The following is a 71,419-nucleotide window of genomic DNA, read 5'->3' as shown; positions in this document are numbered from 1 at the left end:
ATGCGAGAGCGTAACACCTCACTCCCGGCCCCATGGTTAAGAATGAAGTTAATTTCAAAATTTTTTGAGAGTCGGAATGCTACTGCTGTCCTTGAATTTAAAATATTTTCTTATAATTGTGCTAGATATAAAGATTCCATACAATAGATACAATCATTCTTCAATATAAATGAGAGTACACTGAAACTTTTATTAAAACTTCTCAAAGTCTATGCCATAAAAATCATAACTTAAAATTTCTATACATGATCTAGGCCACTGTCACACCTCCCTGGATTAAGTCCCATCCTACAACTTGACCTTCATAAATATTTTGACCTAGAATGGTTTAAAAACATAAAACAACTACAATGAGTCGATGACTCAATAAAAAACGTATCATAACATAAACATACTTAACATAAAGTTTTTCATAAAATATTTCATGCTAAGAATTAAAATAATGATCATTCATATGTATGCCTATAACATGCAAGACTTTTCATGGCTTATCTGACTTGTCTTTCTTATCTTACTTGCCCACACACTTAACCATGTGTACAAGGTTGTGCACTGGCCCCACATCCTGCAGCAACAAGAGAAGCTGCTAATAGTATTCTAACATACTATGATAGACCACGCTTAAGTCCGTAGTTTGCATGTCCACCCATAAATCGCATAGATACCATGCATCTAAATGACCATCTTATTAATTAATCTGAACTTATCTTACTCTTGATCTTATGGAAGCTTACGTATCTTATATAACGTGAAATACATGAGATGCATAATACATACATAACTATAATATGCAGAATGAAACATGATGAATGATATACTTGCAAATAACAAGACATGCGTAGTACATAAACACGGGCTTTCAAAGAATTGGCTTTGACAATATATATATATTTATATAACTAGGCAATATATGCTAATTCTAATTTATGATCAAACTATTTATCTCGTAATGTTGCTTCCTAAAGTTTTTGACATAAAATTGATCATGGTACGATGGAGGCATGACGGTGGTTTTGAGTAGGAGGAAGGAAGAGACGATGGCGGCCTTGCCATGCATGTTTCATGGTGGTGGAGATGATGGTATGCTAAAAAACAAAAACAAAAAAAAAAACCAAAAAAAAAAAAAAAGCATAGGTTTGAAGAGGTAGGTGCACGTATAGTGCATGAGACTCTATATATAGGATTTTATAAAATGCGAGTGATGGTATGGGTTGAGTTTAGGAATTTTAAGGTGAAGAGGATTCTAAAATTGTAATCCTAATATTTTTGAAATTAAAATCATACTCTAGTAGTTTAATAAATGTAGGTTTGAGAGTGACTAAGACTGTGTAGAGAATATTAATTAGTGATGATTTTAAATTGAAATAAATTTCTAATATCTAATTTTTAAATTCTAAAACGGGTCTAACTCATTTAATAAATAATAAATAGGATTTAACTTAGTTATTGAGCCTAATTAAAACTCATAATCAACAACAATAATTTTCCGCTTGTGAGCTTATTCAATATGACCAATTAAATATAATTTAGGCCCAATAAAAATTAGCAATATTCCGATTTTAGAATTATTGGGTCGGGTCATTACAAAGGGTGCAAAACATACGTACATGGTTGCCGATGAGATTAAAGTAATGAATTTATAAAACTTGCAAATGTCATTGTCTCGCTAGATAAAGATCCCTTGGAGGTTAAATGCAATTGCAATTTGTTTAACTACAAGTTGTTACGTACATAGTTAGCTTTGTGGTGCACTGATTGGTTTGCTGTTATTAGTCTAAAATTGCAGTCTGAAGCGTTTTAGTCTAAAATTGTAGTTAGTTTGGTATAGTATGCACTTACATGGTTTGCTATTATTTGTCTAAAGTTGTAGTTTGAAGCATTGTATGCTAACTTATGTTTAATTATATAATATAAGTAATGCACTTTGAATAATAACCAAGTCAAATGACCTCAAACATCAGTAACCGTGGATAGTACCTTGGCAGAGTATGTTATGGGCAACATCATGTCATTGATCCAAGAAGCACACAGGTAGAAAAAAAGAAGGAAAAAAAAAAATTATTATGACCCTTCAACTCGTCAAACTGATAATATAATCCGCAACTAGATGGTAGTGGACCCCTTCATATGCTGATATATAAAGATCTCCTTGTGCTGATATATTCCTACATCTGTACATTTTGAACTAATTAGTTGCTAATCTTTTTCTACATTCTCTTATTTGGATATAATAGTCTAGTTGCTATTATTTGCAATTAGTTGCTATCATTATACTTGGTTATTGGGTCCGAGACATTGTAGTCCGAGACATTGTAGTAGTAGTTATTGGGTTTGATGGTTTGTCATTATTGGGTCCGAGACATTAATATTTGGTTTGTTTATGAATAAAAATGTTTGAGTCACTTAGTGGCAATAGCTCAAGCTCAGGAAATCTAATAGTTAAGTATCCATTATGTTATTATGTATGGAGCAAAATGAGGGACGTACAACGATTTTTTAGATGCCAAAAGTAGCATATGGTAAAACTTTGTATCATTGCCCCGTATTTCATGTCATGTTCTTAGTCTTCTTTGCTAATATGTACTGCTCAATTTTGCAAGCTAGGCATGTTTGCGGATTTTTCTATATATTGGTATGACTTTGAAATACTAATATATGCCCAAAAGACAATCAAACGATTACAACAATCGATTGATAGATCAAAAAGTGACTTTGAAAAGATACAAACAACAATAAACATCGAAACCACTTGACATCAACTTAAAATAGAGGTGAAGAGGCACAAGAGAAAAAGTAGAGAAGACTAATTAGGTTATAACATTTCATTGTTGTGGATTTTCTTTTTTAAATACTTCTATCCACTTGTTGATTAGAGGAAAATGTTAGTCATTTCATGCTGCAATAGCTATTATGAATTGACGCAAGTTGATGATCATGTAATGGAGCTGTCCTTTTGTGGTGCATCTATAAAAGACAAATTTGTGACTTGCATTATAAAAGTAATTTGTAATGTGATTTGTAATCTGGTATACTTATCTGTTAAGGACTAAATTGACTAGGTTGAGCACATTAAAAACCTATCACTAATAATAAGGAAAGAAATAAAGTTAAGAGATAATGCGTGGAAGATATAAGGTAAGGAAGAGATAAATTAAAAGAAGTTGGCTCAGCTCCAAAAATGAAAAGTTTTCACAAGACAAGTTAAACTCAATAACTCCAAGGAAATAGACATCTATAGAAGGGACTAATGCTCCACAAGCTCTCCAGAGGCTCTCCACAAAATCGTCCTACCCCAAACTTCACCATACATAGCAACTCTCAAAGGATCTCCTTTAAATTTCTCCATTGTATTGAGTGATATGTGACTCATGAGAGATTGTAAAATCACTTATCATAATGGATATCGCCTCTAAACAATCCGTAGACATAGGCATTATGTCGAACCACGTAAATTTTTGTGTCTCTATTTATTTATTCGTATTTCCTTATTTATTATTATTTTATGGATGAATGTAAAAAAGAAAAACCGTATCGACGCCAGAATCAACATCATGGGTCAGAGATAATTATTTCCTCTATTCTAGTCTGTTATGCGAAATTAGGCATTAACAAATGTTCCACAGATAATATTTTCAGCAACTGCTCTTCATGTATATAATCTCATATTTTCAGCATCTCCTCTAGCATATAATTTGATATTTTCAGCAACTAATCTGATATTTCAGCAACTGCACTACCAAGATAGCAAGTAATGGAAAAAAAATGACAAACAACTATGGAAAACTATTACAGGGAACACAAAAGATGCTGTGGCTTGGCTACCATGAAAGGATAAATTTTTTATTTCTGGCTTTGAAAAAAATAAAAAGATCAGCTCATCTACTCCCAACGACATAACCAAGCTCCAATGGAATTTTTACTAGAGGGACGGAATCACAGCTGGTATGTTGGCAATAAACAGCTAGAGGGCGAGGTGAAGCAGCTAGTGGGCTAGATGGAATCACAGCCGGTACTCTTGGACAGAATCACAGCTGGTACCTTTGGACGGAATCATAGTCGGTACACCTAGAGGGCGAGGCGAAGTAGCTGTAGTTGAGTTGGCCTGAAAATATGGACGGAATCACACAGTTTTGGGTGAGGACGAAATCAAATAGCAACAAAATTCTCGGTGATAAAGAGGTTTGAAAGTTGGTTCCAAATGGGATCTGCATGCTTAGGGACGTCTTGATCTGTTTTTTTTTTTTTTTTTTTTTTTTAATCACATCCACGTAGCGCTGCCATTTGTCTTGCCACCTCAAGCAGTAACTTCAAGCGGTATATATGAGGGGATCGAGTAGCATAACTCATGGCCAAAAAGGTAATCGACAGCTAGTTGAAAGAGGTTGGCTTCAAAAGGACGTTGAGATTCAAGTTGGTATGGTGGCCCGTGGCAGCCATGCGTATTGCGTTGTGCGATGGATGTTCCCCTTGGACATGGGTGGACAAACATTGAGTAGCTCCATGGTAAGTTGGTGAACCAAAACTGAGACATGATGTAGTAGAGTTCGATAACATAATAAACCTCCGATGAGAAAATGAAAAAGGAGAGAGAGATTGAAAATTAATTAACTAATTAGTAGGTTTCCTGCCAATTAGGGGTGTAAATAAAATCGATAAACTGGTAAACCGGATCGGAAATTATCAAACCGGTAGGATCGGTCTTGTCTCGAATTTGGTTAGGTTTGGTATCAGTTTTATTTTTCTTAAAATCGATCAAAATGGTCATGTTTTAATTTTTCTTTTTCTAAAACCGAACCAGACAAATTTATATATATTTTATTTTAATTTTTTATATTGTATATAATATTTATTTATAATATATAATTATCTATAAAATAGTTTTATATTATATGATAAATTACTAATTAATATAATATTAAGTTTTAAAATCTTATTTTAATAGTACTTATACTAATATTGTATAGTATATATTAATAATTATACTAATACCATATCACTATATATTATAATTATATTATAGATTATAATGATATATTATTATAATCTATAATATAATTATAATATATATTATATTATATTACAATATATTATCATTATAGTATTATATATTATAATATAATATAATATATATATATATTATATATCTATATAATATAGTACATTAAAACCAATAATATATAATTGAACTGGATCGAAAATCGATAAAATTAAAATATCGATTTAGAAAAATAATTAATATATAATTAATTTTAAAAAATATAAAATTAATACTTATTCATTTGATCTTAAATTTTATTTAAAATCAAACCAAACCGAATCGATTACACCTTGTGCCTATGTGAAATTACTATATATGGTTGATTTACGACCTATCTTGATCCAGGCCCACGGAAGATTCTTCCAACGTAACGATAGCTTCCAAGTTAAAAGTCAAACACCTCAGAACTCCAAGAGAACACAAAGAATGATTCTCCTTCTTTTAGCTCCAAGTCTCCAACTGCATATATTATTTGTATAATACGCAAAGTCCATCCTCTCTACCAAACCAACACAACAGAAACAGCTTCCTGTAGGCGTTAACTCTTTATTCTCTTTGTGGATAAACCATCTTCAACATTTTGTCTGCTTCAAAATGAGCTTCAGGGATCTTGAGGCCGGCAGGCCACCACGACACCAACAGCGACAACAGCAGCAAGACCCTCCTCAGGCCTTGGCTTCTGGGATTTTCCAAATCAACACCGCCGTGTCTTCCTTCTCTCGCCTTGTCAATTCCCTTGGTACTCCCAAGGACACCCTCGAACTCCGTGACCGGCTGTGAGTGTTTTTCTCGTTTTCATAACCTCTTTCCTATGCTTTCTTTTTATCTTACTCTGGTATGAGTCTTATGGCTCTTTTATTGGAATAAACGATGATTCAACTTCTGGGTTTGCGTTTTCTGAATTTCAACAAGTCATGTCTTCTTTTTTCTTGAATTTTAATGATTGAGAATCCATTGGCGTGCTTACGATCGTGCTATAAGTCATTGTTCTCTTTCTTTCTTTTTCCCTTTATGCTTTGCTTGCTAGGTTGTGTAAATTTCTAGTGTTGCTCGGAAGCAAAGCAAGTTTCTACTTCTGTTTTTGGACTGTTTCTTAACTTATGTCGACTGAAATATGCATTGTTGATCGGTTAAGCGTGCTGCTTAGAATTGAAGGTAAACTAAACAGGCATACAAAAAGTACTTGTACATTGTGCTGTAAATTCTTTTACCTTATTATTGCGTTGTTTGTTTCCTTGGGACTTTAAAGCATGCCCTTGATCTACACGAAAAACTATGAATCTTCTTAATTTTTGGGCCTCAGGGAATGAGATGAGACTATAAATATGTGAATATTAATAAAATAGTTTGTGGATAATAGTGAAATGGTTTAAGTTAAAATGTTTATTAGATTTTGGGAAAGGAGAGAGAAAAAATTGAATAAAAATATTATAAAGTTAAAATATTATTATAATTTAATTTTTGAATATTATTTTTGGTTTGGAATTTGAAAAAGATTTTTTTTTTTTTTAAAGTTTCGGAAAGTTGTAATGGTTAGGTAATGATTAGGTGAGAAAAGTTGAAAATTTGAAATTGAAAAGTGTTTGTATTTAAGTGATGTTTGGGAAGAAAACTATAAAAAATTTTGAGATGAGATGGTTTGTGTTCCCAAACAAAGGAGGCCTTAGTACAACATGTTATGTTCTTAGAATTCTGTAGAGTGTTTGAGGACAATGAATTTGAGTGCTTGTGTACATTCCAAAAGGAAACAGAAAGAAAATTGACACAAGTGCTAATGTGCAGTTTTCTTTGTTCTATGATGTTTTCACCAATTCTTTTTTTTTTTTTAGTTTTTCACATCTTCTCAATCGCCTTGTCAATATCTTGCTGCTCAGAGCTGGATGTTAAATAGTGTAAGTTTAGTGTAAGTTGTATTTTATTGAAGCTATGTGGGAAAACAGCATTATAGGTTCATCTCTATTTTCCTAGTTTCTTTTTGAATATGTGGGCGGATGAATCCTGATCGATTTTATTTAGTAACGATTAATAGCCTCACTTTTTTCTTGTGGACATCTAAGTTTTGCTTTCGATGTATTTTAGTGTTTCACATCTCATTAATCACCTTGGATATCTAAATTTGGTTTCAAATGAATTCTTAGTCCTTAAATCACTGTAGGACATTCTTGCCTTCATGGGCTTGATCTTTTCATCAAACTCTGATCATGGATCTGGAGATTTTCCCTAGCTACATTATGCTTTAACTGTGTTCCTTTTTAGGCAATCTCAAGTTCTGCTCATTTCCCATATGAACAATTATAACTGAGTCCTTTACAGAACTTACATGTTGTGACTTGGTTTGTGGAAGGGTCCCAGAATTGGGGCTTGAAAAAAGACCTGTTTTTTTTTAAAAAAAAAAACTCAACACCAAGGATGTGGAGTTAAAAATATAATCAAACTGAAATACCCTAAACTAATTGAAGTAAAACATGTTATTTTACTTGTTACTTCAACTTCTAGATAAATGTATTCATTGGCATTGATATTCATCAAAAAAATGTATTCATTGGCATTGATCATAAAACATAAATTTCTTCCTCATAATAAAAAAAAATTTCTTTCACAGTAAATAAAGATAGTTTCTTTGAATGGATATGGATTCAACGAGAAGCTAGATTTTACTATACATGAAATCTCTATTTTACTGGCAAGAGTAATTTCAAATTATGTTAATGCATTAAAGAATTGTGTAAAAGCATTTAGGATACATGTTGTATCTTTCAAAAAGACTGCAATTTCCATTTTGATCCTTCTCTATGCTCATAGTCCACTAATAGCTGTTCCTTTTCCCCGTATCGGTTTGAGTGGTTGGTTGTTGTTAGATAACGTTTTTTCATTTATGGATCCAAGATGACTAGCTAATTAAAGCATATAAATTTACCCTTTCAACTGATCACCTTTTGCATGCCGTTCTCTCTTTTACAATTTTTCACTAGATAAATAAATCATTTAAAAAACTTGTAAAAGGTGATCAGTTTTTGTTTTTAGCCTTTTTAAAAATCCCATTTGGTTTTTCTTAATGCAATCGAGTGGGAAGATTGCACCATCAATCTTGTTTCTCACTGGTGTATACATTGGATTCACTTAACTGGCAGGCACAAGACAAGGTTACACATTGGGGTGTTGGTGAAAGATACTTCAGCTAAATTTAAACAGGCGGCTAGCGAAACTGACCAGCATTTGGAAGTTAGTGTAAGTTCATATCTGGTATAATTTTTAAAATTAGCACTTCATCATTGAATCTCCCTCTCTCCCTATCTCTACTGTTCTCTTGGATCACCTTCTCATGCTCCTCCTCCTCTGCTCCTTTTCTAGTAAGTGGATCTTACAATTCTAGAGTTTCTTTATTGTTTATCTATTGTTTTGTTTCTTTTGTTTTGGAGTGGGATGGAGAGATTGGGTTTTATTTTCTCATGCCTTGAAATTCCCTCATTAAACTCCAGGCTGCCAGGAAGATCACTGATGCTAAGCTTGCAAAAGATTTCCAGTTGGTTTTTAGGGAATTTCAGAAGGTTCAAAGGCTTTCAGTTGAGAGGGAAACAACATATGCTCCTTTTGTCCCCAAAGAAGTTCTTCCGTCAAGGTAATTTTATCTGGACAGCTTGATTAGTTCGACATATTTATCTTGTAACTGTCCTTGGCCTGTCTGGTATCAGTATTTTTTTCCCTGAAAAAGGATTTAGGACTATGAAAATGGTGTATTGAAACGTAAATGAGTTTTGAGAAGATGGGGAGAGTTGAAAAAGGATATTTAATCTGTATGTCTGTTTTCTGCTCCTTGGTACTGTTAATATTCTGTCACTGATTTGCTCTGAAATGTTCACCTTTATTTTAGAAATTCGACCACATATGGGTACAAAGTCTCCATAATGTATATGTACATTACTTCTTGCAACTCATTTTGGTATATGGTTTTTCTTGGCTTTCTTATTTTATCCTTAATTTTGGGAACAAAAAATCAATAATCCATATAGACATGAACAAGAGAGAGTAAATTGGGAAAGTAGTGTATTTTATCATGCTTGTGAAAACATTAAATTCTTTTTTTTTTTATAAAACATTAAATGCTTTTAACCTTAAGGATTTGTCTTGCAAAGGATCAACACATGCAACAAAGAGAGTTGTGATATATACAGGCCCAAATATGAATGTTTTGCACATCCAAAGAGTTAGAATAAACTGGTTATCCTCTGTTGTTTTAAGAACTGCACGTGTATTTCATAAGAATGTCCGTTTGTTCCAATCCTGTAGATTTCACTAAAATTTACTGTTATGGGCTGAAAATTAGCAATGTAATTATCCAGCCCACCACCATCAATTGCCAGATCTGGCATTGGTATAATTTGTTTTCCACCTTTCTAGATCCATTTGAGTATATATTAGGAATAGTATTTGCAATTCTGTTTGTGAGTGCTCTTCTATTATGGGATGAAAAGAGTGCCAGTGATAATAGAATTCATAGGGATGCCAAGTTCTTACCAGGCCATATGAGACAGGTAATATTTACCTTTGTTAGTGAAGTTTGACCCCACGCACATGCACATGGACATGCACACCCACACACCCACATGATCACACACATACTTATATACATACATATAGCAGTTAGCTTTGATCATATATTTGATTTGCATGCCTTAAATTTGATATATTGGATGAAGTTATGATTTAGCAGTTAGCTTTGATCAAAATATTTTACTTGCTTGACTTAAATTTGATATATCATGATGCAGTTATGATGCCCATGAGCTGGATATAAGTTCATCCCGGACTCCCGAACAACGGGCTCTTCTTCTAGAATCCAAAAGGTCTGTATCGCTTGTCATAGTATGTTCTTTATACCCATCTACATTCATTTGGTGATTTTGTTTGCCTTAGGAGAGTTTGATTCGTTGTTTTCAAGATAAGGAGTGCTCATTGGAGGATATTAGATTGTTCTTTGTGAAAATTTTATTCCTTGGGGCGAATGCTGTAGATTTCAAAGGCCTAGATTTTCATGATTTTCTTGTTTCTATTACTTCCTTCTAATTAGGTGTAGACTCTTGTATACCCCTATGTACTTGGGCTATTCCTATTCTTATTAATATAATCTGTTACTTATTAAATAAAATAAAATAAAAAAAGGACAGTTTATTTCAGCATGCAATGCATGGGCAACGAAAAGCTGCCTTTTGTGGGGTTTTAGTCTTTTGTTAATTAGATTTCTGGTTAGGAAACATGAATTCTTCCCCATATGCTCTTCTCCTGGTGGAGGGCAACAGTGGTCTGTGCTAGACTCAAATCCTAGTTACATAAAGAAAGTGGGACATATAAAATGATTACTTTGCATTAACTGTGAAGATTGTCGTATGCATTATTGTTGGAGAAAAACCAATTGATGGTCTGTAGCTAGGAGATCCTTAAAACGATTTATTTTCTTGTTAATGCTCCTCGACTAATGAGGTAGACATCCATTTCTAGAACACGACGTAGGACAGACATACAAGCTGCTTTAATTGCTTATTAATTAATTGTTGGGATGCTATTATTAACTGTGCAAACCTTGTTATGCAATGCTCATAACTTCTTTCCAGACCTCAGTGCTCTGAGGTGTCATCTATGGGCCAGTGTGGTTTAGAGTTACCGGACAGTCAAAGAGGAAAATATTCATAGAAAAAGAAATAACGGAGCAAAATCAATATATTGTTCAAGCAGCATAGTTGGATATACTCCTTATAATAGAAAGGCCTTTACGTGTGTGTTGAAAGAGAAAGATTAAAAATATTGGTACTTTATGTCTACAATAAGAATGAATTACTGAAGCCATGCTCCCTGCTCCCATCTCTCTTATCATTCAACCCAAAAAAATGCAGAAAAATACAGACCACACCCATCTCTAAAGGGCATTCCTTTGTTTCTGTTTTGGATGGATCAACAAAAATCCTTCAGATTATAGTGTATAGAGATTCCCTTTCATACTGGAGATCAAAAATAGTGCAACTTCAGTTTCCATTATACCATGTGCAGACAAGAGGTCGTACCGGTGGATGAGATTATACATATTGAAGCCAGTATAGAAGAAATTGAGGTAAATGAGATTTATAAGGATCTCGCTGTCCTGGTCCATAAACAAGGTGCAATGATTGGTAAGCCCCTGTGTCAATACTTATATTTACACTTTTTTTTTTTAGAGAAAATGTTTTCTCTATTAGTTATTTGAAAGCTCTGCATGCTCTATAATGCAAGTGCTAAACATGTGTTCCTTCTATCATCTCAGACAACTTTAGTTCTAACATTGAAAGATCCCATGCTGAAACCATACAAGCCACATCACAACTTGCAAAGGCAGCCATGACCCAGAAATCTGGTTCATCTCTGGTAAAAGTTTGATTGATGTGATTGTCTTCTTGTTTTCCAATGTTTCTATGTTTTTCAAATATTATGGATAGAAAATCTGGATGCCAAATCATTGACTGCTATGTTTCCGCTTCACTGAGACCGAGATGTTTGTCACAATAAAAAGCATACTTTCTGGCAATGTGTCAGCTTAAATTCAAGTGACAAAATATTCTCAACATCTGGGATAGCATTGATTCTGTATATGTTAGTTTCGATAAACACTGTTTCTGAGATAGCTCTGGGATAGCATTGTAATATAGCTATTTCATGAGATTAGTTATGTTTGCTTCTGAACTATACAATTTTTTGTTCAGACAATATTGAGGCAAGTTATGTACACTGGTTGTAGTAGTGTGATGTTAATTTCAAATTACCTTCTTTTTCCCTCCCTTTTGATGCATAAGTTTTGCATGCAGACGTGTTTGCTCTTGCTGATATTTGGAGTCGTTCTGCTCATCGTTATAGTAGTCATCGTTGCCTGAACAACATATTAATCGTCTCAGATTGAGTTTGATTTTGAGATATGATCTCCTTGTAATGTCCTTGATGGTGTTCGCTAGCAAGCGGCTACTGCCTAACTTGTGCTGCTCTTGTCAACTCTAATCAGACACAGCTTATAAAAGGTACATATAATTTCCATCATGTAAAGTAGACCAGTAATCATACAGTCCAATTATTTGGAGCTGACATCCTCTTTTTGAGGTTTTTTCTCGCAAATGATGTAAAATTTTCAAGGATTTCATCACACTGTCAACAAAATCTGGAACTTGTACATCTCCTGCTCATTTGTGTATAAGTGAGTGTTTTCACATGTTCATTGTGGTACCAAGACTCCTAGTGTAGTTAAATGTCTTCTGTTTCAAACTTTGGTGCAACTTAGTACACAAGATTTATGTATGTAAAGAATATTTCTTGATGAATATATTGATTGATGTTTGTGAAACAGCATCTTAATGGGTAGAATTCATTGTTAGAGAGTGAGAACCGTAGAACGGAGTCTTGTAGATCCCTGTTTGACATGCATCTTTCTACTTCCAGATAAATGACACGCGGGTACACAAAAGCTAAAAACTTTATAGGTGTACAAACTATAAAGGATCCATGGAGAGGTAGAAGGAAATACTGATGAATCTTAACTTCTTTTTTTTGGAGAGGTGGCACGACCACATTGGTTGGTTGTAAAATAATTGTAAAATGGTGTAGATGTATCATTATATTTGTTTTTATCTTTTCAGGTATATATAACATAAATTAAAAAAATGCCAGTGGAGCTCATCAAAGTTACTGTTCAATTATTTTAATTTTTTTATATTTTTACTTAATGATTAAGGAAATGACTATTAGTGAAATTGTGTATTTTTTTTCTTAATAATTAAGGATATTCAAAAACTGTTGAAAAAAAATTTAAATAGACTAGCGGTATGTCCATTTGACTTTTTCATTCCAACTACCCTCAACAAACTTATCCTCAAGAGAAATGATTGAATGATGCAATCATGAGACAATGTTTGAGAAAAGAATAAATCTGGGGAACAGCCCCTGTTTAGGAGCAGCCGCTACGCACGCATCTCTCAGATTTCACCCATTCGAATCTTCCCAGCAAACCTCCTCTCCCCCATCCTCAACCCACGTTCCTTCCATCTGCACTCTCCCACTTAAGGTTCTTCTTCTTCTCTTCTTCATCATTGGGAACCCTAACAGTTCCACAAACAATAGCAGCCATGCTCTTCCACTGTCGGTGTATCTTCGTCTCAGAAACCCTCTGTTCAGCCTCCATCTAATTTTTTCTCTCGCCGTCACTCAGTACCAATCTCTCCCCCCTTTTCTTTGTTTCATCAGCTTTCCACCAAGAGCAACCGCAAGCTTCCATAAAATCACACAAAACAGCGTGTGATTTCAACAGTTTGAGATCTCTCGACTCTCTATTCCTGTAATCATCTGAGTAATTTCTTATTTTCTTGTTTAAATCTACACATGTGACGGATGGTTTTTTAATTTGGTTTGTTCTCGTGGACATCGGCATGATTTTTTTACTCAACTTGTAGAAATTCCAACAGCTCACAGATTTTTGTGCATCAAAGGAGGATGATGAAGTTGAGGCGAAGGAGTTCAAAATTTAGGAAGCAGTAAGTTTCATTACCCTCCTCTAATGCAAAATGATCATCAACTCAACTATCCAGGGTTGAAATACTCGAATCCATTACCCTCTACTGATAAATTTATTTTCTCACTTCAAGGAACAAAAAACTGGCATAACCCAACCAAAGGAGCCCTCAATGCAACGGACCCATTTTTTCATCTTCACTCGTCGGATGCTCACAAATTCCAACTGTATTCGCACCACCTCCACTTTCCCTTACTCCAATCCCTAAAACCCTAGACCCAATGGGTGGTTCGCCTTCTTTCGCCAGTTTTCATTCACTTGACGTGCATCAGAATTGGACCCAAATGACCCATCCACACTCATTAAGGAAGACAGTGTCGCGGTTTGTTCTCAAATGTGGTAGGAGAATTTCTGTGAACGCTACAGGTTAGTGACCAATTTGAGTTCTTATTTACACCGGTTCCAGTTGTGGGTTTTAGCTCACTAGAAGGTTTGAGCCGACAAGACTGGGGCGTATATGACCCGGGGCTCGATTGAAAGGTCAGCCCTCGAGGACATTTTGACGTTGCAAAATGCGGGGTTTGATGATAGGTTTAGGTGGGTGGAATTTTTCAGATGGAGGAATGTCACTCGGTATCGCTTGGTAGAGAGACGGCGTCGATGGCGGTGGGCAGAGGAAGGTGACGCGAAGCGAGTGAGGGAGGAGGATGACGCGAGGGAGGGAGGAGGTTTTTCGCGGGGGCAAATTCGAATTGGGGAAAAAACACTACCGACTAACAAAATGCACGTATTGCATTAAAATTAATAATAAAAAAAACAATAAAAATGACGCCACATATGGTGTACAAAGTGTGCAGCTGTACAGTTGTGGATGCGTAGTCTTACTCTTGAGAAAATGTTTGAATGATTCAATCATGAGAGAATAATAATAAGAATGAAATATTATATATTACAAATAGTCTCAATTGCTAATTTTTGTTTATTGAATTTTTGTGGAACAAATTAATAACTTAGGATTTTTTTTATATTTTTTCTTAGATTTAAAAATAATAGTATTTTTTGCATATAATATTATATAAAAAAATAACAATTATATTCATCTTATTTTTCATAGTAATTTATAAAAATAAATCATAGTCATTGGACTAATAAAATTTTCATTTTACAAAATGCAATTATTATTTTTAGGTTCCAAATTATGCTTCATTTATAATTGTTCTTTAATTTATCATATTCACTATTTTATGTTATGTGTTAACGCATTTCATATTAATCTATTTGTACTGAATTTTTAAAATTATTATTAAAATAATTAATAACAATTTTTATCATTTAAAAAACTATTTTGGTAAGACCATGCTTTTATTTTTTAAGTTCGATATTGCAATCTCAAATTTGAATAGAATAATAATATCATATTTAAGTTTATAAATGAAAATATTGTCTATAAATTTAAATAATAATAATATTTTTTTACTATAGGATATTGTTTTAAAAAAATCATAATTGTTTTCGTATCATTTCTCATGATAATGAATCATACTGAATAATACCGTCTAAAGCAATATTATTTTCATTTGATAAAAAAAATTCTACTTTTTTAAATCTCAAATTAATACTCTATTTTTACCTTTTATCATTCCAATAACAATTATATTCATGTTGTTTTCTAAAAAAATTAAAAGAAATGTCCTTTTTTTCAATTCTCATCTATAAAAACATTATTATTATTGTTGACGTCGTGTTTCGTATACCTATGGAATGGGATCTCAAAAGTCCGGGTCTTTAATTTGGAGGGCCTACTAACAAAAATGAGGTTGGTAAGAGGTGGCCCTTGGGAAATCGGTGGAGCCTCTGATGCCTAAGTCAGTAACGCACTTGGAAATTATATGAGAAAGTAGGAATTTCAGAATGTATATCGAATGAGCAGGAGATCCCCCCTCCCCCCTCCTGATACCTAGGGGTCCCTTTTTATACATTGCCTTGAGGGCTAGGCAGCCATGCCCTGCAGTTTTGGAGGGGGGGGGGGGGGGGGGAGAGGAATTTCCTCCTAAAATCTCTTCCGTCATTCTCATTTAATGCAGCATGATCCTCTGGTGACCGCATTTAATGCGGCATGGTCTTTTGGTTTTGCTACAGGATTCAGTTCCATCAAAATGGCATGTTCCTCTTCTCATTTTGCGAGGGTAACTTTCCCGCGCTCCCAGAAAGGCAGCCTATCCCTTGTTCTGAGGCCATGAACCCTACTTATATGGGCTGAGAGTCCTTTACTGGGCTACCGAGTGACTGGGTTGGTACAAGCCTCTGAATCCTTGGGCCTGGCCCCTGGGCTTTTCAGGCCTAGGGAAAAACCTCCAACAGTTATCCTGCCAATTCTTGTCGGGTTAGGCCAATGGGAATTCTCTTACTCCCGTTCGATGTCGTCACTTGTTGCTTCATACCCGGTTGGTCGGGATGGGATGACATCATTGACCCTTGATCCTTCCACACGTCGGGCCATTATTCTCCTTCCCCAATACCCGGTTGGCCGGGATGGGATGACATCATTGACCTTTGATCCTTCCACACGTCGAGCCATTATTCTCCTTCCCCGGTACCCGATGATGGTCATTTCGTCTATTCTGTAATAATGGCTATCAAACAGTTCCCTCTTCTTCGCATCATGTCATGCATATGTGGGACTCAAACCATTTTACTTTCTATGTCCGCTAGTGAGGATTAGGGAGCCAACCGTCTCTCCTTCTATATAAACCCTACCATGCTCTTGCCACTAACCTTTTATCTCATTTGCCTTCCCTTTGTCTCTCATCTCCTCTTCATTTCTTCGTTGCACTTGTTCCTAAATGGCCGCCAGAAGGTCTGCTAAACCTATAAATTTCAACGAGCAGAGCCAACCTGTGGCCGATGCCCTAAAGCCGGGTTATGCAGGTCACTCCTGGCGTTCGGAGGCCTCTTGCGACTTCCTACAATCACTGATGTCCACCTACGATGTGCCTGACACTGTAGTTTTCAAGGCTTTTGTGCACCCTAAAAGGGCCATTAGTGATGATGGTTCGACGTCACATGTCACCCTTTTCCCCAGCATATTCTCCTGTGGGTTGAGGTTACCATTCCCTTGACTTGTTCGTGAAGTCCTGCACCACCTTGGGCTTGCTCCCACGCAACTCCATCTGAACAATTGGTGGATCCTGATCTACTGTTGCATACTGTGGCGGCGTGATCTAGTGAAGTCTGACCCAGAGCATGCCAATTTGACCTACTGCGAGCTCCTCCTGGCCCATAACGTGAAGAGAGGTGTCGAGGACATCTGTAGTTTTAGGGCGGTGAGTGCCCTTGTAGTGTTGGAGCTTCGATACTGCAAGGTCCCCAATTGGACAGGCAAGTTCTTCTTCATTTTTGGCCATGGATGGGAGTTCACCATCAGGTAGATTAGCCTTACCGAATTCTCGATCAAGGCATCGTTCCCAACAACAAGGCCATGCATCCAACAACTATGCCCGATGAGCTACATCGCATTGCCATTGTTAAGGAGTGGGCGAGATAGTGCCCCCTTCTTGTTCACTCGGAGGTTCTTCTTGGAGAGGACAACCTTGCCGCTTACCTTCCCCTTATTGGTCACTCCATCCCTTCCAGTCACAACATTTCCACTTGTCCGCCAACAATGTCACCAAAGAAGCGTGCTCCGAGCCTTCCCCTCAAGGGCAAGGGGAAGAAAGCTCACTCAGAGGTAGGTAGGGCCGAAAGTGGGTCTACATCCGCACTGGGCAAATCAGCTAGGGCCATCATTGTCCAACAGCCGAGGCAGACGCAAAACCACTTCTGCACTGGCAAATAAGCCAAGACGAAAGTGGTTCTGCATCCCTAGTGGAGCCTACCCATTGGTTGGGGGAGAGGGAGTCTCTTGGTCTTGGTGCATCGACAGCACCTCTTTCTTCTGTCGCCCTTGTCGAACCTTGCTCGAAGGAGCAACTTAGTTGAGATGCACTTCTAGGGAGTCCTTGATGAGGCACCTTATCAATCTTGTGTGATGGAGCGGCCTCAAGAAGCCAATGTTGAGATGTCTCCCTCTTCGGCATCCACTGCTCAATCCGTACCTAGGGACCTTGAGTCCGAGGATACCTCTGGGGACTCTGTAGAGGAGTCCGGCCCTGCTGAGGGGGACATGTTGATTCAAAGGTTCCCAAAAGGAGAGACTTCTGTAGGCGGTGTCTCAGCTGCTACTACTGCTGCTAGTCCCCTAAAGGGTTTAGTTATGGGTTCCTCAAAGGAGGTTCTTCCACTGGTGATTAAGTCTCCCATGCTCACCCTACCAAGTGACGAGGGGATTGCTGTCATTGCTATGAGATCCTCAATTGTCCCACCACCCTTGACTGAGGATGTTCATGTCCCTTCGACTGGTACATTAGACAGGGAGTCCTCGGTCAACACTAGGGGCATAGGGGTGGACTAGTGGTCACCTTCTGCAAGTGACTTGGCCAAGGCTGTTCCCGCATCCCCTCGCCTTGAGGACAAGACCAGGCGAGCAAAGGCTTTGGAGCAAGTATCTAGATCTTTGCAGGGTCTCCTTTCCGAGGTTTTCTTTGCTTTCCCCATTCTCTTTTGCTTTGTTTCCTTTTCCTTGTCTTCTTGTTTTCATTGCCTTGCTTCTTATCGTGGCAAGTTGCAGGGGCCAATTAGTTGGCCGAATACATCGTGAGTGGCCAAGAGGTGGTCAAGAAGGAGAATCCGGAGCTTCGATCTATGGTGATGTCGACTCTCCAATTCGCGAGTGGGGAGAGAGAGGAGTGAAGCTGCCTAGAGGCGAAGCTCACGATGGCGAAGGAATGGGCAGTGATGGCTCAGGGGTCGTTGAGCCAGTTCCAGGAGTAGCAGAGCCTGCTTCAGGGGGAAAATGAAGAATTCAGGGGGCTGATGGGAGTCTAACACTCAACGGCTCAAGCTGTTTGAGAGGGAAGTGCTCGTCCCTATCAGCCACTATAGAGGATCGGGGAGTTTCGCTATCGGTGGCTCAGGCAAGGAAGGAGGAAGTGCTGACTGAGTTGGGCTAGCCCAAAGGAGGATCGCCACTCAGGACATGATCATCCAAGATCTTCAGAGTGATCTGTCACTGGTGCAAGAGGTTGCCACCAACGTAAGCGACCAGTTGGGGAGGGACCTCTAGGTTCGCGATGACGCTTGGTCATATAGATATCTTGAAGGCCTTATGCGGATGCAAGCCTATGTCATCATAAATCTTCAAGAGAGTTTTGGGGCACTTGAGGTGCATTTAAGGGCTTTCATCCTCAAAGACCTTCGTCCCGATCCTGCCACTCTTAATCATGCTAGCGAGATCGGCTGAGCGATGATTCCGAACGCCTTTCTTCCCACAAATGGTAACCCTCTGGACCGTCCTACCAAGGATGTTGTGGGCACTGACCCCAAAGGAGATGGTCCCGAGGGGGTTGAGGTCGACCCTGCTGGGCACCAGGAGGACCCGAACACTCCTAAGATAGGCTCCACTACTCCAAGATGGACTCTAATACCTCTTTCGATTGATTTCACTTTTTTTTCTTTGCACTTGGCATGATGTAAATCCTTCCTTCTTAGTTTCTTGTTTGTAAGGATTGGGGTGCTTAAAGCACTATTATACTTATATGCATACTTTGCTTCTCGTTGTATTGCTTCATGCTTGTTTTGCTTTGTGGTTGCTTCCCAACTTTCCTCTCCCTCATCGTTCAACTTGTCGGGGGCCTGCCTACCTGTTTAGTGTACTTCTTTGTGTGGTGTTTCCTCCTTAGGGAGGGGGTCTTGCACTTCATATTCCATACTTTGCACTTCTACCACGTGGCAACCCCGGGTTTTCCAACAAAACCTGTTTGGCAGTTGATGCATCACACATGAGCTTCCGTAGGCTTCGGGAAATTACTTATCAATGCTCACTCGATACGCATCCCTAGCATTAATGGTGCTAGACGGCGTTTGCAATGCACACAGCAATATCCATGTCACATCGGTTGCGAGATTCACGCTGGATTTGTAAAGCCATGGGATACACACATTCCCAAAATCTTGGGGAATGAACCACTGTGTTTTGCCTATATAAGTCCTTCCAACCTAGTGGGTGTCATCATATCTCCCCTCCTGCCCTTCAAGCATTTAGGGCGCTTCTATCTTTCTTACAATGGTTTCCACTTAGCGAGTTCTGATTCCGATGAGCCTTCTGGTTCTAGGTGAGGCTTCTAGGATGAAGACTCAACATCGACTCACACCGAAGCAAATGCTTGGTGATTTTCTTTGGCGTTCAGAGGAAATTCTATCTAAAGTCGTGTTGTTCTCTGTTTCTAAGAGTTGCGTTGTAAAAGTGGCATGGCCCTAAACGGTCTTTCCTATCTCAAGGCTTGTCATGCAGTCTATGTTCCATTACGACATCCCAACTCCTGCAAAGGTCGAGCAACACTTAGGCTGAATCGCCTCCTTGGCCATCATGCTTGGCAAGAGGAGCCGAGCGGCATGTGAATTTGTGCTTGCTGAGAAACTCCTGCAGAGGTCGAGCAGCACTTAGGTTGAATTTGTCTCGTTGACCCTCGCACTAAGCGAGAGGGGCCGAGCAGCACGCAAAGCCTGGCTCACAAAGAAACTCCTTTGGAGGTCAAGCAGCACTTAGGTCAAACTTGCCTCGTTGAACCTAGCCAGGTAAGCTTTTAGGCTTTCATCCATTCCCTTCTTGATGGTAAAAAGGAATGTCGCGGGGCATCTTCTTCTCCTGCTAGCCATGAAGTGTGTGAGGAGTAAATGGGCCAGTTCCCCAAAATTTTCTATGAAGCCGGGTGCCAAGGAACTTAATCATGCCCTTACTGATCCTCGTAAAGTTAACGGAAAGGTCTGGCGAGCCACCCCTCCTCCAGGGAAACCATGCAATGTCATATGCACTTTGAAAATTTTAAAATGCTTGACCGAGTCTCGGGTCCGATTGTACATCTCCATGGGGGGATCCAAAACTTTGGTGGTAGCAGTACTGCCATCACTCTTGTGTTGTATGCAAACCCATGCTAACAAGGATCTGGTCCACCGATGACGAGTTGTCCATTTCCTTCATCATCTCCTCATACTTTCCCTTGGGGTTGTGCAGTTCGTCATACATGTTCTTCCTCTCTTCATGCTCCTTGTCGTCTCCCTCCACCTGTCTTGACCGGTGGTGCTCACTGGCACTAGGTTCTTCATCTCACTCGGGTCCGTGGATGTTGTCCTTGAGGGTCTTGTTTTCTTCGCGAAGGACAACCACCTCGTTAGTTAGCTTCCCTATGAGTTACTCCATTGTTGCTATTATGGCTTCCATGTTCACCGACGTTGCTTCTTCTTGGTTCCGAACTATTTGAGAACGGGTTCTCATAAGCATACAAAGGACACGTAAAGTTCTTCTACGATCCCACAAACGCGCCACTATTGACGTCGTGTTTCGTACACCTATAGGCCAGGCTCTCAGAAGTCCAAGTCTTCAGTTTGGAGGGCTTGCAAACACAAAAAAGATGCTGGTAGGAGGTGGCCCTTGGGTGTTAGGGGAGCCTCCCATGCCTAAGTCAATAACGCACTTGGAGATTATATGAGAAAGTAGGAAATTTGTAATGTATATCGAATGAGCAGGAGATCCCACATTTCCTATACCTAGGGGGTCCCCTTTTATACCTTGCCTTGAGGTCTAGGCAGCCATGTCCTGTAGTTGAGGGGGAGGGATTTCCTCCTAAAGTCCCTTCTGTCATCCCCATTTAATGTGGCATGGTCCTCTATATAGTGCATTTAATGCAGCGTGATCATCCAGTGATCGCATTTAATGTGGCGTGGTCTTCTGATTTTGCCTTAAGATTAAGTCCTGTTGAGATGACATGTTCCTCTTCGACTTTCATTAGAACAACTTTCCCGCACTCCCAGAATGGCAGCCTATCTCTCATCCTGAGGCCCTAAACTCGACTTATATGGGCCGAGAGTCCTTTACTAGGCCATCGAGTGACTGGGTGGGTACAGGCGTCTAAATCCTTAGGCCCGGCCCTTGGTCCTTTTGGGCCTGGAGAAAAACCCCCTAACAATTATTATTATTATTTGTTGGAATTGTAGCTTGTTTTTCTTTTGAAAACGTCATTTCAAAGACTTGGCTTGACTGTGGCTCGACCCTGACTTGATCTTGGCTCAAGCGAAATTTAGATAGATTGTTCGCTCGGCTTCTGCTCGACAATCCACTTGAATAAATATTCTTGTGATGTTTTAACATATATTTGTAAAAAGAAAATGGGTGAGAGGCAGCCTGAAAGAGTGATAACTTCTTTGGTGAGATTTTGGGAGCTCATTGGGTGTATTGGGGTTTTGGGATTAAGTGATTTATGTTTCTTTCTTGTACTCCATCTTTGTGGTAGTAAATTCCTTGAGATCGACTCCGCTAGTAGATGTAGGCTAGCTATTGTTCAAGTCGAATCACTTAAATCTTAGTGTTTTTTGTGAGATTGTCGAATGTTTGTTATTTGCTCCCGTTAATCTATTTCAAAGTCGTCTCTAAATATTCTGTTAATCCCAACAATATTATTATTATTATTATTATTATTATTATTATTATTATTATTATTATTATTATTACTACTACTACTTTTATGATTTAATATAATGAGTTAATTCTAAACATTTGATTTGTTATGTGTTCAATAATTCTAATTTTCTGTTTCCTTCATTTTTTTCCAAATATAATTATAATCCTTTGTAAAATTTGTTACATAGATTTATGATTATCTTTATATTTATCGTATTTGTTATTCTAATTTACATGCATCTTAAAATTCATATTTACCATATAAAAATGCAATTACACTTTCAACAAAGAATACACGACTTGCACGTAAGCTCTTATCTAGTATGTGTGTGTATATATAATATGGTTGATTTAGCGCCTATCTTGAATCATTCTTGATCCGGGCCCACGGAAGGTACCAAAGAGCCTCAAAGTTCAAACATGAAACACCACAGAACTCCAAGAGCACACTAGAATTGAAGAATCATTCTCCTTCCAAGTCTCCAACTGCATGTATTATTGTATAATACTCTAAGTCCATCGTCTCTAGCAAACCAACACAACAGAAACAGCTTCCTCTAGGCGTTAACTCTTTATTTTCTATGTGGATAAAGCATCTTGATCAACTTCTTTGCTGCTTCAAAATGAGCTTCGGAGATCTTGAGGCCGGCGGGCAACCACGACACCAACAGCGACAACAGCAGCAAGACCATTCTCAGGCCCTGGCTTCTGGGATTTTCCAAATCAACACCGCCGTGTCTTCCTTCTCTCGCCTTGTCAATTCCCTTGGCACTTCCAAGGACACCCTAGAACTCCGTGACCGGCAGTGAGTGTTTTTCTAGTTTTCATAACCTCTTTCTTATGCTTTCTTTTATCTTAGTCTGGTATGTGTCTTATGGTTCTTTTATTGGAATAAACGATGATTCAACTTCTGGGTTTGCGTTTTCTGAATTTCAACAATTCATGGTTTCTTTTTTCTCGTATTTTAATGATTGAGAATCCGTTGGCGTGCCTTTGATCGGGCTATAAGTCATTGTTTTCTTTCTTTCTTTTTCCCTTTATGCTTTGCTTGCTAGGACGTTGTCTAATTTTCTAGTGTTGCTCGGAAGCAAAACAAGTTTCTACTTCTGTTTTTGGACTGTTCTTTAACTTATGTTGACTGAAATATGCATTGTTGATCAGTTGGAATTGAAGGTAAACTAAAAAGGCATACAAAAAGTACTTGTACGTTGTGGTGTAAATTCTTTTTTAAACTTATTATTGCGTTGTTTATTCTCTTGGGACTCTAAGGATGCCCTTGTTGATCTACACGAAAGACTGAATTTTTTTACCTTTTAGGCATGGGAATGATGTGATAAGGTGAGAAACTTGTAAATAGTAGTGAAATGATTTTAGTTAAGATTTTTTATTGGGTTTTAGTAAAGAAAAGTGAAAAAAAAAAGAATAAAAATACCATAAAATTAAAATATTATTTTAATATAATTCTTTAATATAATTATTGTTTTTAAATTTGAAAAAGTTAGAATTGTTTTTTGTGTTTTGTTTGAAATTTTGGAAAAGTAATAATGATTAGATGAGAATTTTAAAATTTTGAAATTGAAAAGTGATTGTATTTAAGCGATATTTAGAAATTAAATTATAAGAAATTTTGGTATGAGATGGTTTATGTTCCCAAACGAAGCCTTAGGACAATATTTTATATTCTTAGAATTCTGTACAGTGTTTAAGGACAATGAATTTGAGTGCTTATGTACATTCCAAAAAGAGAACAGAAAGAAAATGAGGAATTTGTATCATTTCAAAACCTTATTCTTATTGAAGAAAAAGAACGAGAAAATTTGAAATCTTTCTTTTTTTTATCTCGGCAAAAGGGGAGGTAGAGGCGACCAACATAACAACCCTCTAGGGCATGACCATAGGAGCCCATTCCCTCTCCAGAATATCCGATTTGAGCCATAGCTACTGTCCTAATAGCAAATCCATCACCACAACACCCCCAAAATACCCAACTAGTCCAAAGTTCATCCTGTGGCCCAAAGCTATGGTCCAAAGTTATGGCCCAAAGTATCAAACTACCATAAATAATTTCAACTTATGTCCTTACTCAAATTCCTAACTTTGAAGCCATGAAATACCAGCTCGTACCAACTGGATTATCACCTTGGTGATAAAACCGAAATCTTCCTACTCAAGCAAGAAGTCTTATAGTTATTTGACCTATTGATTTGCAACCCCCCATCAGTTTGCCATGAAGAGAGTTTAGTCACACTGAAATTCCCTAAACGAATTGAAAAGTAAAACATGTTATTTTACATGTTACTTCAACTTCTGGAAAATGTATTCATTGAGCATTGATCATAAAACATAAATTTCTACCTCAAAATAAATAAATAAATAATCTTTCACAGAAAATAAAGATAGTTTCTTAGAATGGATATGAATTCAACCAGAAGCTAGATATTTTGCTATATATGAAATATCTATTTTACTGTCGATCGAGAGTAATTTCAACCTATGTTAATTCATTAAAGAATTGTGTAAAAGTTATATAGGATACATGTAGTATCTCTCAAAAAGACTGTAATTTCCATTGTTGAGCCTTCTCTGTCCTCATAGTCCACTAATAGCTATTTCAATCTTTTTCCCCATATCTGTTTGAGTGGTTGATTATTGTTAGATAACTTCTTTTCATTTATGGATCCGTAAATAAAAAGCTAATTAAAGAATAAAGCATATGAATTTACCTTTTCAACTGATCACCTTTTGCAAGCCGTTCTCTCTTTTACAATTTTTCACTAGATAAATAAATCATTTAAAAAACTATTAAGATAATACCAGTTTTTGTTTCGAAAAATTATACATGGAAGTCTTACACCACACACCGCCTAATTAATATGTAATTTGTCATTTTTGTCATTCTATCTTAATGCTTAAATATGTATGTGTTCAAATAAAATGACAAAAATGATAAATCACATGTTAGTTAGATAGAAGTGTAGTATGGTGTAACGCTTCTTTGTAGCATTTCTCGAATATTGCTCCATCAATCTTGTTTCTGACTGGTATATACAATATACATTGATATTTCACTTAATTGGCAGGCACAAGGCAAGGTTACACATTGCGGAGTTGGTGAGAGATACTTCAACTAGACTTAAACAGGCCAGCGGAACTGACCAGCATTTGGAAGTTAGTGTAAGTTCACATCCACTATCCTTTTTTAAAGTAACGCTTCATCATAATTCTCCTTCTCTCTATTGTTTTCTTGGTTCACCTTCGCATGCTCTGCCTCCTCTTCTCCGTTTCTAGTAAGTGGATCTTACAATTCTAGATTTTCTTTATTTTTTATCTATTGTTTTGTTTCGGGGTGGGATGATGGAGGGATTGGGTTTTATTTTTTTACGCCTTGAAATTCTCTCATTGAACTCCAGGCTGCCAACAAGATCACTGATGCTAAGCTTGCAAAAGATTTCCAGTTGGTTCTTAGGGAATTTCAGAAGGTTCAAAGGCTTGCAGTTGAGAGGGAAGCAACTTATGCTCCTTTTGTCCCCAAAGAAGTTCTTCCATCAAGGTAAAGTTATCTTACCTGTCCATAATGAGATAGGTAATATGTACCTTTGGCTTTGTCAGTGAAGCTTGAGCATATATATAGCAGTTATGTGATCACACACATACTTATGCATACATATAGCAGTTAGCTTTGATCATATATTTGGCTTGCATGCCTTAAATTTGATATGAGTTCATCTCGGACTCCCGAACGGCAGACTCTTCTTCTAGAATCCAAAAGGTATGTATCGCTTGTCATAGTATGTTCTTTATACCCACCCCTCTACATTCATTTGGTAATTTTGTTTGCCTTGGGAGAGTTTATTTCTGCATGCAACGCATGGGATAAGAAAAGCTGCCTTTTGTGAGTTTTAAGTCTTAAGTTAATTAGATTTCTGGTGAGGAAAAATGACTTCTTCCCCATATATATGTTCTTCTCCTGGCGGAGGGCAAGACAGTGGTCTATACTATACGTGGAATTCTAGTTAAATAAAGAAAATGGGACATATAAAATGATTACTTTACGTTAACTGCGAACATTTTCTTGACCTATCTTTAAAGGACATTCCTCTGTTTCTGTTTTGGATGGACAAACAAAAAACCTTCAGATTATAGTGTATAGAGATTCCCTTTCACAATGGAGATTAAAAATAGTGCAACTTCAGTTTCCATTACACCATGTGCAGGAAAGAGGTCGTACTGATGGATGAGATTATACTTAATGGAGCCATTATAGAAGAAAGAGTGCAGGGGATCAGAGAAATTCAGCAACAGATGATTGAGGTAAATGAGATTTTTAAGGATCTCGCGGTCCTGCTTCATGACCAAGATGCACTGATTGGTGAGCCCTATGAGGAGATCAGAGACATTCAGCAACAGATGATTAAGATAAATGAGATTTATAAGGATCTCGCAGTCCTGGTCCATGAACAAGATGCACTAATTGGTAAGCCCTGTGTCCATAATTATATTTATACTACTTTTGTTTTTATTTTTTAGGGAAAAATGTTTTCTCTATTGGTTTTGCCGCCCAGCTCTTACCGTTGGGCATGCCTCCAGTTCAATTTCACTTTTTTATTTTATTTTTTCAAACACTTTTAAACATTTAAAATAAAATAAAAATACACAAACTCACTAGTAGACACTTCTTTAAACATTTCCATCTCTCTGTTAGTTATTTGAAAGCTCTGCATGCTCTATAATGACTGCTAAACGTGTTGCTTTTATCCTCTCAGATAAATAATCATACAGTCCAATTATTTGGAGCTGACATCCTCTTTTTGAGGTTTTCTCGCAAATGATGTAAAATTGTCAAGGATTTCATCACGCTGTCAACAAAATCTGGAACTTCTACATCTCCTGCTCATTTGTGTATAAATGAGTATCTTTATGTGTTCATTGTTGTACCAAGACTCCTAGAGTACTTATTTGTCTTCTGTTTCAAACTTTGGTGCAACTTAGTACACAAGATTTATGTATGTAAAGAATATTTCTTGATGAATATGTTGATTGATGTTTGTGAAACTCCATCTTAATGGGTAGAATTCATTGCAAGAGAGAGAGACTCCGACGGTGGTGGCGTAGAACGGAGAGTCTTCTGGAGCTCTGTTTGACATGCATCTTTCTATTTACAGATAACTTAAGAGGCAGGTACACAGAAGCTAAAGACTTCCTAGGTGTACAGAATCATCAAGTTGAGATGATAATATATCATCCGGTTCCTTAGTTTTGGCTGTGTTTAGTCTTTGTTATAGAGTGCCGATGACTATGCCTGAAAAGTAAGGGGTGCTCTAGCATGAGACTAGAGAGAGTCCTAGATTGAGAAAGGAGTCATGGAGAGGTAGAAGGAAATAGTGATGAATCTCAGCTTTTTTGGAGAGGTGGTACGACCACATTGGTTGGTTGTAAAATAATTGTAAAATAGTCATTATTCATCTTAATAACTCCCATATTTGGCAAGGAGAGTACTAAATGTATTTAAAGAAAAACTTACTTCTCTATATGTCAGTTATTGATATATTGAGAATCATGACATTTAAAATTCAAAATTTTAATTTTAAAAGAAAATTAATAAAATAAGTCGTATAAGTAAAATTGTAAGTTCATGTACCACTACTTAAAGGAAAAAAGTCGTACCACTGTATAAAATGCTCACAAATGTTGTGCACACCTTGCATATACTTCTTTTGGGTTTTTTCTTTTTTTTTTTTTTTAATCTTTTCGGGTATACATAACATTAAAAAATAAATAAATAATTGACTTTTCTCGTGGCATTCAATATAATCATAGAGAATAACCTTTTAGGGTAGGATTTTAGTCCATTAGCTCTACAATTCACAACCTGAAGAAAACTCTCCAATTTAGAGAAGGAAAGATATAATATGCAAGATAACCTTCAATGTCAAGGTCTATACCGTCCATGGACACCATAAATATTCCAATGTTTACATTTTATATTTCTTAACAACAAAAAGAAGAAAGTGGGAAAACAGAGAACGGCAAAGGATCTACCGTCAAAATTTTCAATCCATCCAATTAATCTCTTTATTTCTTTAAAATATTTTATTTCAATGCCAAAAAGAAAAAAGCGGAAGCATCTGCTTATTTTATTTCAAGTGGTATATAGTTCAATAATGTACACAAACTAAAGGCACAAAGACGATGTCCATTTGACTTTTTCACTCCAACCACCCTGAACAATCTTATCCTCAAACAACCCTCCACTTTTATTCTTGTTTTTTAATTTTCTTCTCTATGGATAGGAGGAAGGAGGAAAAAAAGATTTAAATGTGTTTGGATGTTAAGATTAGTTTAAATATTTTTATAAAAAGTTGAAAAAATGTTATGAGTCTCCCATGTAAAGGGATGTTGAATTGAAAAATGTTATAGATATCACGTGTAAAGAGGCCTTGAGTTGAGTGATTTTTAATAATTTGTGAATTGTGTTTTTGGATGTTGGGTTAGACTCAAAACTCAACTAAGATGAGTTGAGATGATTCCATGTTCCAAACAATGATGCAATCATAAGACAATTGGTAGTTTTGCTACAATTGTGGGGATTCTAAGACATTTCTCATCGGCTCACACTGCTTACCATTTCTTGTTTTCTATGTTTTCTTTCCTTCATCTCCATAATCTCTTCTGCCATCTATGCTCCCAATTTGATAAAAAAAATCTAAATAAAACCGTAAGTCTGGCTGCAATTTAATTCTCTAGGACCACAGTAAAATAAGTCACTACAGTACTCTGATCGATCAACAATTATCTGGACAAAATTCCATTTTTTTTTCAAGTAAGAAAGAAATTATATTCATAGAAATAGACAAAACCCAGGTATACAAGAAGTAAACATGAGAAACACCTAGCCAGAGGTTACAAAAGAAAGTAGAAGGTCATGGACACATGGTTAGTTACAAACTATGGCCCCCACCCATAAGAACAATAACTTGAGAAAGAAAACTTTTAGCTCTTCCGTTGTTCTCTCTTGATCTTCGAAGCTTTTAGCATTTCCCTCCCTCCAAATACACCAACACATACATATTGGAACAATTTGTCAAATTGTCGCTACCTATGAATTGCCATGAAGGCCTCTCCAGCTTGCGAGGAAATCCACCAATCTAAAAGACATTACCCAAGACAATCCGATTCTTGAGAAATAAATCATCCCACATGATCTTGGCCACCCCACAGTGTAAAAGCAGATAATCTACTGATTCCTCATGCTTCTTACACATACAACACTAATCCAGCACAATTAAATTACTCATCGTTTCCTCGAACTATCTACAACAAGGATCTTGTCCAAGAATGTTATCCAATCAAAAAAATCTACTTTTGAATGAGCTTTCATCTGCCATATACTCTTCCACGGGAACATAGTCATTCCAAGACTCATTAGCACTTGATAAAATGATCTAACAGAGAAAATACCTTTCTTGGAATGACTCCAGTGCATCTTGTCTCTGGTGCCCCTGGTATACTTACGGAATACAATATCGCAAAGAACTCAGTAATAGACTCTAACTCCCAATCTTGGGCTGCTCTAAAATCAATATTCCATTGAGGGGAGCCATTTGAAAAAGCCAAAAGATCGACAATCGCTTAATCCTTTTCTCTAAAGAGCTCAAAGATAGCAGGGAAAGCGTCTCAAAGACAATGGTTACCACACCATTTGTCATATCAAAAACTAACACGATAACCATTGCCCACCACAATATGTTCATGTCCTCGAGAGGTCTCCAAAGACTCCTAATGTATTTTCATAGCCCCACTCCATATGTATCTCATACCTCATTGGAGCACCATCCCTCTCCAAGCCTCCCCAAATTATGAATCTATAACAGGCGTCCATAAGGCCTCCCTGAGAGCTTGATTGAATTTCGTCAAGTGGCGAATCCCCAAACCTCCCCTAGAAATTGGGGTACAAACTGTTGACCAATTAACCAGATGAAATTTAAAATCTTCTCTCAATCCACTCCATAAGAAATCCCTTTGTACTTCTCAATGCAGTTAGCCACCTTTGTGGGAAGTGGAAACAATGACAAAAAATATGTGGGTAAATTTGAAAGAGTACTTTTAATCAAAGTCATCTTACCACCTTTATACAAGTATAGCCTCTTCCAAACAGCCAATCTGTGCTCAACACCTTTTCAACCACATCATTCCAAATCCTTTTAGATTTAAAGAAGGCACCCAAAAGTAAACAAAGATATTTCGTAGGTAAAGAAGATATCTTGCACCCTAAGATTGTAGATAAATTCTTTGCTTCGTGGACAGCCCCCACTGGCACTAATTCAGACTTTGCAAAGTTGATACCCAAGTTTGAAGCAACTACAAAATAAAGGAGTAACGACCTCAAAGCTTGACGTGTCCAAGGTGTGCACTACAAAAAATGAGTGTGTCATCGGCAAATAGTAGGTGAGAAATGTTGAGCTCGCCATTCCCCACCAAAAAGCCATAAAGTAACCCACCGTCCACTTGGCCCTTAATCATCTTACTGAGAGCTTCCGTGACAAATAAAAAAAAAAGTAAAGAAGAAAGAGGATCTCCCTGTCTCAAGCCGCGAGAGGAGTTGAAGAAACTCACCGGTAAGCAATGCACCAAGATAGAGAAACAACCTAAAAAGATGCAAAATCCTACCCATTTTTTTCATTTCCTCCCAAAACCACATCTTTCAACTAAATAAAGTAAGAACTACCAGTTGACATAGTCACATGCTTTCTCCATGTCGAGCTTGCAAAGTAACCTGCATTCTCTAGACTTTATTTGACCATCCAAAACTTCATTTGCAATAAGGACCAAATCAAGGATTTGTCTACCTTTGAGAAACACATTTTGTGGCTTCGAGATTAGTTTTTCCACCACCAAGCTCAATCTATTCACTAGCACTTTGGACAAAATCTTGTACACCCCATTCACAAGACTAATGGGGCGATAGTCTCTTACATCCATAGATCCCACCTTTTTGGGAATGAGGGCTAAGAAGGTAGCATTAAGACTCTTTTCAAATCTAGCATTAGTATGAAATTCATGAAAGATTTGCATAAGATCTTCCTCGATCACCTCCCAACAAGCTTGAAAGAAGCTCAAAGTAAACCCATCAAGACTAGGAGCCTCATCACTTGCCATACCTCTTATTACGGTACACACTTCCTCTTCTGCAAATGGCCTCTCTAGCCGACCTGCACTCTGCTAGTCTATTGTTGAAAAAAACAAATCATCCACTTTTGATCACCAATTTTGCTCTTCAGATAGAAGTTGTTGATAATATTGCTCAACATGGTTGTTGATTACCATCTGATATGAAGAAACTGCCCCATCTACCATTACTGTATCACTAGCATTATTCCTCCTGTGGGAATTAGCCATCATGTTGAAGAATTACGTGCACTTATCCCCCTCCTTAAGCCAGAGTGCCCTTGATTTCTGTCTCCATGAAATCTCATCCATCAAAGTTACTCTTTCAAGCTACTATCTAACTCTTGTAAATTTTTTCAAGTTCAGAAAGAGTTATGGCCTCATCCTCGCCTTCCAGACTTTGTAGCTCCTCCACAAGAGAGCACCTTTGCTAAAGCACATTGCTAAAAGCTTGTTCATTCCATTGTTTCAAATCATGTTTCAATGCTTTCAACTTTTTTCCCATAATGAAACTTGGAGAGCCGTGGAAACTGTAAGAAGTCCACCATTGTCTGACCTCGTCTACAAAACCGTTAGTTTTAAGCCACATATGCTCAAATTTAAAATACCTTATACCCCCCTTGGATGCCTCAACAGTCTAAAATGATAGGGAAGTGATCATAGCATAACCGAGGTAACCTTATTTGAGCTACATCTGGGAAGTGTGACTCCCAATCAGGAGTTAACAAAAATCTATCAATCCTCAACCAAGATGGAAATTCTTGGTTCTTGGACTAGGTAAACATGCCTCTTGATAATGGAATGTCCATAAATTCCTATTCTGAAATGAAATCAAAAAAACCTCTCATAGTTGGAGTGATGTGAGATACACCATGCAACTTGGTAGCTCCCACCAACTAAGAAATCCCGCCAATTCTTCCCACAATAACCTTCTCTCTGAATCAATATTTGGGCCATAAGCTCCAGGAAATGACCATTTGAAGTCGTCTTCTAGATTAATAAAAGAGCATGCGATAATGAAATCACCCACACACTCCTCCACCTTTTCCGCCACCCTTTTATCAAACATAATTAGAACTCCCCCAAATGCTCCTTTTAATGGTAGATAAGACCATCCGACATGTTGCCCTCTCCATAAACTGCGAATTAGTTGTCTTGTAATATCTTCCAACTTAGTCTCTTGTAAATATATGATATCCTCATTCCATTGGCAAAGTAAATTTCTGACTTTGAGCCTCTTATTAAGATCATGCAGCCTCCTCAGTTCCATGATAAAAAATTTTGCTTCATGGGACAACCATTTTACCCCTCCCCTTGCAATGCTCCCGATTAGAGCTCTTCTCTCCGCCACCCTCTTTCATTGCCCATGTTAGCCTCTTGAGTTCTCTTTCCCCCTATTTGACCAAATTCATAGATAGATCGAATTTGGATTGTGCATTCATAGCCCGACTGTAAGTAAGGCTATAAATTCAGCTTCAAATCCCACACATGAAATCCTTAACATATGCTTAATATCCATCACTTTCTTTTTTTATAGGTGATATTAAATTTTATTGATATAAAAAAAGGCATAAGCCAGGTACACAGGAAGTATACATGTGAATACACTACTTTAAGAACTAGAAACAGTTACAAGAAAATCATGGAAGCTGAGATCGTTAAACTCTAAAGCAACGGCCCACGAAAACAAAGTCATCCATAAAAAACTCTTAAACTCTTCTACAGATCTTTCATGGTCCTCAAAATGTCTATCATTTATTTCACTCTAGATGCACCAAAAGATACAAATGGGAGCCATCTTCCACATCACTGCAATCTGTGCTATCACTGGGATCCCTATCCAACTTGCCAGTAGTTCAACTACCCTTCCCAACATTGTCCATGCTAGCCCCATTCTGATAAGAAAATGATTCCATGTATCCCTGGCAAAGTCACTATGTAGGAGTAAATGGTCAACTATTTCCCCACTGTTTTTGCACATACAGCACCAATCTCAACAAAGAACATGGCCTTTGGAGATGCTTTACTCCTCCATATACTTTTCTACGGAAAGTTGGGCGAAGGTTGGGTTATAAGTGTATCATAAAAAGAATCTATCGAGAATTTTCCTTTTCGAGAAGATCTCCAAACCAACTTATCTTCAGTTATAATACAAGGGAGATATTATGGAGCAGGTTAAAAACTCCACCAGCATACCTAATTCCCAATCATGAGCCTCCCCAGTGAGATTTATTTTCCATGGTTGGGCATCATGTGTAGTACCCTGCAAGTCAGCCACCTTCATGTCTTTTTTCCCTGCAATGTTGAAATAATGGGTTAAGCAGCCTTAAGAGCCACATCACCCACTCACACATCATGCCAAAAACTAATCCTATGACCATTCCCCATGCACTGCCCGGTGTTACTAGAAAATACCCTCCAACCTTTCCTTATATGCTTCCATAACCCCACACCATATGCCTCATCCCCTCATTAAAGCACCAACCCCCCTTGCACTCCCATACTTCGCATCAATCACCAATTTTCATAAGACTTCCTTCTCGTAATTATAGCATCACAACCATTTTCCTAGTAGGGCCTTATTAAAACCCCTCACATTGTGAACCCTCAAACCACTCTCACGCAATGGTGTACACATCTTATCCCACCCAACTAAATGAAATTTAAACTCATCCCCTAAACCACTTCACAAATAGTCACGTTGAAGTTCTTCAATCTTAGAAACAATGCTAGCTAAAAGGGGAAATAGAGACAAGAAATAAGTGGGAATGTTAGTTAAGGTACTCTTAATAAGTGTGAGCCTCCCCCCTTAGATAAATATAATATTTTCCATTCGGCTAGCCTACCCTCTAATTTTTCTATCACATCTGCCCAAATTGTCTTAGCTTTAAAAAATGCTCCAAATGGGAGGCCAAGATACTTCATTGGCAACAAAGAAACCCCACACCCAAAAATGTTGGTCAACCCCCAAATGTTTCTTACATCCCCCACCGCCACCATCTCCATCTTCGCAAGATTTATCTTAAACCGAAAACTGCTTCAAAACAACGTAGAATGGCCTTCAAAGATTGAATATGCCCTGCATTATAATCACATAACAACAACATATCATCAGCAAATAAGAGATGGGATATAATAGTGGGACCATGGAGATTCCCCACTAAAAATCCTAAAAAGAATCCACCTGCTGCAGCAGCCGATACCATCCTACTTAGAGCCTCCATCACAATCACAAATAGGAGGGGGGATCATGGATCACCTTGTCGTAACCCCCGCAAGCTATTAAAGAAATCCACAGGCTTACCATTTACCAGGACCTAGAACTAAGCCGTTGTTATACAATGTCTCATCCATCCCCTCCATCTTTCCCCAAAACTACAACGACCCAGCAAATATAGCAAAAAATTTCAATTGACATGATTAGAGGCCTTCTCCATATCCAATTTACATAAAATACCCTAAATTCTCGACTTAAGCCGACTGTCCAAACATTCATTGGCTACCAAAACCGAATCCAATATTTGCATACCTCGTACAAAGACATTTTAAGACTTCAAAATGATCTTATCCAAGACTGTGCTCATCCTGTTGGCCAATACTTTTGAGAATATCTTGTACACACTGCCCGTAAGACTAATAGGCCTAAAATCTATATCCATCACTTTCTGAATGACTCAATCTGTCACATTGGGATGAAAAGAGTTGAGTGGAGTAGGTTCATCCTCCCCATCCCTATTAGCAGCAAACAAAACCAAAGTTCTAGCCAAATTAATCTCCCCCATTTCACCGATTGAGTCTGTCGATGTATTTTGTAAATTCCCAAAGTGTTCAAAAACTCTAGGATCCTCTATCATCTCCAAACCCAGAACCCATGCCTGCTCTGGTGCTGGGACCACTGCCTTCTCCACTATGGTGAGGGGAAGCATCCCAGAAGGTGCTGACAGCGAAGTCTATGCCACCATGAGCCCCGAAGGCCCATCCAAATTTGCGTTCGCCACCATTGTGCAAATCTGTGTCGACGCCGAGAACACTGTCTTTGCCACCAGGAAGGCAGGAGGCAAGCCAGAAAAAGCCGACGGCGAAGTCTGGGCCACCACTAGGGTCAACGACCCACCCATTTTCTCCTCAGGCTCCATCGTGTAGATCTGCAATTGTTTTGAGGGTACCAAAGTTAGATGGCCAACGAAGGCACTACCAATGTCGGAGAGGTGGGTTGCCGACGCAGAGGTAGGTGTCTCCTCCGGTTAATGTAACTGGAGTGGGTCCATGGGCCCAAGCATGGGCACCAACCCACACGCCAAGGTTGAGCCCTTAACAAGCCAGGGTGTCTCCTCATGCCTCTCCTCTCTTGATATGGGCCCAAAAGTTGAGCCCTTTTCAAAATAGGGACCAACCTATTTCATCTTCCAATTCATGTGACTTGGGCCTTTCCAGCCCATCCCCCCACTTTGGCCTTTCCTATTATAGGCCTAAATGGCTTTCGCCCATTAGGAGACCAATGGCCTTGGCCCAGGCCCAAGCCCAAGCCTTTCTCTATACTGAAGCTCAAAATTTCTAATGCCTTCCTAAGTGCTTTCAGTTCCTTTTTCACCCTGATAACTTCCTCTTTCAAGCTAAACAAAGCCTTATGCATCCTACTTTCCTCTGAACAGACGTTGGACAATGACCCACTCCCTATTTCGGGTACAACACTTCTGTCATCTTTCTTTGCATTTTCACCTTAGTGTTCCCCTGCCAATCACTCCATTTTGTTTTTTCCATGCACTTCCATTCTTCTCCCCGCACCACCCAACGCCACCTCTACATATGACCTGGTCTGCCTCTCCTTTTCCTTAATCCTTCCCCTTGTCTTCCTCTCTGTTCAGTTGTGGGGCCAACACTGGAGCCTACTTAGCCAAAGCACTCCTTGACAAAGCATTCTTCAACTCCATTGATAGAATCTTCCAACCCTTTCTTTCCATTCCTTCAGGGATTGCTAACAGGCCTCGACCACCAGTGCCACCACCATTAATCTATTACTCCCAAGAAAAGCATGTACGCATTAGAGCACTTATGAGCAAACAAAGTTTTGGCTCCATCCCGATAAGTCTTATAAAAAACTTTCCTTCCCCTCGAAAATAAACATTCTTCATTGTGTTCGCCAGCCAGCGAGCACTAGCAAGATTGAGCGTTATCTCCTTGGTTACCTTCCTGCCCCTCTCTGTGATGCGACAGTAGTTTCCTCCCTCCATTGACAAAACAAAAAATTTTGTCTCTCTTAAGAGATGCTTAAGGAAACCCATGCCTATCACAAAACTGTAAAATGAATGTAGAGACTAATAGGGATTGATTCCGGCAATGAGTCACCATAACAAACTACCCATCGCAAGTGTACGGAGGGATTTTAGAGGGAGAAAAAAAGGTGGTCCAAATGCACTTTCCTTATCTGGACAACTTCCATTAAGAGTACAATATACGCATGATGTAACCATCCATGGCATCCAAATGGCAAAAAGTAGCTTTACTGAAAAGGACCAAAGACAGGACCTCCTATTCACATTACAGGTAATTTAAAAGAGCCTGCGATTTTTACTGGAAAATGGTTACGCCTAAAATTTATGGGTATGATATACTTCAACGGTATCATGTCCGGAAAGTGTTTTTTGGTAACCTTGCACACAAAATTACTTGATATAGATGTAAAAGTAAAAAATATTTCTTAAACTAGAACTAGGAACTGATAAAACGTTTTCTTAAACCAAAATCATTATTGATCATCAGTCTCTGAAGAAGAGCTTTGTCTGCCCAACTGCACAGGCCATCAACCTGTTGAAGAGTGATAGAAACATACACAGATCGGAATCTTGATAGTAATAATTTTGTCTAATTAAATCACCGACAACGATTTTTTTTCAGTGCAGACTAAAGCAGAGAAGCTTTTAAACAAGTATGTAAGAAGAAATAAAGCAGTTCAAGAGTTTTGAAGTACATACAGATGTTAGTAATTCTTAATAATTTTTTAACACAGCTTAAGGGGAATCAGAATATACTATACTCAATGTACTAGCGAATTCCTTGTGTTATAGTAATTAGAAAAACTGGCATTACATCATTTGCTGAAAAGCCGTCACATATACAGAGTTTCATTATAAATACAATCCTCTCACCATGACATGAGCTCACGCTGATGAAGGGAAAAAGGAATACTTAAATGGCTGATCAAACGCCACAAATGTGGGAACAGTGACAAATACTGTATGCATTGGCTCATTTTGTAAAACTGGCGGTTGGTGACAATGAACATGCTTATTATGATCTGTGATTGGTTAAAAGTTTACCTCTCGATGGTGAGGAACATGCATATACAATTGGTGAGAAGGTCAGGCCATTCCAGTCTTCGATTCAAGAAGCCCCATCTGTTCAGTAAGATGATCCATATACTGAATCTTGTCCCAGTTGTTCTTCTCTCCTATGGGTAACTCATTATCCATGGTCACACCACCAGCTAATGAACTCGAATTTATTTCATCTGCATCCTCAGTGAGCGGGCTCCCTGTAAGGAATTGTTCCCAAAAAGTATCGTTAATGCCTGGAAGTACTGGGATCTCATCAAGCAGGGCCTCCACATCACTTTCTGGAGAAAGAGCATCAGTTTTCATGGGCCTTGTCACATCCAAAACAACAGACATTGGATCCACATAACTTGCATTCCCAGTCTCGGACCCCACGAAGTTCATATCAAGGATTTCAGAAGCGCTTTCTGGCATGATTCCTTGCAGTTGAGAGAAGTCAGGCAAAATAGTCTCTTCTCCAGAATTATAAACATCAATATTTGGGAATCCAGCTGCTGTAGCATGATCAGGCACCATATAGGAGGAAGACTGAATCTCTGAAATGGCAGTAGATGGGGATTTAAGAGGAAATCCTGACTCTACTGGCATAAAACACTGTCCAGAATTAGGTGGAACCTCAGAGAGGGTCACTCCCGAAACTTCACTCGAGGGACTTCCACCATGGAATGCATGGGAAGGAGGAGCATCATCAATAAGGAATGCACCAGGGTTGTTCATCAATGGTTCCACCCTAGGAGATCCATTCATCTTCAAAATCTGCTGCAGCAATGCTTTAGCTGCCTCATTCATCGAAGGCTGGTACTTGATAATCTGTCCATCGGGAGAATTAGTGCGACTCTCACCAGCTACACTTTCGTTTTCCTGACTTTGGAGTCTCCTTTTTTTATTCACTCCGGTAATGTTCCTATTGCTTTCATTCTGTTGCTGTACAAACTGGGCTAATAAGCCAGGACTATGCATAGCCTTTGCAAGGAAAGACATCATTTGTTGCTGTCTCTGCTCCATTAGCTGCACTCGTTGTCCCACACTCAGCAACTGGTGATCAGTTGTTTGCTGGTGCTGCCTCAACCTAACAAGTTCCTGCATAAGAGCATTCTTGTCCCTTTCAAGTCTTTTAACCTCTTCCTCCAGCCCGAACTTCCCTACCTCAACACATGCCCCAACTGAGGAGCTCGGCACTTCAGTTGGTTGTTGACCCGGTACATGAACTGGTTTCCTCCTACTGATACTTTTCAAAAGGTGTGTTTGACCTCTTAGAAACTTCACATTTGCAAATTCATAACGATCTGAATCCACCTTCTTAAAACCCTGTTAAACCAAAATGAACAAATTATTAGACATAAATATAATAGAAGCAAAAACCTCAAGTGTTCAAATTATTTCCATAAAATGTTTCAATTTTTATGATGCTAATGTCAATTAAGACAACAAGATTGAACTCAATGACGAACTTTTGAGAATATGACATAAGGTAAATTTTTCTAAGTCACACCGACCAGGCCAACATAGGCACTCATCATTTTTTTTCCTTGGATGAGTAGCACAGGCACTCACCATAATCATTATTGATATCTTCATCTGACACAACAATGGAACTAATTTGCTTTTAATTCTGATTTTTGACCTACTTCCTAGGCACCAATTTTAAGAATTAAAAAATATAAATTTAACTCTTTCAATACTTCAAGTGCCACCAATTACAAATATCACATGGAACCAAAGATTTCTTTTCTTTCATGAAAAATCACCTTCCGTAAAGTCATTTCCATAACTTTCATGCATGGTGGAATTATCAATTAGAAAAAAAATTGGTTAAACAGAAAATAACCACTTAAGAGATGGACCAAGTCTTTGTCCTCTAACAAATTGAAGATATTTTCCAGAGTGAGCTTGAGACTCAGACCATTACTGCCCAACCATCCAACTGCCAACTAACCCTATTGGTCGTTGACTGCCCTTATCCATTCCTAGCCCACTCACCAACAGAACCCACCAGTCGCCAGCCGCAAACAGCCATTCTTTTATTAGTAAATAAAATTTTATTGATCATAAGAGTAGGCAAAGCCCAAGTACACGGGTCATTTACAAGAGCAACACTTAGAAGTCATATACAGCCATTAACAAGCCACAAAATAACAATACAAAATAGTTTCTTCAACACAACCGAAACACTAGAAAATCAAACAAAAACATTTTTTTTTCAAAAATAAATTTTTTAAACAAAATGTTTTCCCCCAAGAATAATTTTCAATGAATGAAGCCTAAAATAATTGGCAGACCATGGCCTCAGACAAGGAAAAAAAAAATGTGGTACAGGCATGTAATTTAACATGTCAATTTCACCAAGACCATGACAAGGGAAAATGAAGAAGAACAAAAAAAAAAAACAACCAAGAAGATATTTGGAGGCCGTTTGGATTGAGAAACAATCTTATCTCATCATTACAATTTTTTCAAATTTCCACACAAAATATAATAAACAATTCAACTCTTTCAAATCCCAAAACAATAATAATATTAAAAAATAATATTCTAACAATATTTTATTCAACTTTCATCTAAAACTATCCCTTCTCACTATCCAAACAACCTCTTAAACAAACCAGATAGGCACAGAAGGGGGCATTCTGCGAATGTCTTTCATCAGCCAGCACCTTAAAAGCCAATGGGACAGATGTCGACACAAATTTGTTTCTAGATTCAAGTTAGGGTACAACAGATGATCAGGTAAGGTGGGATGAAGCAAGCAGCACAGGATTGGCTAATAGAACACATGAAATGGGAATGGGATATTTATAGGAAAGAACAAAAGCAGACTAAGGTTTTTATTCATTAGCCAAGCACGCCCATTGCAGCACTGCTATTATAGAAAAAAAAAGTAATGCGCCTTATTGACCAGCCTTCTCTTCTAAAAAGATAAAAACATTTTCCAGAGCCAGCTTGAGACTTCAACCACCACCGTCCAACAGACGGCACCATTAGTCATTGACTGCCCTCATCCATTCCTTGTTCACTTTTTTTTTATCGGTGAACAAAATTTTATTGAACATAAAATAGACAAAGACCCGAGTATATAGGACATATACAAGAATCCATTCCTTGTTCACTAACCAATAGAACCCACCATTTGCTAGCCACAAACCGATCATTAACAAACAACAAAAGAAGAATACAATATTTATTTTTTGACAAACCAAACACAAGAAAATCACATTAAAACACATTAGTTTTCAAAAATATATCACTTTATAACAAAAATGTGTCCCCCAGGAAGGATTTGACCGAATGGAGCCTAAGAGGGTGCCTATGGCCTTAGATAAGGCATAAAAAAATTTTGAGATATTGGCATGTTATTTAAAAAATAAATTGCCCCAAGACCTTGAAAAGGGGAAAAAAATTAAAGAACGAAAAAAACCTACCCACCCATGGTAGCCCAAGTGGTAAGGGATAACTTGTGTGCATGTGCCCCATGTCACAGGTCCGATTCCCCCCCGGGATCAAACTGCTATTTCAGTGGGAGGCAATGTCAATGGGTTGTTGTGCTATTCTCCCTAGGGGTTTAGGTTCCATGGGTGAGTCCTAAGGGCTCTGCCGTGGGGTGGTTCCCCTGTCAAAAAATAAAAATAAAGAAAAAGGACAAACGACAAAATTGGATGGTGTCAGACCCATAGTCTTCTGTAACAAGGACCTCTCCTAGCACAACCCACTATGCACTACTAATAAGATTGACGTATAAAAAAATAATACTATCCCCTATACAACCATAACAGGACACTACATCCAGTTTACTATTTCTTCAACATGCCAAGAGTGTCTCAAGTTTCTATTGATAGAAGCTGACAAATGAAAGACACGATGGTATCCATATGATTTGTTAATGAGTGAAAAACACAATAGTACCCATATGTACGTCCACCCTACTTTCAACACTAGATCGCATGAGCATAATAATAAAAGCTAGCAGTCTTCGACATATCATATAGAGCTTAAACAGACAAATATTCTAGACAATTTTAATTGCAAATCAAATATTAGCTCAGAATAAAATTATCTTATAATTGGACAGCATACAACCTCATCTCCACTCAAAATTTTAAACCTAGGAAGTATGGGTATCATTTCAATTCTATAGAACTTTTTGTGAAGGGTACATCCAAAATGTTGAACCAAACATGTTTTGCATACTCTATGGCAAAAAGCAAAAGCATGTCCTAAAGAGAAAAATTGACCTTGTAACATTTGTTTGTGTTTAAATTTCCTTGTAACTTCCTTGAGAACTAAAATCATCATTTATTGTGTATGTTTTTTCTCCAACTAGTTTATCATGTAACGTGCCAATAGCAACAAAATGACATGAACAATAATAGCAAATGATACTTATGATTATATTATTTAAGAATTGGTGATCTATGGGCATCAAAACCTGATCTATTCACCATGGAAGAATATAATATAGATTTGGTGAGAATTTGAGTGGACTCTACTAACTTACACTGAAGCCAAACTTGAGTGGGACTCTGCTAACTTACAATGGCGTCTCAGTTATAGATACAACAAGTTTTTGCCAAGTTAACCCAAAAATGGACAAGCCGAGTATACCCACTCAAAGTATAAGCTGACCTGCAAATTTGAAATTATAAATTTATCAAAAAAAAAAAATTAATAAAATACAATGGTCCTTTCATTTGTTGAAATATTTGGTAAGTACAATAGAGAGTTGAATTGTAACCCAAAGCTGTGGTTGGATGATTTAAAAGCCAGATGTCCTCAAATGAGCAAAAAAATAGAAAGAATACTTTTTTAAAACCGATATATTGCAAAGAAAATAAAAATGAGAGATTAATCAAAAGGATGTTTCTCATATAATTATTGGAGTGTGGCATTTTATTTGGCCAAAGCATGAATGTCAAGAAAACAAAATGGAAAGAAGAAGAATCTTAGTAAGACGACATAACAGACATGACCCTACTAAAATGGCAACATATGAGAGCATAATGAGCACAACAGAACTATCAGATGTTGAAAGGGAAGAATAGGGTGCATAAAATGACAAAAATTTAGCTGCTGCAGCAGTGGGGGTGGTTGTTATGGTAAGGCAGCAATTAGGTAGAAATTAAGAAGAGAGAATTTTTCAGATATAGCATTAAGAACTAAATGGGAAATTTGAAACATCAACTCCTTCTAATACCACAAGGATTGACAAGTCTTTCTTCCATATCAACTGAAACATATAGATACATAATTCTTTACACCCATGAACTTAATACGATACATTCCACACCAGCTCCCTCGTTGAAATGCACCTCATGGTCTTCCTTGTTGCCGCATTAAAAATAGAGATCTAAAGGAACAATCTGTTTCAGATCCCTAATTTTCCTAAATAGTTACTTTAAGCCTCCTGATATTAGCATCCATGGAAACCAAAATCTCAAACTGCTAATATTAAATCCAGTGTGACTTAGACCTCACATTCCCAAAAGCCTATTAACTCTTGTGATAAATACTATACTCGTTTTGTGTCTCCATTAATTAAAAAAACTATTAATCCATTGATATTATTCCATTTAGAAAAAAAAAAGGGTAATAATTCCGGGGATACCCCCCGAACCCCCTAGCAACCCGCCTACAGTTTCTGCGCTAACTTCCGGGGTCGCCTCCCAGCCGCAAGAACCTGTCAACTAGAAAAGGGTTTTCAAAGCTTCTTCTACCTAATTTCCAAATGCATATGCATGCTTTTTCTATCAGCAAATTTGTCACCACCCCAGCTTACAAGTTCCAATGAATAAGCCCACCACATTATTTCTATAATGACCCAAGGAAATCCCAAGCCACATCTAAGCCTATATTATAAAAGGGCAAGTCAAGGTTACAAAAGAAGCACCTTATAATCATTATAAATAGTAAGAACTTCTTCCTTCTAAGCAATATTGGATCCCACTCACAACCATTTTACACTAAATCCGGGGTATTACACTTTCAATCTGAAATTCCGATAGTTTTCATTTAGATACAAGTAGCATGAACTCACGATTTTTACCTAAAGAAACTACAGTCCTTCCACTTGAAGCTGGCATGAAAAACACATCATCCACACCACTTACGTGACAAGAATTGATTTTTAAGAGTCAAAATGTTAAATTTCTCTTGCAAATCAAATCATGCTATGCCAATGGTGTGGAAGGTGTGTCATCCACACCATCTTGTAAATAGAATTTTTCAATTGACTAAGCTGGGAATTCTCCAATTTGCCTCTTCCCATTTCACATTCTCTTCCAATTTACATTCCATTAAATCACTTAATCCAAACCAATGCTCACTCCCGTGTGATTTTAGTTTATACCATTTAAAATCAAACACCACGCTTATCCAACAACAACAAAAATAAAAGTCAAATACCATACTCTCTCCCCCTTAACACATGAACATCAACATAACACCAAATCTCACCATATACCTCGTATGCTGCAGCTTCATACCCTCTAAAGAGTATAAAACCATCAACCTTCATACCCTCTAAAGAGTCCAGACGAACAAATCCCTGTATAGGTTGGAATTCAAGTAATCGGATTTCTGTGAAATAAGCTTAGCCCTTAAGTAATCTCCCCAAACGTCTTTTTTTTCTTTTGAGATATATGGTCGGTTCCAGTAATTATCTTGATAAATATAGGAAGCCCCAAAATGTGGTACATAAAACATCAGACAATATGGTCTAAGATATAGCATCAGACAATAAGGTCTATAAAATATATCTATGGGAGATAAGAAATGAAGAGTGCTTGCTTTATCCAGGAAAGACCTCAAAAGTCCCAAGAAGGATGAGAGCTCCTTACATAATTATCCAGAAAGGACCATCACTAAAAGCACTAAATTGATCCACCAATAAAGAATAGAGCTCGAATGTGCATATTCTAACACTGACAACACGGTATGGCAGTAGAAATTCCGAACAATAAAATACCTTTTTTTTTTTCTTTTTAGTAAACTAACCGATCCAAAAAAAGGTAGTAAACTAAGCTATCAAATATTGGTGCCGAAATAGTTCCTAATTCCCAACCCAAGCTTATTAAATGTTTTAGATTAATTCATATTAAGCATGCCAGATATTAATTAGATTCCGAAATTAACCCCAACATTTTGCAAAGAAAAAGAAGAAAGGACAAAAGAGAGCGAAGATAGATAGATAGATAGATATATAGATAGATATAGATAACCGACGTAAGTATTCAACTGCCGGATGAAGCTAGCGAAGTTATTGTGCTTGAAGTGCTTGGGCAGAAGCTTGGAGGCGAACTCGTGCGGGTTCCAAACCACAAAGCTGTTGTCGCCGTTGCTCCAAGAAACAACCGAGTCGGTCTCCGGGTCATCCACCATGGCGTAGAGCTTCTTCAGAAACGGAGGCAATGGATTCGTAGTCGCCGTCGTGGACGACACCGCATCATTAGCATCTGCCATTTTTCTTCTGGTTCTGAGAGAGAGAAAACGAGTGAAATTGGAAGCGAGGGGTTTGGGGGTTTCGGAGGAAATTGAAAGGAAGGAATGGAATTAAACCCCCACGTACGTCGGTGGGTCAACATATAGAGATGCATGAAATTATTTATTCGTAATTAATAATTATTTGCCGCTGAAAAAGAAAACGGATCGAGTCGGGTTTGTCTCGTTTGCGTCGGTTGCAAGAAATTCGTAAGAGCATTTTTATTTTTTAAAATTTTATAATTTTCATCCTATCATAGATTAATAGTTGACATATAGAGAAATAAAATTTTTATGAATTTTTCTTTGTTAAAATTAAATTTCTCTATCAAACGTAAGAACTTGTAATTGAGATTTTCTTGAAACCTTTGATCAAATTAAATGGCTTGATTTAAAAAGAAAAAATATTACACATTAAAACTTTATGTAGAAACCATGCTGCTCGAAATTTTCATATAAACGATATTATTTATAAGCCAATATCGATAACACAATTAATAAAATACTTACATGGTAAAATTTGATTTAAAATAAATTATAAATTTTGAATTTACAAGTCAAGTATTATAATTTAAATTACATGGATTGTACGTTTTATACAGTGATTTGAAAATAAAATAACTCAACTAATTGACTTGACATTTGAGTTTTTATCTTTTTACAATAATGATTTATCAAAGGGATATCAAATTTTACAACATCGCTCGAATGAAAAATAATGGTAAAATTATAGTTTCAACTATCAAGTGTTGTCAATTCTTCATATAAAGTCTCCTCTTGTCTTTCTATCTAGAGAAGAAGGAAAAGGTGGAGTTTACATTCTGCTCTTACTTCTAATACTAAGGAAGAAGAGTTTCATAGTCTCCATGAAAGATTGAGTGGAGCAAGATGAAGAGTTAGAAGATTTGTGGTCACAATTGAGGTTAACTAAGGAAGAAAATTATGTCATTAATCTTGATACAGTCGGATGGAAGAAGTGATGAAAAAGGGAGAAAAGAGCTTGGTGGGGAAGTTGTGCTCAAATTGTGGGGTTGGGAAGGAGATTGTGAGATCAACTATGGCAAAAATCTGGAGAGTAAGCAAAAATTTCACTTTCCAACAAAATATTAGTCGTAATATATTCACAATAACCTTTGAGAAGCAAATGGATCGAGAGAGAATTCTAACCGAAAAATCATGGAAATTTGATAATACTCTATCCATACTCATATCCTTTGATGGGCTTACTCTCCCGAAGCAAATGAGTTTCAACTTTGAAGAATTTTGGATACAATTGCCTAATCTCCCACTAATTTATATGATGAGAGATATAGGGACTCTGATTGGAAAACAATTGGGTTAGTGAAGGATGTTGATGTTAGGGAAGATTGAATGGGGTGGGAAAGTAACCTGAGAGTCCAAATTGAACTTGATCTGTTGAAACCAATTACTAGGTAAAGAACTTTTAATCTGTTAGGGAAGCAAAGCTAGGTTCCTCTCCAATATGAGAAGCTGTCTTGAGTGTGTTTTAAATGCGGTAAATTGGTGCATGATGAGAAAAGGGTGTAGTGTCATAGTATCGTTAAATAAATAGAGTCTAGTAGAAAAATTCCATTTTAGCTCATGGCTGAGAGAAGATACCAATCTGAGAAAAAAAATCTATGGATAAAATGGCAGGAGAACAATATGGAAGAAATGTAAGAAATTATAGTTAGTCTCACTAAAAACCATCAGAGAAGAAAGGGGTCCCAAACAACAATCTTGTTTCAATCATGGCAGTTGAATTTGAGAATGGAAGTAGCGCAAGGTGGCTAAAAACAGCTTATGAAAAAATAGGAAATTGAAATTGTAGTTATGAGGAATCAAGATATACTGAAAAGATGATAACTTTGGAAAATGTGGATCAAAATTTGGTAAAGGCGAAAAAGAAAGAGATAAGGTACAAATAGAAGGAAATTCTATATGTGATCTTGAATTTGAAAATAGGGAAGTTAGACAAAGGAAATGGTGTTTATTTGTTTGAAAGATATGAGCCTGAAAGCAATATGTAAAATCGGGCCTAGAAAATAAGAGTATTATAGCCTGAGAGCCTTTTATGACAAGGACTTAAGTGGCCAACAGATGCTTATAAATGAAAAAATCAGGATCACTAATGAGATTAAGGCTTATGATTAAACACACCTAGGAAGAAAGGATGAGCAAGAAGGCAACTTCAAAAGTAGCAAACAGACAATAAATAAATGGAAAAGCTGAGTAGTAATGGCAAACATAGCATAAATTGCGTTAATAATGACATTATTGAAACAGAAAACAAGAAAAAAGGCAAAGTAAGTGGAGAGGAGTAAGATGTGTCAAATAATTTATCTTTGGTGGAGGCTACTTGCTAGCCCCGCCAACCATTATGAATTTCTAAAGCTAGAATTATCAGAGATAGTTCAAGACCTTTATCTTTTGATAAGGGAAAAAGACCCCAAGTAGTCTTCTTAATGTAAACAAACAAAACTACTTGCTAACCAATTTGAAACTTTAAAAATAAGGTTGAGATATGATAGTTGTTTTGTAGTAGATTCAGTTGGAAGGAAACGAGTTTGGCACTATTGTGGAAAATAGAGATAAACCTAAAAATTGTTAATTTTTCTTAAAATCATATTCATGCTAAATTATGTTATTCTAGTAAGAATGGTTGCTGATGGTTTATTGGTACAGAGCCGCTTCTAAGCGGTCGGTCTGATTTTAAAGGAATAACAGCCCTCCACTTAGAAGCTGCCACCTCAAAAATTACATCAGAATCACGTTAGACTCGTGCACATGGGATAGGAATTAATTCACACTTCAGCTAAGAGAACATCACTCTACTTCAGCTTAGCCCGACCTCGATCCCGACCCTGTGCGTCCAGAACCAAAATCGAGCATACCTCTACCGCTAGCATCCACCGCCAACAGTCCACCACCGCCAGTCCATCGTTGTCCTCCTTAGTCGATTTCTCCCAGCTAGATTTCGCCCAAGCCGTGCTGATTTTCATGGCTAACTCCAATTGCCTTGGTGTTGCTGTCTTCCAAGTTCTCTTTCTATTTTCATCTTCGTCTCCAAGCTTTCAAGTCCATCTCTTTGGACCTCTACTAAGCCTGCCGCCGTCTCTTTGCCTCTGGCTTTCTCAAGCTCGCATACACCATTTTAAATACATAAGAGATTAAAAAAAAAAAAGTAGAAGAAGAAAATCATCAGAGAGATGGGCGGGAAGTCATCTTCATCATTCTCAGTCTGTAACATAAAACCTTATTCTTTTTTTTTTTTTTTGTCCGTTTGATTTGGTAAGCAACTCACAGAAGCTAAGGGGCTTGAACCCATGATCGCATTCGCCACTCTATTAAACTTTTCAAGGTTGGAGGTACCGTAAACCATGTGAAGGTGTGGGTCTTCGAAGGGATTTCATCACAATTCGAAGGGGCTGTGAAGGGGTGGTGTCAATTCGAAGGTGGGCGAAGGGGAGGGGTTGTCTCTTGCGAAAGGGAAGGGCCTGCGTAGGGGCTGTGTCTCTTTTGCAGTAGCCGAGTATTCCATGTAGTGCTGGTTTACAATAATTATGATGGAATGTCTAGGTGTCCCTCCACTATTGGCAGGCTGTTATATGAGGATGGTTGGACGGACCGGTTTGTAGGAATTCTCTTATTGGTATATATGGCTATCTTAATAGAATAGAAGAAAAGAGACCTGTAGATTGTTATCTCTCTTAAAGTCACCCACAAACCAAACTTGGTGTGTGTTAGGCGACTTTAATGAATCCAAGATGAAAAAATTTGGTTTGTAGGGGCGGGGGGAAGGGAGTGGATGGTGCAGATCTAAATTGATATGCGATATTAGTTACCTTCTCCAAAATTATTCAAAAAGATATCAATTATTTTCTTTCTAATCATATATTTATGCTCATTCTTGCCTTATTGTAAATATTTGATTTCAAATTTGGAAGTGATTCTGATTATGATTTTGACCAAATTTTTGGTAAGATTCTTGTTTATTTATATATTAATTTCTCATACAATAATTTATATTTTTTCATTTTAGAAAAATCTTCATAATTTTGAATTTTGCTATTAATCAATATTATTTAAAATTTCTCTGTATTTTGGATGAAATCTCTTTCATTCCCTATGAATTATCTGTTGAAACTAGCCTGTAGAATAATTATTATTCTATAAGGCGTTAGTGGTGGCAGACAAAGACCAAAGATATAAATATGCGATATAAAGACATAAATAGGGGAGAGGGGGTGGTGCAGATCCAAATTGATATGCGATATTAGTTACTTTCTCTAAAATTATTCAAAAAAATATCAATTATTTTCTTTCTAATCATATATTTATGATCATTCTTACTTTATTAGTAAATATTTGATTTCAAATTTGGAAGTGATTTTGATTATGATTTCGACCAAAGTTTTGGTGGGATTCTTGTTTATTTATGTATTAATTTCTCATACAATAATTTATATTTTTTTATTTTGGAAAAATCTTCATGATTGTAAATTTTACTATTAATCAATATTATTTAAAATTTTACTATGTTTTAGATGAAATCTCTTTCCTTCTTGTGAATTATCTGTTGAAACCAGCCTACATAATAATTATTATTTTGTCAAGCCTAAGTGGGGCCAAACAAATACCAAAGATATAAATGGGAGAATTTCGATATGCCCTTAAAAACAAAATAATTTGTTTGACTTAGGGTGATGATAGGTGAAATTTATATGGAGTATGATTGAATTGAAATATTATATATTTTATACATTTAGAACCAATATATTTTAATTATTTTATTACATTATTATTGGTTTTATATGAAAAAAATGATTAAGATGCATAAATATGAGTTGTGATTTAAATTGATAAATAACATGATTTTTGCTTAGTATTATAACTTGTGATTTAATTTAATAATGTTCATTTACAAGCATAATATATTTTTGATATTCTATTCTTTATTTTTATTTTATTTCTAATTTTTATTTTTATTTTTTAATATAGGCTAAGAAATGAAAAGAGACTTAAAAAGGGCATGACAACATATATATAAATATATATATATATATATATATATGCATTTATTCAAAGGGACCTCGCAACATATATATTGCTTTTTAGAGATTCAATTTGCACGGAATGGATTTATTTTTATTCGAATTAGGACTTTAACCTAGGGACTTTGACCTTGACTTGGAGGCATTTCTTTTTTCAGCCAATTGAGTTTCATTCACACACGGCAACACAGATATTTGCTTTTGAGTTTCATTCACACCGCAACATATTTTGAGGGACGACAACATATATATCATTTTATTCACCCAGCGCCGCATAAAGTTTCTCTCTTTTGGGACATTAATTCACTCACGCCGCACACTATTTTCAAGGAGAAACTACAGTGGTATTGAAGAGCTTATTGAGGGGTCCAATTACTACTATAGTCCAACATTTTTCACTGCTTTTAATCTCCATATCCATCTATCTGGCTTGCTCTTTTTATTCTATACTTTTTATTTAATTTCAATTTGAAGTTTATGGTGTATTCTTAATATTTTTGGCTTAAAAATTTGGACATTTTATTTGCTGTTTATTCTATTTTATGTTAAGTTATTTTTCTTATTTATTTAAAATTCTATTAAATATGCATTACAATTACATTTTAGATTGATTAAAGGTTAATTAGAATTCAAATAATTTTAGTTTATTATTTAATTTTTAGATTAATTAAAATTGTTTAGCATAGTCGAATCTTTAATTGTTAATTTTAATTTGTTAGTCTTTTATGTTTCATTTTGACACTAATAAAAATCTAAAAGTATGAATTTAGTCTATGACTAGTGCATTTTTTTATTTCTGTTGCACTCTTTCATTCGTTGTACATATCACTATTTTTGTTAATAAAACTTTTCATCATTTTATACAAGTTTGGATTTAAACAACTTTCTTGGAGGAGACGATCTAGAAATTTTATTCGTAATTATTACACGACATTCTCCTGCACTTGGGATAGCATTTGTGCTACTTATTTTTTAGTGAATCAGAGTAGTAAGCATAAGGATGAGTCTTTTACAAATAAGAGATTAGATAGAGTGGTGACTAATCTCCAATGGATAAAATTGTTCAAGAATGTAGATGTGGAAATATTATATGCAAAGAGCTCTGACCATATGCCACTTTTAATCAAAGAGGAACAATCTATAATCAGAAAACAAAAATGGTTATTTCGATATGAAGCTAAATGATCTGTTGATGAGGATGGTGGAACAATGATACAAGATGCATGGGAAAGGAATGTGGTTGATCATGATAGTTTTAAAATAGTAGAGAATAAACTTCACAAATGCAAAAAGACCTTAATTAGATGGAGCTCTAAAAAAAAGCTAGATGCAGAAAGGGAGATAGAGCTTCAATTAGACTTAAAAGAGAATAAGAGAATGAAAGTGTGGACTAAGATCAATAGTTGGAAGAATACCTTCCTTTCTCAAGTAGGGAAAGAGATTCTAGTCAAAGTTGTAATCTAAGCCTTGCCGCTTTTCCTATGAGTGTTTTTAAATTGCTTATAAAGCTTTGTAAATAAATCTCTACTATGATGTTCAGATTTTAGTGGAACTTCAAAAGTAATGGTTCTAGAATTCATTAGAGAAGTTGGAACAAGATGAGAGAATCAAAGAGGACTGGTGGGTTAGGATTTAGAGACTTTAAAAGTTTCAACAAGGCCTTACTTGCAAAATAATGTTGGAATATGATCCAAAATCAACAACTCTGGTAGGAGTAATAATGAAGGAAAAGTACTTTAAAAATAGGGTTTTAATTTAAGCTAAGGAAGGGACAAGACCATCCTTGATATGGAAAAGGCATCTTTTGATTTGATTAAAAAAAAAAAAAATCGTTTGGTGTGGAGGGTAGGAAATGGGAACAAAATTAAGATATGGTTGGATAAATGGCTGCCACTACAATTATACAGTAGAGTTCAATCACCTGTCAAAGATTTGAATGTTGAAACAAAAGTTTAAAAATTGATTGAAGCAAGAACAAGGTAGTGGAAGGATAGCCTAGTGGATGAAATTTTCAACAGAGAAAAGGCTGCTGCAATAAAGAACATCCCATTGAGTATAAAAGTTGTAGAGGATAAAATAATTTGGAGTTCCAGTCCAAAAAGAATCTCCACAGTAAAGAATGCCTATCATGTGGAGCAAAGTAGATTGAGAAGGATAAAAAGGGAATCTTTATATTACTATGAATCACAATCAGATTGGCAGGTCATATGAAATTTAAGGGTTTTTAGATCTGTCAAGCATTTCATATGGAAGGCAGCTCATAACATTGTCCCATCTAAAAGTAATTTATTTAAAAAGAGGATTATAGACACAAGCTTATGCCCAATCTGTGAAAGTGAAGAAGATACCATAGTCCTACACTTTGGAGTTGTCATGCTGCAACAGATGTTTAGATTGAAGTAGATAGACAAGTTAAGAAATTATCAAGTGTTGAGATAGGCTTTGTGGATCTGTTGAAGAAGTTGACTGAAAAGCTAAAACCTAAAGATGTTGAACTGGTGGCTTGTGTTATGAAAAGGTTATGGCTAAGAAGAAATTCTCTAATTTATGAGAATAAATTTGAGAATCTGAGACAGTTGTATAGTTCTGCAAAACAAAGCTTACTAGACTGCCAATCAACTCAAGCTTAGGTGCAAGATGATCATCAACAAACTTTCATGGTGAGAACAAGTTAGATGGTTAAAACCTAGAGGCATATATGCAAAAGTTAACTTTGGTGTTGTGGTGGATAGTAAGCAAACAAAGGTGGAAATTAAGATTATCATCAGAAATGTAGATGGATATATTTTTGCATCTTTATGTGCACCTACAAACTACTGCATGAGGCCAGCAACTGCAAAAGTCTTGGTTTTGAGAAGAATAATGATATTATGCAGTGAGTTGGGGCTGTCACATGTAATCTTGGAAGAAGATGCCCAGATAATTGCTAAAGCTACAACCGGCTATGATCAAATTTGTATTGACCATTAACGGAAGATACGAAAAGGATGCTGGGTGAAAGACAAAGCTAGAAGCTCCAATTCACATACAAAGAGTCAAATTCTATAGCTCATAATCTTTCTAAGTTAGCTATAAATATGTTGGAACAAGAGTTTGGATTGAGGATTGTCCTAGGCAAATCCTAAGCTCAATGATGAGAGAGAAACATTATAATGAACATTACATTGATTTAGTTGAATAAAGCTATAAGCAATGTTTTTATTTTAAAAAAAAAAACTTTCAAGTGTTGCAATTTCATTGAATATTTTCTTTGTGGATATCTTTTTCAAATAATCGGTCGCTTTCACAGTTTTTTTAAAAGATGAATTTTTTTTTTAATGTAAAGTTAAATAAACTTAGGACATGCAAATCTCATCTATATTTTTTGAAAAAGAAGGACCAACCACAAAAAGTAAGTTTTCAAGTAATTTCAACTTTTTCACGTGGCAAGAACATTTAAGTTTTGTTTAGATTCAGAAAGTGTTTTATCTCATTTCATTTAATCATTACAATTTTTTTAAAAATTTACACAAAATATAATAAACAATTCAACATTTTCAAATCCCAAAACAATAATAATATTAAAAAAATAATATTCCAACAATATTTTATTAAACTTTCATATTTTATCTAAAATCATCTCATCTAATCTCTAAATTGAAACCAGCTATTAATGAGTAGTACAATTTGAATATCTTTATATCATTCATTATTCACATTGCATAATTTGATTCAAATTTTAAAATTTATCTTTCAAATTAAATTATATCATATGAAAGATTTATAATATAAAGACATTCAAATAGAATTATACATTATTTATAATTTCTTATCTTTATTTTGTTTTCATGGCTTTTACCACAGAATTAGTACATGTTTAGTATTGCGGTAGGTAATTTAGTTTTTAAATCAAGGTTTATAGATGCAGAACTTAAGTAGTAAACACCATTATTAAAAATTATTTAATATTTGGAAACCATACGTCTAAATTATTTCAAACATGTTTCATTTGTTTAGAAATAAATTTAAAAAGTGTTTTTTGAGATATAAATGACATAAAATTTCGTTTAATTTTTTTAAAGATCATGACCATAACTTTGGTAGATATCAAATTTTATAATAAAAAATAAGTAAAAAATCCTTTTAATGGTTCATAAGTAAAATAGCAATACAATTATATATAAGATAAGGAGAAAGTTGTAATTTTGTGAAAGTTATATAAATATTTTAACCCATTAACAATTTTTTTTTTAAAAGTGTAACTATATTATACAAAATCTAAAAAAGTACGGTTAAGGAAAAACATCAAATTGATACTTTTCGTGAAACATACTTCTTAGCTTTTTTTTTTTAATATTAAAAATTACTTAGTTATGTGTCAATCAAACAACCTAAATTTATTATTAAAGTGTTTATAAGCCTATATAAGTACTTTTTAAACCTCCTAACACAATCATAACTAGGCCAGTACTCTTAATTCTTTCATTGTTCTCTCTCTTAAGGTTGTATTTAGTTGTTGACCTAAACTCAACTCATCTCAAACTAATCATTGATGAGACCTACTACTTTTTCAACTTTCTATAAAAAAAATTAAACTCATATCAAGCTACTTCATATATTTCAATTTAGAAATTAAACCTATCTTAACTTAAAAAAGTTAAATATATCTTAATGAGATACATAAAATATCACTAATTACAGTTTATCTCAATTCATTTTAATATCCAAACTTAGCCTAATGTTCTTTTGTTTTACTCCCCGTATAAGTTGGGCCGATGTTTTAACGGATCTCTAATGCCCAATAGAAAAGCCCACCTTTTTTTCTTAGGGCACAAATCAATCATCTGTTTGGCATCAGAGGGAAAGATTGGCACTGAAGCCGGGAAGCTGAAGCTATCCATCGACGACTGTCACAACTTCTCTCGTCCGTGAGTTTCATCTTCTTTGGTTCTTTCATCTCTTCCTTTTGTTCTTGAATTATCTCTTTGGTTGCTAAAAGGTCGGGAATGATAAAGAAAAAACCGAAGAATGCATGCGCCTTACTCAAGGATACTAGATGCGTTTAGAGTTAGTAGAGTGGAGGTTTTTTGGTTTAGGTGCTAACATGAAATCTGGAATTCTAGAGCTTATTATTCTTTTCCTGCATTTTCTTGATGATCAAACGGATCATTGGTGTGATTTTTCATGGAAACTACGGAACTACTTGCTTTTTGGTGATGGCTTGTTCGTGTGAGACGATACTTCTGGTTTTACAGTTCATAGTCTGATCAACCAAAGAATACCTGCAATTTTGCTTTTCCATGCCAATTGATGAAGTACTGAGTGTTAGAAATACTAATTTGTTCCGTTGTGCTGCATTTTGTTAATGAGACAGCGAAGATGGCAGAAATAAGTTTGGGAGTACTCATAGATATTGTGGATGAAGAGTGGATGAGAGACACCTTGCCTGATGATGGTATCTTTCTTTCTTCCCCCTTGCCATATGGACATGCACGTAAACGTTCATGGAGAATTTGTTTCTCTCACATTTCATTGTAGCCCGCTTGTTTAATTCCTCGTTCACTTATTATTTATTGCAGATCTTCCACTGCCGCCTCTGGTTATTCGGACTGAAGACACCGAGGACTCAAGTAAGGATGTTTATAGACTAGATAGAGTGCTTCCCTTAATTTAAATCGTTCTCAATGGGTTTATGTTTCTAGTATCCTCAGTTTGAAAAGTGTGAGTTTTGAGATAATGCCCGGGAAGTATGTGGTTTTTTGGCTATGTTTTGTGGCTGCAAGACTGGGGACAGTGGAAAATCTCTGCTTTGATATTAATGTTTTTGTTATACTCTTAATGATGACAATTTAAGCATGTCCCTGTCATCTAATGAACCTAATTTTTCCACTTTCAAGGTGGTTCTGTTTAATAATTTTCTTGCTAATACCTTCTCTTGGGTTTTCCTCATTCTATTAGATCAGGAGTCTCAACAGGTTGTTGGAGATGCGTGGCATGATCTTGCATTAGGCACCACTCAATAGGGCTCTCAAGCATCAGGAGCGTTTTGTATTCATCAGAAATCAAGTGATGCTTTTTATTCAAATTGTTTAGATTCTTGTTATTGGGATTTGTACTTATTGCGTTTGAACTCCACAGCTTCTTTTATTATATGAGAACCCTTTGAATTTTTCTGTGTAAAGTTGGGAGCCGCATTTTGATAATCTTATGCCCTAAAGCATTTCTAAAGCCTTTCACTGTTATCATTCTGTGTGTCCACTGAGTGAAACATTTAGAAAACCATAGTTTTAATACGACCAAAGAATAAGATAGATCACATATTTGCCGAACACCATTCCTCCTAGTTTGAATTGGAAAAGGGGAAAAAAACTAGTGGTCAGTTTGTTGGAGGAGAATCATGAGTTTTCTCGTAGATTTTTTGTTTGTAAAATGATACCAAGACAACCATTGCAAACACCAGATTGGCACTTATGACTGGTCTTTCCCCTGGAAAAATTAGGCATCTAGGGTTGACCACATTTTCATTGTTTTATGAAGGTGAGGCCGCGTCTCAATTGGGTCAGTGTTGGTAGTCCTTTGATTCAAAGGCTATTGGGAAGTGTCAAAGAAGTAATGCTCCATGCTCCAACTCGCACGAGCACACGACATCAACATGTATATATCCACTCCTCACCCATTTAGGAGGATGGTTTGCTAGTTTTCTTCATCCAGCTAGTTGGTCATTTTCTTTTGTATACGTTCTGTATATTTGGGTTCAGCTCTCTATGCGTTCAATGAAATTGCGTTACTTGTGAAAGAAGAAATGGTTTGTCTTCAGGTTCACTAAACCAAATTATCCTGTTACATATAAGTTGTGAATTGCAAATTTAAAAGACCGTGGTGAGGATGCAGATGCAACCTTGTTGAAATCACTGCTCTTCTTGTTGGCTGCAAATTAAGGGATCCTTTGAGAGTAATGGCAGCAGTAATGTTATGTTGTTTGGAGATTACACTTCCGTCTACTGAGTTGCATGCCATCTTTATTTATTCAATAAATATCACTTATTTAATGGTTTATTTTCCTAGCTGGGGAAGGGGAGTCTTTACACAAGAATTACGATAATGCAAAGGGTACAAAGATAACATTAAACGTAGTAGGATCGACAAACTCACAACCTCTGTACTTGTGATTAAGCAAGTCCCTGCTCCACCTCTTAATCGACTCAACATAAGTCCATAGTTGAGCCTTTACGTAATGGAAGGGGCTACTCTGCCACCCCATCCTTACAGCTGGGCATGACCTTCCAGTGTAATTTTTTTTTTTCAATTTATTTTTCACATTTTTTTAATCACTTTCTTAATCATTGAGTAAAAAAAAAAAAATACATCAATACACTTAAAATTACTTTTTTAATCACTAAATAAAAAAAAATATTTTTTACCTGAGCGGCGGCAAGGGAGCTTTTCCCTTACATTATACATCTTATTCTCGTACCAATTTTTATATGATTATATTTGGATTTCATGATCTTGGACAGAGACCATTGAAAAATAGAAAAAGGAAAAAAGAAAACAGAGACAAAAATATACAAAATATGTATTTCACTTGAGCCTTTACACTTCCCCTTTCAAAAACATCATTTAGTGGATAGGTTATATATATATATATATATTTGGTATGTGATGTTGAGTTTGTGGAATCTAATTTGTTGGTGTGTTGGCTTGATTTGATGACTTGACCTGATAATGACGCGTTATGATAATTTGATGGATTTTTGATACTCTAGAGGTCTCGGGGTAATGACCCCAAGAAAATTTTTTGGCACTGTTTGTGACTCAAGAAGAACTAGGCAGAAAGTTTGCTCAACATTCACATGATAGATAGATTGAGTAAAGTTTAGGCAGAAAGTTTGCTCGAGGCTCCGTCTAGCAAATGTTAGACATATAGTTCACTCAAGGTGTGCTCAATATTTTGCTCAAACGAATAATACAGAAAAGTAAAAATTAATATTTCTGCAGTGTGACACTATAAATATGTATTTAATGAATAATATGTAGTTATGAGGGCTCTAAATAATGAAATTTACCCTAAAGTGTATGAAAATGATATAGTTACAACTATTTTTTACAATTTCTTTTTTATAAGTAAAATTGGGAATATGTATAGAACTACTCTACAATTAAAGGAAATTGGGTTAAAAATTAAATTTTACAATTTTTATACAACCATATGCTAAATGAGGGATATTTTTGCAAAATAATTTATAAAAATAACATCACTTTACAAATACCCTCAATTTAATACATAGTTGTATAAAAGTCATAAAAAAAAATTGTAAGTGCATCACTACTCAAAGTGTAGTTTGTGATTTCTCATTATAATAAAATTCTTTACAGCTCTTTGAAAATTAATATTGTCGAATTACGTTAATTTTGTATTGTATAATTTTTTTTCCCTAATCATATCGTATAATTATTTTGATTGTATTTGCTTTTGTTTATCTCATCATTTTTTACAACATGTAACACACTATTTATCGTGTGATCTTGTATATTCATAAAAAGAATGAAAATATATATATTTTTTCTGCAATTTGAAATGATAAAATTTTACACGGTATATTAATATATAGACTTTTGTAAATAAAATCTTTAAAAATCAAGTAGAAAGGGCAACTATGGATGCTTGTATAAAAATTTACTATTTAGTTGGACAATTTAATGATAATTAAAAAACCTATAAAAATGATAATTAAAAAACCTATAAAAATTGGGAGGCCTATCCTTCGCAATTCTACTCCATCGGTGTCCGTCCATTGGCGCCATTCTCTATCACGGGAAGGAAGAGCACTGACTCGCGAGCAATCACGCAGTGTGCAGAACCAACTTACCAACCAACGATGCTCCTCACTGCACCCGGTCACAAGCCCACCTTTCTCTTCTCCAGAGGCTCTGCTTCGAATTCAGTGACCCGAACTCGGCCTTGTCGGCTCTGCAAAGCGACTCTTATCACCAACTCTGAATCGTTCGAGGTTGGGAGGCTTGTTGGTAGCTATGGGTTCATGAACATCACCAGGTATTTCCTCTCAATTTCCTAACTCTCGCCTTACTTCCTGAGCAAAATGAAAGACAAAGGAGAGGAAAGAAAATATCTTAGAAAGCTGAATGTTAAGAAATCAATTCTTTGTATTTCAGAACTATGTTTGTACTTTGAGAAAGTAGTCAAATAAATATATACAAGGAACAAATCTATCTAAGGTAACTAATTGAGTATGGTATGAATTTACAATTACAAAATTAAAGGTTAATGTCTTAAAATCACGGTGTTACAAAAATGGAGGAGTTCTTGGTTTGATTTGTGGTAAGTGATCTGTCAATACTGAATTTGGCTCGGTTAAGTGCGTGAGGGTGTGGGTGTGCTCTGTGGTGTGGTGTATACAAATGCATTCATTTGTAGGTCTATGTACCTGCATATCTTATATTTTACTCCAGTTTGGTTGCTGAGAAACGAAAAGGAAAGGAATTAGATGAAATTCAACGGATATATCAACGAGATTTATTTGAGTGTGCTTTCTGTACAAAACTGAAATGTATTGAATTGGGTTTCTCTGTAATAAATGGGAAAATTTTGATCTTTAGAGTATTTTATTTCTGTATTATTGCTTTAGCAAACGATGGGAATCTTTGGGTCCCATTTGGGTACTCGATTTGGTTTCTTTTCTATGTAATTTGTCGTAATCAATTATGAAAATTTGAGTACTGCACGCTCAGTTACTTTTTTCCACTAGAAAAATGAGAATTCAGAAGAAGAAAAGTGTTATGTTAGCTTTAGCGTATAGGCTTCCGTTGTTGTCTTAAAATATATATAGTAAAGCCTCAAATTTTAAACTTTTTAATGTGATTTTTGCCCTTCTATTAAATACACACATATTTAAGCATTAAGATAGAAGGGTAACTGAAAAATCACATGTTGATTAGGTGGAGTTGTTTGGTTTAAGGCTTTCATGTAGAATTTCTTCTATCTTATTATTTTTTCCTTTTTTCTATGAGCAATCCAACTGAGGTTTATGCTTCCTATTTGGTTTTATGGTTGTGATATCTTTCTTTTCAGTGTTCTTAACTTTGATTACTTTTACTTAAGTCAATTTCGTTTCAATATAAGAGTAACAGGTCTTTTTCCCCCCAGCTATTCAGGGTTCCAATCGGGGACTGATATTGATTATTCATCTGGAGATTTGGGGCGACTGAGAGTTCAAGATGTGGGAGAAGGCAGTGTAAAGATCAGGTAAATTTTGAAGCATAGGAGAAATGATCGCCAGAAATCTATGAATTAAATAATTAAGGTGAAAATGTTATCCTTCTTGCTACTGATATCGTCCATGGCAGTTCTTTTGCAGGCTTTACGAAGGGAGAGTCTCTCAGGGTCCACTTAGAGGGACTTCGATTCTTTTTAAGGTAGTATTATTGTTGTTGATGATGTGTTCTTTCTTCTACTTTATCTTCGTCATTTTCATCATCTTAATTAAAATTAAGATCGATTTTCTATGGTCATGTGGTTGATATTCATCCATATTTTGAACCATTTAAACATGTTTTGATTAATCAATATGATAACAAACCATAGTTTGTATTTATGCAAAATGTCTTGGTGAATCATAACTTAACAACAACAAGAAACACTCAAAATTTATTATACAAAGAAAACAGGTGTATGAACTATAACCCTATTATGGCTCAACTTATTTGTTTTTGTTAAATATAATCCCCAATTTGAATGGTGGAGGCACATTACAACATTTCTTTTAGATGAAAGGGCTGATTGCACACATTGGAAATGTGGTGAGGACATTGTAGTAATGGTGATAGTGTTTTTTTTTTTTTTTTAATTGATAAACAAAATTTTATTGATCATAAGAATAGGCGAAAACCTAGGTATACGGGACATATAAAAGAGCATCGCCTTAGCGTGCTAGTTCAGTGATACAAGAAAATCATGGAAACTCATTCCATTGAGATGAATTACAACCGATCAATGAAGTAAAGTATTAAAAAACAAAACTTCCTAAGCTCTTTCATTGATTGCTCTTGATCTTTGAAGCTTTTGTCATTCATTTTTCTCCAAATGCACCACCATAAGCATATTGGGACCATCTTCCATATTGCTGCAATATGAGAGTTACCCTGAGGGCCTCTCCAAGAAGTTAAGAGATCGATCACCCTTCTTGGCATCACCCAATTTAGTCCCACTTGAGTGAAGAAGTCGTTCTATTTTTTCAAGATTCTTGTGGATGAAGTTCTATCAGTTGTCAACACTTTGCCCAAAGAAGCCACCCAACAGAAAAAAGCAACCTTAGAAGGAACTTTCACTTTCCATTCCATATACTTTTCCAAGGAAAAACACAACTACTATGACTTGACAAAATTCTGTAATAGGATGAAACTGAAAACTTAGCATTTCAAGCAAGAATCCACACCATGCTATCATATCTTTCTAGCACCAACTTTGAGCTGTAAAGTTTAACCAGCAATGCCTGAACTTCATCCACTTCCCAATCATTAACATCCCTTTTAAAAATAATCTTAGAAGGAGAGGATTGTTTATTGCTGATTTGTGTGTCATGTGCAAAAGGGATGGAGAATCAGTAAATCATCTTTTCCTTCACTGTGAAGCGACAAGATTCTTGTGGAATGAGGTTTTGAGCTGGACAGGTTTACATTGGGTAATGCCCAAAGAAGTGGTAGATTTATTGGTAGGGTGGAAGGGTTTGAAGGGCTGTAAGAAGGTGATGAGTGTTTGGAAGATGATTCTCCCTTGTCTTATTTGGTGCATATGGATTGAAAGAAATAGGAGATGCTTCGAAGATAAAGAACGCTCTTTGGGAGATCTTAGGGATTTCTTCTTGAGTACTTTGGGTTTTTGGGCTAAAGCTTATGTAATGGTGGATAATTTTCTGAATTTGTTTTAGTTTTCTTGTGTTTGTTTTCTTTTTGTTTTTGGAAGTTGTAGGTATTTCGTTTATATATGTCCTGTGTACTTTGGCTTATGCTATTTCTTCAAATAAAATTATTACTTATCAAAAAAAAAAAGAAGTCGTTCTATAATGTCATGGAAATCTTACAATGAAGTAAGAAATGATCAACTGACTTCCCACTTTTTTTGCACATACAAAACCACTCCATGACAATAAATTGACATTTCCTTAAGTTGTTGAGTGTGAGTATCTTCCCCAACGAAGCTGTCCATACAAAGAAGAGTGCCTTCAATGGTGCCCTTGTCTTCCAAATGCTTTTCCATGGGAATCAGTTGGTTGTATGTATGTGCATGGCTTGACAGAAAGAGCGGACAGTGAACTTCCCTTTTTTAGAGTGACGCCAGAAAATCTTGTCATCAATTTCTCTCCTCATGCGAGTGGAATATATGAGATCATAAAGCTTTGATATTTTGTCGACCTCCCAATCATGTGCATTTCTGAAAAAAGTGACATTCCATTGAGGAGCACCATTTGATGTAACCAATAGGTCCACAATTGAGGCTTCTTTCATTCTTGTTATGCCATAGACTTGTGGATAAGCTTCCTTGAGTGGCCTATCGCTACACCATATGTCATGCCAAAATTTTATTTTGAGTCCATCACCCACCTCAAACCAGTCGTTTCTAAAGTAGGCATCCCATCCTCTTCTTATGTGCTTCCAAAGCCCCACCCCATACGCCCCACTTACCTCATTTGAGTACCAACCTCCCCATGCTTCACCGTACTTCAAGTCTATGATGTTTCTCCATAGGATCCCCCATTCTTGATGGTATCCCCCGTTCTTGTTGGGAAGTATCTACTATCCAAACATTTATTTGCGATAAGTACCGAGTCAAGAATTTGCCTTCCTCTATCAAAGGCATGTTGGGGCTTGGATATTACCTTATCCATTACCAAGTTCAATCTGTTCACCAACATTTTCGATATGATCTTGTACATCCCACTCATCGAGCTAATACATTGATAATCTTTTACCTCTACTGCACCTGGTTTTTGGGAATGAGAGCAATAAAAGTTGCATTGAGACTTTTTTTAAACCTTCCTTTTTGATGGAATTCATGAAAGATGCCCATAATGTCATCTTTGATTACTTCCCAACAAGTTTGTAAAAAAGCCATAGAGAAGCCAGCCAGACCTGGAGCCTTGTCACCCGCTATACTTCTTGCTGCCTTCCGGATCTCCACCTCTTCGAAGGGTCGCTCAAGCCGTGCTACTTCGTGCAACTCGAGTGCATCAAAGGTAAGCCCTTCTAATTCCAAGAAAATTCTCCTGAAAGCAATTGCTCATGGTACCTTATGATATGGTCTGTGATCATTGGTTGATTTGAAGTAGCCTCCCCATCCATCGTGTCTTGATGTTACTGTTCCTCCTATGGGAATTTGCCACCCGGTGGAAAATTTTGGTGCATTTGTCCCTCTCCTTCAACCATAAGGCTCTCGCTTTTTGTCTCAGAGATAGTTCCTCCAATAATCTCAAGTTCTATAGACACTTGGACTTTATGAGCTCCCTCCTCTATGGATAGTTCCCTAACCTCCTTCACACCCTCCAATCTGTTGAGTTCTTCAAACAGAGTATGTTTTTGGCCTTCCACATTGCCAAACGCCTGCTCATTCCAAGCCTTCAGGTCTTTCTTCAAAGCCTTCAATTTACTTGCCATGACATAGCTTGGGTTTCCCTAAAACTGGTATGAAGACCACCATTGTCGGACTCTCTTGACAAATCCCTCTGATTTCAGCCACATATTTCTAAACTTAGAGTACCGTGAGCCTCCAGGAATACCCCCACAATCAAGGAGGAAGGGAAATTTTCCTTGGTTGATGGAAGATAGGTGCTTGCTCATGTTTAAGTTATGAATATGTGCAATGTATCTGTTATACCTATGTTGAGAAAGATAACCTGTCACTGAAGTTTTTAAAGATAGATGTTAACGCTTGGAGTTTAATCTTCTAATGTTATGATGGATGACTCAATGTCCCATAGTTTAGATTTGGCCAAAACACATGCAGATGCTTGAAAAATGAATAATGAATCATGAATCCTTTTGTTATCAAAGTTATGGAGAAAATAATTTTAAGGAAGACCCTTCAAGTGAAGGTTTTGCCCCTTTTAGATGGAAAGTTTACTTCAATTTTGGGCTCAAATCCTGTAGCCGTGCAATGATATATTATTGCAAGTAGAACCTCTCTTTGTAGTTTAATCAAGACATCTTTTATGGTTTAGTTCAGTCCTTATACTCAATTTTTGTTGAGAATACCGCTTTTATCTGTGAAGGTTTATCCTGGAAAACGAGCTAGTGGTTTGGAAGCTGATATGATGGCTGCAAACGAGTTGAATGCTCATTCTTTCCTTCAAGTAGGACAATATACTTCTTTTTTACTTGCCCTCTAAATAATTATATAAACCTCCGGTCAATTGCAAGTTTTCAGAAGCAACTGAAGGAGACTTATTACTTTTAGTTTTGGGGTACCTTTTTCACAGAGCAGTTCAGAAGGTATCTGTCAGAATCTCCTGATCCTTGTAGGTGGTTTTGAAACAAAAACTGGGGAGCAGGTATGTTACTTTATATCAATTATACTCACATATGAGACATCTGGGTGTTTCATTTGGTACATGCTGTTTAAAAATAATCATCCTACACAGTGGCTTGCTTTCCGGAATGATGGGAAATATAGTGCCGCAGACTATGCTAAAGTTTCAAGTGAAAAAGTATCAAAAAACCGTGCACTTGGAGAACAGATTTCTTGGAACCAATTTGAACAAGAACAGAAAATCAAACGCAGAGCATATTTTGTCATTAAGTTGCTTCAGGGTGCCTTGAGAGGTCTAGCTTTCATGCATGACCATGATAGATTACACCAGAGTCTTGGGCCATCTTCTATTCTTCTTAAGTATGTGTTATGAAAATATTCAATTTGGTTCAAGATACTACTCTTTTGGTATGATACTATTGGAATTGTTCTTTTAATTCTGTAATATCTTATGGCAGTACTATTATAGAACGAGATGCTGCTTACTTAGTCCCACGAATTCGAGATCTAGCCTTCTCTGTTGACATTAGGTATGCTAATGCTATCATTGCCCTTTTTTTATTTTGTTTAAGCTTCAACATAATTTTCAAATCAAAACAACTATTTTTTGGTATTCTGTAAGAAGGATCTTTTGTATATGTCTGATGTAGATGTATCCTACATAGTGAGGATACCCATCCCACACGGGCTTTTTCTCCCTGTAAATGCAATTTTTCATTTGCCTTGCAGAAAGAACGTCATTTTTCCAGGTGTAGTGAATCCCAGTTATGGATTGAAGCAACCAAAATGTTATGTTGCTTATGATATATTCCGATGAAAGCAGATCATTGGGGCACTTAATTGGAGGAAACTCACGAAATTCATTGGAGCTCTCTAAACTGTTCACATTGCGTGTATACATAATCAATATGTGAACATCACCTATGGGATTTTTTCTTTTACAATTTTTTTAATATATATTGAAGAATTTATTAGATAAGGTAGCAAGATAAAATTTTTAGGTATTTGGCCTTGTTGAGGGTCAAGGGACGGCAATTTCTGCTCTGACCTGATGCAGTGGTCATCACATTATATATCTTGCAGAAACATCACACCTGCATCAGGAATATTTATCTTTGCTTCTTTTTTCATTATTTCCAAGTTACAAATTGTTGACTTGAAAAATAATTTTCAATGTATGCTAGAACTTCATATAATTTTATATCTCATCTCATCTCTTTCAGCTATCCATATCTAGAAGAGAGCCCTGGAACACTCTCGGAGGGACTTTGGAGACGAGCATCTGCAGCTGGTGCGTTCACACTAATGGAGAAAAGAGCTTTTGGAATAGCAGATGATATGTAGGTTGTTGAAACATGGGTTCATCTTGGTACTTTGTTTCAGCTACATACTCCATTACCATTTTGTTTCTTGTTACCCTGTAGATATGAAGCAGGTCTTCTTTTTGCATACTTGGCTTTTATTCCATTTTGTGAAGCGGGCATAATGGATAGCATTTCCTTGCAAGTAAGCTATACCTTCATTAATTTTTTGGGGTTCAAATCTTCTTTCTAGAAATGATTCTCTCTTTATAGATGTGATGTTTGAAAGTCTTCTAGACCCTAATTGAAGTATATAGTTTGAATTCTTTTTTGGATTTTACTGCTCCCTTGAATTTTCAATTGCAACTTGCTGAGAGGATGCAATATAATGCATCCTGTGTATTAATGCTTTTGACGCTTAGCAAATTTTATAATGCACAAAAAATAAGTATTCTAGACCCTAATTGCTTAAGCCATGAACTTGCAGAGGCTGCTGGAGAGCACTTTTCAGCTTGATCTTCAAGCCACAAGAGAGTAAGATGCCTTAATATCCTACCATTCAAGTACTTGTGATGGTGGGGATAATTACATGTTCCTTTAGTTGGTGAATAAATGTTTGGAGTTAAATTTCTGAAATGAAGAATAAACACCTATAATTGTCCCCATCCCTTCCCAGCGGGCCCCCTCTTCCTGGGCGATGCTGAAAATTTTGGATTCTAGTGTTAGGGAAACTTCCGTTGTCTCTCCTTGACTTTGGTTTTTGAGCTTTATTGTCTTTGTTTCAGTAGTCTGGATACTTGCCATGCTCTAAAATCATTTTCCCTTTCGTTGAGTCAATACTGCAAATAATCCATAGAACTCAAAAACCAATGGTTATATCGGAAACTGAAAAATTATCTAGTTGGAGTAGATTTTAGAATGGTTGTTCTTTGGCAGTGTGAGACTGAGAGTTTAATATCTAACCGTAGTAGCAGTTACAGATAAACTGATCATTACATTTTAAAACTAGATATTCATGTTTTGGCAGTGGGCTTCCATGGATGGAGAATAATCCTCCCACTGAAATTAGGGTTATGAAAATGTTAGAAGAATGCTGGGAAAGCTTTATTGAGTGAAATATATGATTAAACTAAAAGAACTTTTAAGTCCTATTATCTGATTTTTATATTGTTTCCCCCTGTGGCGGACCTATTGGAGGCCCCATGGCCCCTCAAAAATTTGACAAAAAAATTAATATATTTAATATTCTATGATTTAATAAGATAATATTAATTTTATTGTATTGGCCCCCTCTCTAAAAAATTAATTTGGCCCCCCTTTACAAAATTATTTTGATTTTATAGATTATTTATTTATATTTTTTTGTTATTTCAATGATATATTGTTCTTGACACATGATATATATTTTTAATACATAGGTTGTATTAAACATATTTTATTTTTATTTTTCATCTTACCATCTGATAGTTCTATACCATAAAAAAAAAAAACTGTGTAGAAATAGAATAAAAAACATCTTAATTATACTTTTAGCTTTACTTGGCCCCCCCGAAACAAATTCCTAGTTCCGCCACTGGTTTCCCCCTTCTATTTCACTGGTGCAGAATTGACGGGAAATGGATTGAATCATAACAAAGCATGTTCTTTCTAGATAGCTGGCTAAACATGACTGTGTTAGATTAATGTAAACATCTGGTGCATTTCTGGCCCTAACATGGATATTTGTGGAAAAGAATTATGATGATTGAATCCATACAAGTCCATCCTGGAATTAATTAGTGTATATTTGCAGTTAGTCGGGCAAGAAACTGATAATTTTGCTGATCCCATTTGATACTCTTTTTTTTTTTTAAATTTATTTATTGTATTTGTTGTTTGCCATGCGCAATATCTTTCTTGCAGGTCTGTTTCATTTTCTCTTCAGCATCTTAGTTATTATTTAGTTTTTCTTTCCTCTTCTTTTTGACAGGTATTGTTTGGCAGATGACCGATTACTAGATGCTGTCAAATTCCTGGATCTTGGTGATGGTGCTGGTTGGGAGTTGCTCCAGGTATTATTATATTCCATAACCAATATCTTCATGCACCCAACAAATTTTGTATGTTGCCAATAACAATAATATGTTTAGACATGAGCATCTGTAATTGATGATAAAATGCTTGACGCAAGTCATCACTCTCACTCATTCGCTTGAGTGCTGGGCGCCTCTCTCTCTCTCAACTGTCCTCTCAAAAATGAAAAACATAAAACAAGTGCTTTAGTAAATTGAATATGTCCCTGTTTCCCTATTTTCATTTTCTAATGTTCAGAAGTTCAACCCGTACTCATTCTGTTAAATTTTTAATCTTTCAGAAGACTCAGTTTTTCTACCAAGTTACTAGTTAGTTTTACAACATGATGGGGAAGGGCTTCTATTGAATTAGAAATTAGAACTCAAATTTTTTTATTTTTTTATTATTATTTTTTCTCTCCTCCTCTAGGACCACCTGCATATATCTTCTTTACTTCCTTCTATGTTCTGAAAACTGTTATTGTTATTGTAGGCAATGCTGAATCCCGACTTCCGAAAACGGCCTATCGCAGAGGCTATACTCAATCATCGGTTCATCACTGGTGCGGTTCTTTGAGTTCTTGATACTAAGCATATGGCGTCTCACCTGAACTCGGAAAATAGCTGCGACAAACTGTCAAAGGGACAATTGGAATAAGAAAGTATGTGGAGAAGTTGCTAAAAACATATGGCAGTAAATTTTGAGATTTTAAGACGCAGGAGTTTGCTACATTAAAAATTTAAACTTCACTATGCTATGCTATACATTTAACAATTATACAAGAATTGAGCATCTCCTTTGTCTGAACATCAAATTCTGCTATTTGTTCATTCATCATCTTTATGATACTAATGATGTTGTCTCGATTGTCTAAATAGATTCACCACGTTGGGTCATAGGAAACTCAATTCTGATGACTGATTATGGCTTTTACCTTTTAGGACTTGTTTTGTTGTTAGACTCAACTGAGATAAATTCAGTTCAGTCTAATTTTAAGTTGAGTCTAACATCCAAACATGCAACTCTCAAATTATTAAACTTATTTCAACTCAAAACCTTTTTATAGTAGGATCTACAATTTTTTTTTTAACTCACTATCTCTTTATACATGAGATTTACAACCTTTTTCAATTTTCTATAAATATCTCTAAACTCATTTTAGATTGACTAAACATAATTCATTCTATCAACTCAATTTATTACTATTTATAAAAAATTCAGCGTAACTCAACATCCAAAAACAATTTTAATTGCACAGGATTGTGCTACAAAAAGATTGCAATAAATTATGAATTGCTTGAATTTGACTTGATTAATCATTGGACAATATTTGTTTGTTCTGTTCAATAAATCCAGTCGAGCCTATTTTTAAGTCTGATAATCGAGCTCGAATTCAGCATCACGGGCTTGCGAACGAGGTTGATGGTGGGATTTGCCTCATTGCACATGCTTAAATAATTGGACTGCCAACATGGCCCAAAAATAAAAAACTAAATAAAAATTTTAAAATAAAAGAAAATTAGAAAATAAGGTGCATTTTGTACCCTCAAAATACTGAGGTCTTGGCTGTTATATTGTTATAAAAATGAAAAAATGTAGAAATTTAGAAGTTAGTGAATTTTTATTTTTGTATTTTGAAAGTGTAAAGTGCATTTCTTCCAAGAGAAAAAGGAAGACCTCTCTCTACTCCCACAAAGACATGTTCATATTCATATATGAGAAAACTTACATATGTCATATTGATATCATGCATGGAAACCTTTTTTTCGTTTTTTCCCTCTCTAATGCTTTTTTTTTTCCCCCTAACGTGTGATATTCTAAATGACTAAATCCAATTTAAAAAAAAAATATTGGAATAAAAAGGAAGAGAGAAAGACCAAATAATAGGATGGGCATTTTCGTCATGATGAATATTCATATTTTCATAATGAAAAATTTTATGTGCAGTCATTTTTACGGACTCTTTTGTGCACTCCAGTGATATGATTGGTTGTGTATTAAAAAAAAATTAATCCAGTTAATCATATCAGTGAAATGCACAAAGAATATGTAAAAATGACTATACGTAATATTATTCTTTCATAATTCCCTGCATGATATGCGAAGAAAATTCTTTGCCCTTTTCCAAGTGGAGAGACTTTCTTTATATATTGCCGAGAACAGTGGTAGAGTCATACGAAAGCAAAGCATAATAAAATACAATTTTCAATTTGACGCTTCAAAAATCGAAGTCCAATAAGTTCCCCGGAATAAGTTCCCTGGAAAGGTGTTTATACCTGTAGAAGATTGGAACGGAGAAGCGAAAACCCAAAATTTCCGTTTCTTTTCTCGCTGTTTTCTCATCTCTGAACCTCCAGCAACCTCTGATTTTTCCGTTTCTCTCTCTGGACTCTCTCGGCGAATACCGATGTGGTAAGTAGGTCTGATTTAATTTTATTCTCGAGATCTTATCTGGGATTCCTTTTATTAATTGAATCTTGCTGTTTGATGAAGTAATCTTGTTTGAATTTTATTGGGTTGCTCGTGTTATATATAATTTTAATGGCTAATGGTTTATTTGAAAAATCCGACCGTTTAATCTTGAGTTCGTATGGTGTGAAATTTAATCTCTCTCTCTCTCTCTCTCTCTCTCTCTCTCTCTCTCTCTCTCGGTATTTTAATTCTTCTAATGTCTTAAGAGTTCGAATTGGGCTTCGTATTCCATGTGGAAAAGTTAAGAAGATCGGGTCTTTATTCGCTAAAGAAGACTGTTTTTTTTTTTTTTTTTTTTTTTTAATGTCCTGTACTTCTTGGGTTTGAATCTTGGTGTCTGTTATGGAACATTTATGCTTGGCTGTTGTTGGGGAGGGCCTATTCCTTGTGGGAAGTTCTGTTTCGTGGGCAGTAGATTCTGACTTCATACTCAATTATGCCATCCATATAATCGGCAAGAAGTAAATTGGGCTAATCTGGTTGGAGTTGTCCTTTCGGCCTTGAAGTCCTTACTTTGGATAAATTACGAAAAAAGGAACGTTATTGTAATGGATTGGTGTTACATGCGTAGGAGCGGGGGGAAATGAATAGATCATCTAATATGGCATTTTGAGGTAGCGAGTGCTCTTTTGTTAAAGTCTCAACCATTGATCCAAAAGCTTTAGGACTGTTGGATACTAATTTGGTTAAACTTTTAACCCTCAGGATTATAACATTCCACCACGCTTCCGAATCCGACGTTCATGACGGCCCACTCTATCGACACTGACCTGGTGGTAGTCTTTTCACTTTTGGCAGCTTCACTTATCTATCAGTATTCAATGACTTAACATTATGACTATACGTAGTACCAAGGCATTTTAATCCAGCCTATAGGTCGCCTTCTCTGTGACTTGCTCGTGATGTGGAACCTGGTTCTGATACCAATTGTTAAATACCCGACCATTC

At 36.3% G+C, this 71,419-nt stretch overlaps 5 protein-coding genes across 10 annotated transcripts; 4 read left to right on the top strand and 1 right to left on the bottom strand.

Moving 5' to 3' along the window:
• Positions 1-5,448: 5,448 nt before the first annotated feature.
• On the top strand, positions 5,449-12,715 carry LOC122311992 (syntaxin-22-like). 3 transcript variants are annotated; one of them, XR_006242922.1, is made up of 8 exons: positions 5,451-5,814; positions 8,170-8,266; positions 8,518-8,657; positions 9,808-9,882; positions 11,081-11,199; positions 11,331-11,431; positions 11,869-12,075; positions 12,491-12,714. XR_006242922.1 is itself a non-coding variant. In XM_043126801.1 (7 exons), the coding sequence occupies exons 1-7, from the start codon at positions 5,633-5,635 to the stop codon at positions 12,518-12,520; spliced, it is 744 nt and encodes a 247-aa protein (XP_042982735.1). In that variant the 5' UTR covers positions 5,449-5,632; the 3' UTR covers positions 12,521-12,715. The 3 variants fall into 3 exon arrangements, 2 of the variants coding, with proteins under 2 accessions (XP_042982735.1, XP_042982733.1); XM_043126801.1 differs by lacking the exon at positions 11,869-12,075 and having other exon boundaries at positions 5,449-5,814; positions 12,491-12,715; XM_043126799.1 differs by lacking the exon at positions 12,491-12,714 and having other exon boundaries at positions 11,869-12,372.
• A 9,698-nt stretch (positions 12,716-22,413) lies between these two features.
• On the top strand, positions 22,414-27,159 carry LOC122311993 (syntaxin-22-like). Its single transcript, XM_043126802.1, has 5 exons — positions 22,414-22,912; positions 25,188-25,281; positions 25,518-25,657; positions 26,322-26,581; positions 26,871-27,159. The coding sequence occupies exons 1-5, from the start codon at positions 22,689-22,691 to the stop codon at positions 26,876-26,878; spliced, it is 726 nt and encodes a 241-aa protein (XP_042982736.1). The 5' UTR covers positions 22,414-22,688; the 3' UTR covers positions 26,879-27,159.
• A 9,598-nt stretch (positions 27,160-36,757) lies between these two features.
• LOC122309893 (heat stress transcription factor A-1b) lies at positions 36,758-45,164 on the bottom strand. 2 transcript variants are annotated; one of them, XM_043123660.1, is made up of 3 exons: positions 44,820-45,164; positions 37,590-38,912; positions 36,758-37,077 (listed from the first exon to the last, which is right to left on the bottom strand). In XM_043123660.1, exons 1-2 carry the CDS (start codon positions 45,054-45,056, stop codon positions 37,632-37,634), a joined length of 1,518 nt encoding a protein of 505 aa, XP_042979594.1. In that variant the 5' UTR covers positions 45,057-45,164; the 3' UTR covers positions 36,758-37,077; positions 37,590-37,631. The 2 variants fall into 2 exon arrangements, with proteins under 2 accessions (XP_042979594.1, XP_042979593.1); XM_043123659.1 differs by lacking the exon at positions 36,758-37,077 and having other exon boundaries at positions 37,281-38,912.
• Positions 45,165-54,891: 9,727 nt separating this feature from the next.
• Positions 54,892-56,335, top strand: LOC122309080 (anaphase-promoting complex subunit 13). Of its 3 annotated transcripts, none has more exons than XM_043122440.1 (4): positions 54,892-55,035; positions 55,482-55,562; positions 55,687-55,737; positions 56,071-56,335. In XM_043122440.1, exons 2-4 carry the CDS (start codon positions 55,487-55,489, stop codon positions 56,103-56,105), a joined length of 162 nt encoding a protein of 53 aa, XP_042978374.1. In that variant the 5' UTR covers positions 54,892-55,035; positions 55,482-55,486; the 3' UTR covers positions 56,106-56,335. The 3 variants fall into 3 exon arrangements, with proteins under 3 accessions (XP_042978374.1, XP_042978372.1, XP_042978373.1); XM_043122438.1 differs by having other exon boundaries at positions 56,066-56,335; XM_043122439.1 differs by having other exon boundaries at positions 54,903-55,035; positions 55,478-55,562; positions 56,066-56,335.
• A 2,522-nt stretch (positions 56,336-58,857) lies between these two features.
• LOC122310855 lies at positions 58,858-68,895 on the top strand. Its single transcript, XM_043125058.1, has 13 exons — positions 58,858-59,162; positions 60,273-60,371; positions 60,484-60,541; positions 63,184-63,357; positions 64,390-64,470; positions 64,597-64,668; positions 64,759-65,006; positions 65,105-65,176; positions 65,870-65,986; positions 66,071-66,152; positions 66,435-66,481; positions 67,917-67,998; positions 68,492-68,895. Exons 1-13 carry the CDS (start codon positions 58,987-58,989, stop codon positions 68,573-68,575), a joined length of 1,392 nt encoding a protein of 463 aa, XP_042980992.1. The 5' UTR covers positions 58,858-58,986; the 3' UTR covers positions 68,576-68,895.
• Positions 68,896-71,419: the final 2,524 nt, after the last annotated feature.

Source organism: Carya illinoinensis, chromosome 5 (genome assembly GCF_018687715.1).
Source record: "Carya illinoinensis cultivar Pawnee chromosome 5, C.illinoinensisPawnee_v1, whole genome shotgun sequence".
Lineage (NCBI taxonomy): Eukaryota > Viridiplantae > Streptophyta > Magnoliopsida > Fagales > Juglandaceae > Carya > Carya illinoinensis.
This window is presented reverse-complemented; position numbering and strand designations above follow the sequence as displayed.

Coding starts and splice junctions, on each gene's coding strand:
- LOC122310855 (XM_043125058.1), top strand. CDS start 58,987: ATGCTCCTCACTGCACCCGGTCACAAGCCCACCTTTCTCTTCTCCAGA. Junction 64,471..64,596: donor ATGCTCATTCTTTCCTTCAA/GTAGGACAATAT, acceptor CCTTTTTCACAG/AGCAGTTCAGAAGGTATCTG. Junction 66,153..66,434: donor TGGATAGCATTTCCTTGCAA/GTAAGCTATACC, acceptor ATGAACTTGCAG/AGGCTGCTGGAGAGCACTTT.
- LOC122311993 (XM_043126802.1), top strand. CDS start 22,689: ATGTGGATAAAGCATCTTGATCAACTTCTTTGCTGCTTCAAAATGAGC. Junction 25,282..25,517: donor ACCAGCATTTGGAAGTTAGT/GTAAGTTCACAT, acceptor ATTGAACTCCAG/GCTGCCAACAAGATCACTGA. Junction 25,658..26,321: donor AAAGAAGTTCTTCCATCAAG/GTAAAGTTATCT, acceptor CACCATGTGCAG/GAAAGAGGTCGTACTGATGG.
- LOC122309080 (XM_043122438.1), top strand. CDS start 55,487: ATGGCAGAAATAAGTTTGGGAGTACTCATAGATATTGTGGATGAAGAG. Junction 55,563..55,686: donor AGACACCTTGCCTGATGATG/GTATCTTTCTTT, acceptor TATTTATTGCAG/ATCTTCCACTGCCGCCTCTG. Junction 55,738..56,065: donor TGAAGACACCGAGGACTCAA/GTAAGGATGTTT, acceptor TCATTCTATTAG/ATCAGGAGTCTCAACAGGTT.
- LOC122309893 (XM_043123660.1), bottom strand. CDS start 45,056: ATGGCAGATGCTAATGATGCGGTGTCGTCCACGACGGCGACTACGAAT. Junction 38,913..44,819: donor TCCGGCAGTTGAATACTTAC/GTCGGTTATCTA, acceptor TTGGTTTAACAG/GGTTTTAAGAAGGTGGATTC.
- LOC122311992 (XM_043126799.1), top strand. CDS start 5,633: ATGAGCTTCAGGGATCTTGAGGCCGGCAGGCCACCACGACACCAACAG. Junction 8,267..8,517: donor ACCAGCATTTGGAAGTTAGT/GTAAGTTCATAT, acceptor ATTAAACTCCAG/GCTGCCAGGAAGATCACTGA. Junction 8,658..9,807: donor AAAGAAGTTCTTCCGTCAAG/GTAATTTTATCT, acceptor ATCATGATGCAG/TTATGATGCCCATGAGCTGG.